The sequence below is a fragment of the Metopolophium dirhodum genome, chromosome 1 (genome assembly GCF_019925205.1).
Source record: "Metopolophium dirhodum isolate CAU chromosome 1, ASM1992520v1, whole genome shotgun sequence".
Taxonomy (NCBI): domain Eukaryota; kingdom Metazoa; phylum Arthropoda; class Insecta; order Hemiptera; family Aphididae; genus Metopolophium; species Metopolophium dirhodum.
Window position 1 is genome coordinate 77023529 of NC_083560.1, and position 72089 is coordinate 77095617.

At 30.1% G+C, this 72089-nt stretch overlaps 4 protein-coding genes and 1 pseudogene across 5 annotated transcripts; 4 read left to right on the forward strand and 1 right to left on the reverse strand.

The window, feature by feature from the left end:
• The first annotated feature begins 4521 nt into the window (after window positions 1–4521).
• On the forward strand, window positions 4522–5331 carry LOC132941762 (uncharacterized). The gene has a single exon (XM_061009922.1). It carries the CDS (start codon window positions 4522–4524, stop codon window positions 5329–5331), a length of 810 nt encoding a protein of 269 aa, XP_060865905.1.
• Window positions 5332–18164: 12833 nt separating this feature from the next.
• Window positions 18165–51617, forward strand: LOC132934733 (uncharacterized). Its single transcript, XM_061001068.1, has 13 exons — window positions 18165–18191; window positions 18426–18467; window positions 20371–20424; window positions 22813–22851; window positions 24130–24177; window positions 24382–24420; window positions 28054–28077; window positions 28477–28491; window positions 34140–34157; window positions 36542–36559; window positions 44123–44146; window positions 47934–47951; window positions 50946–51617. Exons 4-13 carry the CDS (start codon window positions 22836–22838, stop codon window positions 51032–51034), a joined length of 309 nt encoding a protein of 102 aa, XP_060857051.1. The 5' UTR covers window positions 18165–18191; window positions 18426–18467; window positions 20371–20424; window positions 22813–22835; the 3' UTR covers window positions 51035–51617.
• On the reverse strand, window positions 39519–42927 carry LOC132934731 (uncharacterized; annotated as a pseudogene).
• Window positions 51618–58418, forward strand: LOC132941771 (uncharacterized). The gene is made up of 9 exons (XM_061009933.1): window positions 51618–51627; window positions 52247–52273; window positions 54888–54926; window positions 55171–55212; window positions 55330–55350; window positions 56238–56294; window positions 56409–56478; window positions 56707–56795; window positions 58034–58418. Exons 1-9 carry the CDS (start codon window positions 51618–51620, stop codon window positions 58135–58137), a joined length of 459 nt encoding a protein of 152 aa, XP_060865916.1. The 3' UTR covers window positions 58138–58418.
• Window positions 58419–66294: 7876 nt separating this feature from the next.
• LOC132936847 (52 kDa repressor of the inhibitor of the protein kinase-like) lies at window positions 66295–68786 on the forward strand. Of its 2 annotated transcripts, none has more exons than XM_061003634.1 (4): window positions 66295–66550; window positions 66760–66911; window positions 66984–67068; window positions 67495–68786. In XM_061003634.1, the coding sequence occupies exons 1-4, from the start codon at window positions 66438–66440 to the stop codon at window positions 67535–67537; spliced, it is 393 nt and encodes a 130-aa protein (XP_060859617.1). In that variant the 5' UTR covers window positions 66295–66437; the 3' UTR covers window positions 67538–68786. The 2 variants fall into 2 exon arrangements, with proteins under 2 accessions (XP_060859617.1, XP_060859618.1); XM_061003635.1 differs by having other exon boundaries at window positions 66984–67003; window positions 67495–68780.
• Window positions 68787–72089: the final 3303 nt, after the last annotated feature.

Genomic DNA, 72089 nt, shown 5'->3' on the forward strand with positions numbered 1-72089 from the left:
TTTTGCTGGATATTTAGTACCATCTTCTTGTACATATTCAAATAATAAATAAAGTTTTGAATTTTTAACATTCAGAAATTTATCTTTACCATCTACTACAACTATTGTATTTCGGTTAGGTTTATTTAATTCTGTTGTGATTTGAGGTATATAACTTTCATATTGGTTATTTATTATATAATTATCATACTTATTTAAATTAAAATTTTCCATTTCTTATTTATATTACCAAATATATATATATATTTTTTTTTAAATAAATGGATAAAGTAAAAGTAAATTTTTTTATTGAAGATGAAAATAAAAAAAAATCTTTATTTGAATTACCTTCACGTGTTTCAATTATAGGACCATCTGGTTGTGGTAAAACAACCTTGTTGTATAATCTGATTATAAATTATTGGATTCCTTATTTAAATCTATATATTTTTACAAAAAATATTGAGCAACCAGTCTATAAAAAAATAAAAAAAATATTTGATGATATACCTTCTATAAACACACATTTTTCTAATGATGAAATAATATCTGTAGATGACTGTGAACCAAATAGTTAAGTGATTTTTGATGATTTTCTAAAAGAAAAACAAGACATGATAATTGAATATTTTATAAGATCAAGATCAAAGAATATTAGTGTTATTTATTTAACACAAAGTTATACTTCAGTAGATATAAAAACAATAAGAAATAATTTGAATGTTTTAATTGTTTTTAATCAATCAAATTATTATATTGAAAAAATATGGTCCGATTTGATTAGTTTAGAATTTAGAAACTACCTTTAGAAAAATTTAAAGAAATTAATAGAACTTATTGTAAAAAATATGATAAAAAAGTAAAATAAAAACATATGGTTTCATAACAATAGACTTGATAAAAAATTGAATCTATGACAATAAAGGTAATACGATTTTATATATCGATGAATGATTATGTTTTATTTTAATTTTGTATAATAGATGGATATTAAACAAATTCAAAAAGAATTAAAAAAAAAAGTTAAAAAAAAATGTTACATTTGAAGATCAAACACAAAACAATTCCAAGGTAGGAAATAGTTTAAAAAACACATCAGATGTAAAGATTCAGACAATAATTAATACTAAAAAAAAATTACAAAATAGGTTTAAAGATAAATTTTTAAAACCTAATGAAAAAGAGACTGTTATTATAAAAAAAGATGATGAAGATGAAGATGAAGATAATATTAAAAAAGAAAAAAAACAACATAAATCTACAGATGTAAATAAAATAATTAATCTTAAAAAAGATTTACAGAATAGATTTAGAAATACAGTTGTAAAACAAAAACATGTAATTGAAGAACAACAAAAAAAGTTTAGACCAATAATAAACGCATTAACAAATGTTAATACAACAATGAATGCAGTTAAAGATGTTGCTATTAAAACTGAAGGAGACATTCAAAAATTAAATAAACCCTATTATTATCTATTATTACTATTAAATACTATAAAACACCTCGGTGTGTTCTCCGGCCCTATAGTATATGTTTCATGTAATTCTTGTTGGAGTGTGATTTCAAGTTCCAAAATGAATTCCCTTTGTCTGTCCCTAAAATTAAAATTTATCTATAATTTTTATTATTATATTTTTTTTTTTTGCTTAAAGAATTTAGAAAAATGTTTAGTTCTACATTGCTTGTATTACGCTTCCTATTTAGTTTTATTCTTAAAATCAAATTAATAACTTACACGTTAATTAAATATAAATAGCTATATATATATATATATTTTAATCGAATTGTGCATCATTATAATATTTTTTAACATTGTTTCTATGAACAGTGATGCTACGCCGTCCACGCTGTATAACTACATTTTCATTTCCCACTATTGCTATGACTTCGTATGGCCCTAACCATAATGGATCGTTTTGTTCTATGATTATTATTCTTTAGGAGTACTAAATCCTTAACATGTATTTCTTGTGGGTTTTCGTTTCTATCTTTCTCTACTTTTTATTTTATTTTTAACTAATTGTTCCCTAGCTATCTTATGTGACACTTGCATGTTTTCCTTTAAATCAAATAAATAATCGTCGTAATTGTTTCGTGGTTCTGGTTCGGTTTTTAATTTAATCGGTACCTCCAATGTGCGTCCGTAAACTAGTGCGTATGGCTGGAAGTTAGTAGATGAATGTACTGTCGAATTATATACAAACAATGCAAAGGGTAATAAATGATCCCAATTATTTAAATTCTTGTCTACATAATGTCGTAAGTACTCAGCTAAGGTCCTATGAGCACGGTCAACAGGATTGCCCTGTGGCCTAAAAGGACTAACTTTTTGTTATCTTTTTCTATCTTTAATAACTTGCAAACTTCAGCCAACGTTTTACTAAGGAAATTGGTGCCCTGATCAGTTAATATCGTTCCCGGTATGCCATGTACACAAACGAAGTGTATAACAAAGGCTTCCGCGACCGTGTTCGCTTTTTGGTCAGGAATTGGAACTCCCAAAGTGTAACGCGTTAGATCATCTTCCATAGTTAAAATATAAATATTATTAGATAATGTTGTCGGCAAAGGCCCTACTATATCCATAAATATCTTTTCAAATGGTTTTGAACTTGTAGACGTAATAGCTATTGGTTGTTTGATATGCCGATTTGATACCTTATTCACCTGACACGATGTACAATTCTTTATATATTTCTTAACGTCCCCCTTCATATTTCTCCATATAAACTGTTTTTGAATACGTTTAATAGTTTTGTTAACGCCTAAATGACCTCCGAGTTTTGAATCATGAAACTGTTTTAAAATAATCGCTTTTTCTTCCTCAGTATATTCTATACCTGCACATATAATGATTTCTATACCGGTTTTACGAAATATGTATCGTATCATTGACCTTATTTTTTCCCATCCTAAATCATCATGTTCGCCTAATTTATTCATAGATAGTTTTTTTAATTCGTTTTCTTCGCAAAGTAGTTTCAAATTTACTAATGATATATACATGTTTTCGTAAGTTGTTTTCTGTCGATCTCTATTTTTTGTTACTAGGAATATTATGAATCTATTTTCCTGTTTGTAATAAGGTGTGTCCCCTATTAATTTACTGAGCGGTAACATCGCACCGTTTCCAAATTGCTTTTTTAATTGGTAATTTGTTCCTGTCCTAAAGTTATACTGCCTTGCGATTTCTCACACTATATTATATTCTTTTGGTGATTCTATTAGACCTAACCTATAGTTTCTTTCACGTTATTATTCGTAACAAGTTGTGTTTCTATTTTTTCGAGGAATTGTTCATATGTTTCATTTTTTATTTCCTGAATTGAATACATTCGCGTAAGCGCGTCTACATTAGAATTAAGTACCCCGGCTTTGTAGCGTATTTCATATTCGTATTCTTCTAACTGTGTTGGATATACAATCAAATTTTAAATCCGGCGCGCTGTATGCGATCCGAATTTGTTGCAATGTTTGTCACCCTGCTGCTCCGCCGACGAAATCTACGCGAACCGAACTTTGTACTATGAGGAGGGGACGGGTACTGTCGCGGTCTAGCCGTTGGTCGCCGACACCCGCCACCGCCGTGTCTGTCGTTATTCAGCCGTCGTCTTGGCGTTCTATAGTGTTTTATGTCTTTTCCACGACCCGGAGCGTCGTCGCCGTTTATACGCCATTTTTTTTTGTTGTCTTACGTCGAGCATCCGAGCTCCGGCGTCGTACTAGTTTTTTTCGTCTCGACCGTCCGTGTCGCGATATGACAGTGTTTTTAGCGACCTTTGTCGCTCGTCCGATCTTTGTGTGACTTGAGCCCTGCTCGTCCACATACCGCGTGTTCCGCCCGTCCGTTTCTAACGCAGTGCGAACCGTGTCGTAGCCGTCGTGTTATTGTTTGCTATCGTACGCTGTGCACCCGGTTGCATCGTTTCAACCGCCCGTGTCGCGAGCCATAAATATTGTAGTGACTTCTGTCGTTTGATCGTTAATTGTGTGATTCGAGCCCTGCTCATCCACGTACCCGTGTACCACGTGTTCCGCCCGTCCGTCTCAACGCAGTGCGAACCGTGGCGTAAAACCGTCTTTTGTTGCCGTTCATACCGTGACAACGCACGTCCACGCGTGACGATTTTGAGTTACTTCGTCAACCATAAGTACTCTTTCGCACAAGCTACTTTGTTGGATGGTGGAAAGACCACTCACTCTGCTTTTAAACTTCCTATCAACTTAAATTTTTCTGAAACTCCTTTATGCAACATTTCAAAGCCAAGTGATGCAGCACATGTACTTAAGGAATGCAAGTTAATTGTTTGGGATGAAGCTACAATGGCTCACAAGGGAGGAGTAGAAGCATTGGATAGAACTCTCCAGGACATCAGGAGTAGTAATCGCCTAATGGGTGGAATGCCGTCTTACTGGCTGGGGACTTCAGGCAAACACTACCTGTTGTTCCTCGAGGAACTCGTGCTGATGAGGTAAGGGCCAGCCTTAAATCATCCTCCCTATGGCTTAAGATCCAAGTCAAATCCTTACGAGTCAACATGAGAGTGTACCTTAGAGGCGATCCTGAGGCAGAGGATTTTTCCAACTTACTCCTTCAAATAGGAAATGGAGATTTACAAGAAGATGATGATAGGAAAGTGAACATTCCAAACAATTTGTGTTCAGTTGTCAAGGATCTAAAAAGTTTGAGTGAGCAAATATATCCGAATTTAAATATTTTACATTCAGAAAACCTGACTTGGCTGAACGAAAGAGCCATTCTTACACCAAATAATGACACTGCAGCAAGCATCAACGACTCCTTATTGGACCAGCTTCCTACTGAAATGGCGAAATATTCATCTGTGGACTCTGTTGTGGAGTTAGATGATGTAGTTAATTACCCTGTAGAGTTCCTTCACACTTTATATCCACCAGGAATTCCACCTCACAATCTATGTTTAAAAATTGGAGCTCCAATAATGCTATTGCGTAACCTTATACCTCCAAAACTTTGTAATGTGACACGACTTCGGGTAAAGACCTTACATAAACATGTAATTGAAGCAACTATCTTTACAGGCTGTGGTAGGGGAGAAACAGTTTTTCTACCAAGAAAACCTTTAATTCCATCTGACTACCCCTTTCAATTCAAACGGCTACAGTTTCCCATAAAGGTATGTTTTGCCATGACAATTAATAAAGCTCAAGGACAGTCTTTGAAAGTGGCCGGAGTGGATTTAAGGAATGACTGTTTCTCCCATGGCCAATTAAACGTAGCCTGTTCACGTGTAAGCTCTCCTGATAGTCTGGTAATACTGCTTCCCGAAGGAAGAACCAAAAATATTGTATACAAGGAGGTACTATAAAAAATGCGAAAACAATCGAAAAGAAGAATGTATTTTTAAATGTAAATTTAAATTATTAATATATTTAAATTTGTAGCCACATGTGTAATTATATGGGTAATATTGTTGAGTGCTATATATTTGTTATGCTTAGTCAATTGTTTTTGCTTTTTTTTCAACGCTTCCAGAGTGTTTTACACCTCATAGGTTTTTTCCGGGCAACGCCGGGTAATTCAGCTAGTATACCTATATAGATAATATTATATTAATTGTATTAATATTTAATTATTTTTATTTTATACATTATAGTAGGAATATCGTATATGAAATCTCTAACCTAACCCCAAAAACTGGGTGCCCCTGTGATTGCACACCCCTCACTCAAGATAATTGCGCCACTGTAATATACATACCTACTTGGTAATCAATTTAATATTTATTATTTTATAATGATCATGTAGTAGGTATAACATATAAAACCTTAATTATATTATGGAGGATTTGAATTCAACTAGACAATTTTTCCTTTTTATTTAATTAAACAGAAACCGTTCTTAGAAATTTGTATTTGTCAATTGTGCAATGTGATTCTGCTTAGGACCGGTTTAATTGTATTGTTTTGTGGTAGTTACTTATTTGAAATGGGTCTATTCAATTTTAAACATTTAAATTTTCAACTTTAAAGTCGTACATAGTTTAACTCGTAAATTATTTATATTTAAATCCACTGAATTAATTTCATTTCATTGTATTTTGCAAATAATATATATTGATAAATGAAATATTGAAAACCATGATTTTAAGTTGCAGTATATGGTTGTATTAAACACGTCATATGAATCAAATAAATTGCAGATGTGTAACACAGTTTGTATTTTGTTATCGTGTTTTCTACATAATAGGTACCTACAGAACAATAGCAACAATCCAACAACAAATATTGAATTAAAATATATCTTATAAACGACTATATTGTTTGTATGAAATGTTTATTTAGTTTTTCAATATTACAAACACCATATTATATCATACTGCATCTAAGTTATACCTATTCAGAAGACAATCATATCATATTCTTTGCAAAATAAAGTTTATGCTCGTTCAGTGTAGTGATCTTAACAATAAAAACCATGATTTCTTATAAAGTTTTTATGACATTAACTGTTATATTTATAATAAGCTGTAAAGCTGGTAATGTAGAAGGTAATAATTAATATTATTATATTTGTATTTATATTTAAATATAAAATTGATATTAAATAGGACACATATTTTCAATATTATAATATAATTTTACACCTAGGTATGTGATTGTCAACAAAATAACCATTTATTAATGTTAATATCCACCTATTTAATGTAAAATAAATGTATCAAAAACAAAATGTTGATACTAAGTTTACTGAACTTGAATACAAGTACTTATGGTATGTAAAAGATAAAATGTATATTTTTGTGTAAATTAAAAAGTGAACTTAAAATTTACTTTAACATAAAATAATCGATTTTTCTATTTTGGGAAAATCACGTTTTACTATACAATGTTAGTAATATTATTTCATCTTTTAATAAAATTTATGAATTTAATTGTATCTACTACATACCGTGTAATAGTTCCATTATTAATTGTATAGATACGTCTTAAATATTAAATTTTGTTATTTTTTTTTCAATATTAAAATGATCATAATTGTTATTTTTTAGACGATGAAAGTAAGTATACTGATTTTATACGAGTGAAATAAATAAATGACACAATTTATTTGTATAAAAAATCACGGGGAATAGGAAGTTCCTACACGAGAGTAGCAGGTAAACAACTACATACGTTAGTTCCTACACGGTACAATATGATGATTAAAAAATATAATAAAAATTGCAAAAATATAAATTTTTTTATGAGATTTATTTCTATAGCCTAAACATTTAACAAAACCGTATTTACACAATCGTAACCACAATTAGTAACAAAAAACCAAAATCAGTAAAATATCCACCGAAAAAGAAGAATTCATAAATGAAGAAATTTCAGATTATACAACGAACAAAATTAATCAATACAATTTTGTTAAGTTTTTAAGTTATAGAAATAAACCTCATAAAATATAAAATTTCGTATTATGTGATCTTTATTATATTTTTTAACTATCATATTATATTTATTTGTGACAATGCGGTATAAGATTTTTATTATATTTTTTAATCATCATATATTTATATTTTTAATTCGTATATACATATTTAACCTTTTCCGCCGTGTAGGAACTGACATACGTATACCTGGTTTTTACGGATAACATTGAATTGAGTCCCAAATATTGAATTGAGTCCCGCAAATACTTTTGGGTTATCGGAGTTGAGTCCGACCAATATTTTTAGGTTGTTCGAGTTGAGTCCCTTCAGCCTATTAGCGTTACCCAGGAGACACCACGTGGAGGTTGGCTGAGTAGTCTCCCAAAAAATGTGTGTGATTGTATTTTTTAATCATAATAATAATAAGTATAGAGTTAATTAATTAAAAAATATTAAAAATAATAATTATTATGTATGATTGCATAGGTACACTGTTTTTTTAATCATATAATAAATAATAATAAGTAGGTATAATAAGTCAATTAAAAATAATAATATTTATGTGTAATGTAATAATGTTTATAATTAAATAGTTGCTGGTAAAAATTTAAATGATACAGATTTTAAAAAGTCAAATCTGCCAATTTGCATATTTATGTATTTGTTTGTCTGCTCTCGTAAAAAATTTTCTTTTTCTAATGTTTTTTTACATGGTCTTTTTGCTTTGCTTCTTAGTTTTATATATGTATCGGACTGTATTCCCAGAAGAGTGTCCACAAGAATAAAAATATTTGGATGTCCCGAATGAAAAAAGGCATTTAATTTTGCATGAAAACTTTCACAACTGTTAGTGGTCCGATTAGTGGTTGCTGAAAAATCACTCCAAACTTTGGGGGGAAACTGTGCAACATCATTGTCAACGTAGTTATTTAAAATGTAATCTGTAAAACTATCAATTTTTTCGTCATCACATGGTTTTATTGCCATCAAATCGAACCTTTAATAATTTTTAATGTTTTTTGTTTTTCACTTAACATACACTCCATTTTTCACTCGTTATAATTTGATAATTATTGTGTAAGTATTAACTAATTGTGTGTTCACGAAGTATTCGGCACGACTGATTGATTTTGAACGAGTAACTTTATACCACCGTTGATGAATATCCGTTATCGTTACGTATCCGGTATAATATGATGTGCAAGGTTCAAGGTCACCGGCTTAACAAGTAGTTATGACATTTTATCTATACGGACTCAATTCAAAGATATTAAGATATTACCCTGGACTCAATTCAAACACATAAAAGTAGCATGGACTCAATTCAATATCACCGGTTTTTACCGTGTAGGAACTTACATATTATGTACCTTTTTCTATCATAGAGGAACTAATGTATGTATTTTTTGTACCTGGTACTCTCGTGTAAGAACTTACATTCGCCCAAAATTACAACACAGTTACAATTAATGTAGATACCAAATGATTGTATCCACATCGTGTAATTTAGTTACACGTGTTAACATCATGTATAATTTAATAAGACAATTTTTGATAGTTACCTATTCCCAAATTGCAATATCTTTATTAGGCAGGTAGTTTAATAATTTAAATAAAAAAATAATAGTCGTTATATTAGGTACAAAGTCTGGTATTGTTTTTACAATCTTTACGAATACGTAATAGTCAAAAATACTCGTATATACCTGTGTGGTTTGTGGTTAGAATAGAACCATAGTTAATGCTGCTTATCTTAAAAAGTGATTAAAAGGAGGTAGCGGAGAGCAGCAGTAACCGCTATCGCCAACCATTGACTATTTTTTTAACGGAAATAACGGTAATGGAAGAATCTTTATATATATTTAATGCCACGGGAAAAACTACCGACAAATTACGAAAAACCACTAAAATGGGATTTTAATTTCTAACGCTTTGTTTATCAACATAGCAATGAATTAAAAATAATCTATACTTATAAAATCAAAAAAAAAATTACTCACTGATCGCTGTAACTCAATAACTATGCTACTTACTCACACCTCACCAACAGACAATAGTTCACAACCCGCTGCGTCATTAGCGCGTGCAACATGATATGTGAACTGGTTATTGAGGTTTGAGAACACATTAGACGATTTTACCGCTGGGATAGTTTCATGCCATTTTTCATGTCTCCTACTATACACACTACTTACTAATATAATGTGGCATTCACTAATTTTCTACTAATTTTACTCAAAATATATTAGTATAAAATTAAAACTTTAGTATATGTATATGTTAATCATCTATTTTTTCGTATTTATTATTACGATTCGTTAATGATTTGAAAAACACTGACCTATCCTATTACTGTGACGTGCTATGCCGAGAGTGTCACAGTTATTCCATGGTATAACGTAGTACACCATAATCGGACTACTGTTGGCACGAGCATTCTCGGCAAAGCACGTTATAGTATCATCCACGATGATAACCTACACACACATATTATGATGTGTGTAAGTTCTACAAGACTTTGCATCAATAGAATTCGATGATTTTCCATCGTTATGCTACTGTGGTAAACTAACAATCGTGTTGATTGTGTTGATTACCGGTTGCAAAGACCGTTGTGATGAGGATTTTTTTCTTAGGGTTAAATTAAATATAATATACTCGTTGAAAAGTTAAGGTGTTTATTTAAAATGTTCTTCTGTGAAATTATTCTAAGTCAAAATAATACAATTACAATTACGCTAAACATTCATTAGCTACTATGTAGTTGTTTCTAGTTTAATATATATACATATCCATATCCTGTCATCGCATATATGATTTATGGTTCGTATATAATATGGTGTGGTTTTTTTATATTGAACATTTAAGATTAAAATATGTATTGTGTTACTCCTGGAACAATATGACGATTCGGCTAACATCCTTCCCTATCATGGTTGGGTATCTGCGTATTTGACTATTGCCAAATTGTTATTGTGTTCGCCCGTAGTACTATTATTTATTATACCTTTTAACAATTAATGATCTATGCTGATTATCTAATATATGCTGTGAACAAACTGATATTATCCGTTACACTAACAACGTCGTTACCATCATAGTTTTAGAGAGGGTGTAATCACTAATATTATAAAAATGTTCAATTCAGTTGTATAAAAGCGTATATTATAATATGTTTACTTACGGCTGCAAGGATATAAGCTGTAGAGCCTGAACATGACATTCATTTACTCAAATCTTAAATATGTGATGAAACATGGCATCTTGACAACTTTCTTATTGCACGGTGAAAGGGTGATTTCGAAACATAGCTATACCCAATAAAAGTTACGACTGTTTATACATTTTGATTTAAAATTGTTTGATTTATCAAATAAATCAATCATAATAATATTGGTGCATCGTATATCATATAACGTGAAATAATTTATTTAATGCATTTTTTTTTTAGAAGTTAATAGTAAGTTTACTGATTTTAAACGAGTGAAGTAAAATTTATGACATAATTTATTTTCATGACGAAATTTTAATACAATTATAATTTATATTTAAAGAAGTTAATTGTTTCTTATTTAATCCCAACATTTCATCATAATGATTTTAATAGGAATGCGTCATCTTATAAAAAAGTATGGTCCTATTATCTGTAACCCAACCATAGTTTGTAATACGTCTTTGTTATTCATTAGTCAATTTTTAAATAGATAGTAGGTACACAATAGCCATAAAAATATGGTATCATAATGAAAGTCTTAGATATTTGCAAAACAAAAATTATTAATCAACCATCTATAATATTGACGGGTATAATATTATAAGACATGATATCATGTAATACATAGTGTATTTATTATATAGTATGTACCCGGGATTGGATTGTCTCGGCCCTTCGAGAAATATTTTTCTACCGGCCCATATTTGCCGAACGTTATTATTAATAAATAATGATTACCGTATCAGTAGTTATCACATTTGTTGACAATATTCTATCATAAATAAAATAGCAACATCATAACAACATTATAAAGAGATATTGTCAAATAGCAGTATCACCGGTCGACTCAACAAAAAATTATCGAGAAAACAAAACAAAATATTTTTATTCATAAAAATTTACTTATTTTTTTACCCGGTTACCGTCCATTATAGCAGTCAAAAAAATCGTTATATGGCCTTGCCGCTATTAAGTATTTTCTCCTACCAGCCCAAAATGTTAGTGGACCCTCGAGATGTTCTCGAATGCTCGACTGGCCAATCTAGCCCTGCCAGTGACAATCATCATATTAAAATGTCATTATATTTATTTAATTCAGTTTTATTTGTATATCTAGATTGCCGAGGTAAGGGGATTCATATAAGTGTAATATATTGTAACGTCACGGAATTTTTAGCCTTATTTATTATAATATTATTCCCCGAACACACCTATTGCTAACGTTGTTGACAAGTCAACGCACCTTTATTATTATAACCATTAGTAATAAAACGTAGATATCGCGCGCTAATGCACTAATGACCACAGTGTTATGCAATAATTGTTCCCCATTCCCCCCTTCATCATGCAGTGACGTCGCAGACGTGCCGCGGTTGTCCTCCACCCGTCGCCTCCAGCGCTTTTGTCACGTCCGCCGGCACGTCCGCAGGCAATACTGTCTCGATACACCAATAATGTAACAAATCCCGCATCAACACGACACTGATCCACCCCACCACGACAACTCCACGGCAAGAAAGCTCCGACCAGACAAACGGCCTGACGGCGTACTCACCGTCTATTCACTTTTATTTTTTCTCACGGCCTGTGAAGGGACGTCTACCCCGATCGGCCTCCGAAGTATTATTTTTTTTGGCAATACATCACCTCGTGGCCAGTTTTCGCTCCACGGCCCTGAATCAGTTCAACGACACCTTTACATTATTATCGACGCGCTGTTCTACAACAGCATGATGGGACGAGACACGACTGCAGGCCCGATGTTCGGGCGAAGTACCCGTCACCCACGTCAATACAGCCAGCAGCAGTCACGTCCATTTATCGTAATTATATTTTCCCCTTGGTCCCCCCCTTTCAAAGCACGATTTATAGGCGTCACAAGGCGTGGGTTCCTTTTTCTTTTTCGTTCCTTACCCCTCATTTTTTTTTTATTATAATTAGCTGTCGCAAGCCGCTCACTCGAGCACCAAACAAAAAAAAAAACACGTGAACTTCGTTGGCAAATTCGTCAACTCATGCCGCCGAATTTTATTATAATATTGAAACAATTGTTTGCGACAGGCTCCTAAATTTTATTCAGATTCTGACTCCCTATTATATTAATCCCGACATTTGCCACGTGCCATCTTATACTTATTGTATTTGCCCTTTATTTTTACTGTATTTTGTGCATTTGCCATGTGTCACCTTATACTTATTGTAACGAAATTATGAAAATATTATTATTAAATTATTTATTATTTAAACTTATGTAAAATACACCCACGTGATTACCTTAAATCATAACTTATTATGTCTTTATCAATTCACCCTTTCCCCGAAATAAATCTTGGAGTTTCAATACCCCATGCGTGGATTAAAGCCTCTGAGTTCCACCGACTTGACCCTCGGGTCTCACGCGGTGCGGCTCCCAGGTCACGAGGAAAGTGTTCCCCTTTCTTCGTGGGTAGTTTTTGTGGAACTGAAAAAGCCCAAATCCTTACAATATAATTTGTTTTATAATTTATTTATGCACTGTAATCATGATAATATAGCACAATTAGGCTTAACTATATTTATTATTTAAATCTTCAATGTGTAAGAAACTTCAGCCAAAGGTATTTATTTTATTTTTTATTTTTATTTACGGGCTTAGTCCTTTGACAAAAGTAAACATATATAAACAATATTATAGTGATGATTTTACAAACAACATATAAATATTACGTATTGGTTCTTTTAAGAACACCACGATGATTACACTATTTTTGAATGACGATGAGGGACTTTAAATTAAATTAAATTAAGACAGAATGGTAAATCAGTTTTCCCAGATAACAGCTCGTTTGAGAATTTAAGTCTATCCGAGTGTCTTCGTTTTGCAAGTGTTTCAATGTTAACTGTCAAGTGCGTCAGAGAATGGCTTATGGTTATTAGGTGGATTTTGAATATGGATATAACCATCAAAGCTAAGGAATTTTCAATGGGCCGTTTCAATTTGTCGAGAGGTATGCGAATTCTACAAAACAGCGCCGTATTCTAGAGTCGGCTGTAGGGTTTTAAAAATAAACAAAGTTTATAATCCTGGGCTAGACTTTTTATAGATCCAAGCATTCTGTAGGCTTTACTGCATATCAAAGTCGATAAATACTACGTCTAGTTGAGCATTAATTTTGAACGCATTTAAAACGGATAATGTGAAAACAAGATTGCACGATAGAGTAGATCATCCTGGACGAAAGCCATATTGTTCTTCCATTGAAATTCTATTCACGGAAGGTTGTATATATTTTGAAATAAGGGTCTCAAATAATTTTGAATTATGGGATTGTATGGAAATGGGTCGATTAGTTGAAAACGTCAGATAGACTACCGGGTTTTAGAATTGGGATAACGGACCTCAGTTTAAACAATGTTGGAAAAGTACCTTCATCCAGCGATCGCCTAAAGAGTGTTATAGAGGATACGCAATAATCCATTGTATTACATATAAGAATTCTCCAGGAATTTCGTCTGGACCTACAGACGAATTGCCTTTTAGAAGGGACAATCCTTTAAAGACATCCTCAATGGAAAAATATACATTATTGGGTAAGTCAAAAGTAGGGGTATCACATAGCTTACTGTCAAAATTTACATTATCTGTCGAGTCTATGAAAATAGAGTCGCAAAAATATTTGCAACTACCTATTTATCCGATGATACTACAACATTATAATATGACATTTCCTTAGGCACGGAACTACATTTTCGGTTTTTATTAATACATTTCCAGAAATCATAAGATTTTTAAAAAAAAAAATATTCTACACGATAATTAAATTCGTTTAAACATGCTTTTATCATAAATTTAAAACGATCTCGAAAGACAGAAAATTTTGTATAGTTGAGAGCATTAGAATTTAATTTGTATTCAATATGTGTGCTTTTTTTTTGTGTAAGGATATCTTTTAATTCATTATTATACCATGGGGAATAAATCGATGCTCGAAATTGGAATTTTGACACACATTTTAAAATAGATTGATTGAATCATTTATATAATTATATCTCAGGTTTTCATTTGAACCACCTTTAAGGTTCTGGACGGAATGATACGTGTATTAATTTTACAATGATATGTGTGTTTCTTCTTTTGTATATTTTCTTTGTCCGTCGGTCATACCAAAATTAAAAATTCCAAGTACCTACCTACCTATTTTTAGTCATGAGTGAGTAACAAAACAAAAAAAAGTTAATATAACACTACAAGTTTTTGAAAAAATTAATAGCAATTCATAGTTTGTTTATGATTGAAAAATTTTATTTGTCAGGATATTGATACTTTTGTGTTTGTATAATAAGCTAGTAGATTTATACACATTGGATTTTTCAAAAATGTTGATTTTACTTTTAAGCTATTCTTCATTAATATTATTCTACTAATCTATTCACGCTGTACTAATATTAAATCGGTTGTCGACAATGACTCAAAAGTTAGGAAGTAGGTAACACTTAAATATTATAATATAAATGTATTATACTCTTAACCCTTAAATGTTCACTTGTTGAGAAAAGCAACAGAACATTTTCAAGTAAGGTTTTTCTAGTTAACTCATGGTTACTGAACTTAGAAAACATTGTCTTAAAAAAATTTGACTACCCAAATATGAAATTTTGAGATGTATCTTATAGGACACAACATTTTGAGGCGATTGTTTTACACATGTATTCCTGAAGATACATAATCCATATTCCTTATTACTTAGTTTTATAAATTATATTAGATCTGAAAACCAATTTAGAGTATTTATTTAAAAAACCTTTTATTATAATCATAACATATAATTATACAATTTGTTTGGATAATTGTAAATATAAAAAATTGAAAACATAATAATTAATACTTATATCAGTTATATTATATTATTTATATATAATAACAGAAAACATAATAATTATATGTAATAACAGAAAACAAATTAACATCTTGTCCAGTCTTTAGTTGCAAACTAAAATTATAATTTATAGTGAAACATTTTAAAACAGTTCCTACCTTCTATATGACACAGTCTTACGTTACATTTTAAGCAAATGACACTGGTTTGCCCAGTTGAACAAAAACGATACCTTCCTTTTTTGGTAAAATCAGAACAATGCTCTATTTTATTATATCTGATTTCATCATTTGGTCTTAGGGCAATTCTTGGCTTGTCCTTACTTGTCAACGCCATCCCTATTTCGTGTCTAAACTCTTTTAGCCTTTTTTGTTTCTCACCTAGTGCTGTGCAGTCTCCGATATAGTATCCAAGCATTATTAACACGGATGTCTAACATTTGTGAAAAAAATGACATGAGCCACTTGTGTGATTTTAATCCTGTTCGATACAAAGCCACAAACATATCAGCTAAATCAACTCCACCCATGTGAGAATTATATTCTTTGAAAATATTAGGATATGGCACAGGGATTCTTTTTTTTTGTTTCTTTGGAGTATCTTAAAATAGAGCTAGTATTTTGTGTACTCTCAGTTGTATATGAACTAGCTAAGCAAACAATTTTCCCTTTGTAGGGCACCATCATCTCATCAATGGAAAATCGTTTCCCTTGAGGAACTAAAAGACAATTTATTCGAATAATATCTATAAGTTGCCTAACTTTAAAAAAACTATCAATGTCATCAGTCTCTTCATTATTACAAAAATGCAAACAAGGCATAAGCTGCTTATACCATTTTAGTGACATAACAGTTGATATTTGACTATATCTTGTACATGGTGACCAGTAATCTGAATACGCTGGCATTTTTACAATACCCATAATTAACATAATACCAATTAGGTCTTTTATTTCTGTAACTGTAGTTCAAACTGGTTTATTAAATTTTTGGAATGAATATAAATTAGTTTGTTCCACAATAAAATTAAATATGTCATCAGAAAAAAAAAATTTTAAATATTCCGACGGAGTCTTTTTATATTCATTGGCAAGATACTCTTGAGTTAATGGAACTTCAGCTTTTAGTACTAGATTTTTTCCATTTAAATTCATAATGTTTTAGATGAACTTTCTTTATTTTTAGAGTTTTGAGATTGATTAGATTTGGTTGATTATTACTTTGTATTTTATGATTACCTTGATTATCATTGTTTGGTGATTTATGTATTCGTTTTAAACGTCTTGAGCTGGATGAAAGAATTGATTGAGAAGATGGAGTTACTTGAGAAGGTGATGGAGTAGCTTGCAGAGAATATGTCTGGTTTTCATAATTAGGTAATGGAGTATCCTGGTATAACTGTGGTTCATCAATAAAATAATTTGGTTCTATATTATGCTCTTGTAATACATTTTCATCAACTGTTTCTTGTTCTCTTTCAAATTCTTTTACTAACGTTTCATTATATTCCTACAATTCAAAATATTTTAGTACCCAAGTAAAAAATATATAAATTAATGATTTAAAAAATAAAATTAACATACCCGATCTTCTAAATCATCGTCCAATAAGGCCATAAGCTTCTCCATTTCATGATGAGGTACTTCTGATACATTTTCATCATCAGAACCCTCAGAACCACTATCCACAGGGGTACCGGCCAAAGCAATGATCTTCCGTGTTCTTGAAAACATATGTTTAAATGAAACTGAAAAAAAAAAGTAATTGTAAATTAATGTACTAACTGGTGAATTCCGTGAATACTGAATTCAAGAAATTGTATCTTATAGGATACATGTTATAAATAATGGAATTGAATTTTTGTATCTCCATGGACACAACATATTGTAGTTTCTGGGAAATCAATTTGACTTGATGAAATTACTTAAATAATACATTAAAACATTTATTAAGACTTACCTTGATGAATTTGTTAATTTATTTGAACACCAGACGAGCTTTCGCTCCTTGAGAACGATTGAACAAAATGAAAAAATGGTTATCACAATCACTTCACTGATAAGCGTCAATCATGTGGTATCTATTAACTGAAATCTGTTCACATTCCCGCCAAATATTTTTTTTTTGGTCTATCACGAATATATCAAGTGTAGCCAATAGTCCGATAATAAATAATTTTTCAAATGTCACGAAATTTATAGTACAACCATTATGTATCTAGTAAAATACAAAATCTATTTAAGGGTAATAATTAATGGCATAGTTAATGAGATGTATTCGAAAAACGATAATTCAAACTATTTTATTATTTAAAGTAATATACATTTCTATCGTAGCAAAATAAATATAACTTATAAAATAAACTTATTAATAATATAGGCTGATAGATACCGCTCAATATCGTTTTTTGCATGCAATTTTCACACAATCGTTACCACTGGACCTAGTACCTAGGTACTCAATGACGAGGTACGTTCAATACATTCTACAGACCCACAGTAAGATATCAGAGAGGTTACCTACCTATTGCTCCAGTTGTCCACATGATTTTTGTAAAAACAGACATTGGGCAGTTTGAATTCAGCTTTACAAAAGTTGGAACCGACTTAACTATTTTTAGATCATTATATATTTGATTAAAATATTTGGCTTTCATTTCAATCAGTTAACTTGGTTAATATAATATTTTTTATGATGTACATGTTTAACAGATATTTTAACGGAGTTGGGGCTTTCGGGTATGTACATAATATATTATGTTATATGTGTTATGATAACAAAAACTTATATAGTAGCTATTTTTAATAATGATGTGTTGTCAATTAAAGATTATTACAACTTTTATTATATAATTTGGATAAAATAAGAAAACTATTTTATAATGATTGGTATAACATTTGGTCAATAAGCATCAAGTATAACATCAAGTTACAATATATTTATGATATTATATATTATGTACTTACCTATAGATAGTTCTGGATTCATAAACCTCTGTATTGTACGTCAATTTAGTAAGTAATTTAAAGTGATAATTATCTATAAATTATAATTTTTAAAGTTTGTAAATAATTTTTATACTGGTTACTTTGTCGCTATCGACGTCCGCGAGATTGCGACCGACAACCGGTCTGGCCGCCGGCCCGGCCAGCGGCAGTGGCGACGAGAGCAGCTTTTGCCGGACAGTGGTCGTCATCGCACGTACTACACTTTTTGTCTGTGATAACCATATTATAGTATATGCGTAAACGTGTCGCCGTTGAATAAACGTGTTGTATAGATTAAAAGTGTCTATTCATTTCAAAACCGTTCCTACACCTACAAGTTGTATACAACAATATTATATTATACGTTTGAAAGCATTTTTAAGAAAACTATAAAATGTATAGCTTACATATTCACATATTGTGAAGATGTTTCAGTCATTTTTTTGTTTTCTGATTATGACTCACTTCCTGCAGAATTCTCCACATAATTCTTTTAGTTTTTTTTTTGATAATTAATTCAAATCTTAAAACAATCTTTGTGCATCGTTCTTCAGCACACCGATTTTTATCAAGATCTTCTTTTCGAAAAATCTCATGATTCATATCATCCGGTTTTGTGATTAATGGGTGATGAAATGGTAAAAGTTCCACGTGGCTAATAGAACTTTGTAAAGAATTGTTTTTAACATAGGTTCTTTTTTATTTTTGAACTTACACTATTGTTAATTACAGGAGTGGTTGAGTGTAGCGCAGTTTCTGCAGATAGGTTTGTTTGCGGGGCTAGTGTAGTATATGAGTAAGGGGTAATTATGTGGGTAAATTAGAATTGGCTATTTCATACTAGTAATAGTACATTTAATCCTTCGTATCATCCACTGTCATTAGTCTATCCAATTACACTTATTTGTAAAAATAGTATATATCAAATATATGATAAGTTTGTATATTTTATCGATATAGCATTTATTAGTTATGGGTAACTTTAAGAAAGGGTTCGGCAAGGATGGATGTGAGCTTGGATTTTAGAGCACTAATCAATAATCATGCATGTATGAAAAAGTAGGTTTTAAAAATACCAATATGGCTCCTTTTGCTTCTAAGTCCAAGTAGTTGTAATTTGGTGTAATACAACGATGATCCATATTGTTTTAGTTCGTAGAATCGGGATCCAAAGCATACCCACATTCCCACCCATATACATCAAAAACCACTATTGTATAGCATAAGAATCATTATATTTATCGTCAATGCTACTGTATCGCTATATACACTTATAATAATTTTAGTTGTCGAATATAATGTATTAATAATATATAAAATCACAAGTCTACTACTATTTAAATGTAAAACTAGTTTATGACACTTAATATCTATGTACATTCCTCTATAGTTATGTATTCATAAATGATAAAATCGTAGATCCCATAGGTGGTATAACCCGATATGCAGTTAGTTACCGTCATGAACTGAGATAATATGGACTGTAAACAGCACTCGTATCAGTGGCCCAGTTTGCGAAAGGAAAATCCGTTTAAGGGGAAATTGGAAGGCTACAGTGCAAGTAACTTGTCATTTCCCGGCGAATAATTTCCATAGTCCTATATATATATTTAATTTTTTATCTATGACCCTATATATAAACGTTTATGTAAATCCCTATACCAAAATTATAATTATAATAATTCTGCACCAGGATCAGAGTGATCCGTCAAATTCCCCTTCCATATTCCCCCATATTTCCCCTTCACCCCCCACACCGACCAACCACGTCGTTTCTACTCCATATTATCATAGTTCACGGTTACCGTAAAATGTCTATAATATAATAATATGATAATAATATTATTTTTTATAACAAGTTTATATTTCATGAATTTATTGTCAATCATCACTTGGATGGATGGTTATCATGAAAAATTTAATATACCAGAAGATTTAAATGCATTTAGGAAAAGTTTGGAAAGAAATGAAATTGCATTTGTAGGTGAGTATTTGCCATTATTATACTAAATTACCACCGTATTATAGTTTCCGATTTTAATAAACACACTTTTCTGATAAAGGAAACAAACATGGATGATGCTACTGCAACAGTTGCAATTTTCTTTTAATCAACTTTTGTTTTTGCGTCCAATGCACTGTTTATTCTTTACAGGTTACTCGACGACCCTATGTACATAGATAAAAAAGGCGTTGCGCGAACATTTTGATTTAAAACAGCAGATAAACGATAGGAGAAAAGCTTCTAACGCTCCAACCTCCAAGCGTGGTTAACAAAGTGGCCGCTGATGCGCGCGTTTCTGGTGGTGAATTGTTGTGATGGTTTCGCAAAATAAAGCGTTTGTACTTTGAAATGTATTAGATATAGATACAATTATCTAACACAAATGTATTAGAATGATGTTGTATACGAGTTTTAGAACACCTGTTTTTGAAAAAAACAAAAGGTTGCTAGATATGCTATCATATTGCTAGTGGCCACTTTTCATTCTTCCGACTATATAATGCAAATGCGCTAACTTTAATTCTTACTATGACAAAATCGTTATAATTCGTGCAACAAAAAATAAATTTAGTTGAGTAACGTCCTGTATACCTTGTGTCAATCGTCGTCCTACGTGATGATTATTGTGATAATACTATTATAATTACATGATGGCTGCATAGATATTAAACATAATATTATGTACCCATGCGACATTAATCCAAAATCGTCAAGCCAACATAACGGAGAGAAAAACGACGTTTGTTTCTAGTACGGCGAGAGAGAAGTATAGTTTAATGACGTTTCATAAATTAATATATACTACGAACAAGCTTAATATAAAATATTTCTCTAACTTTACTTACTCGATTAAATAAGATTAAACTAAACGATGGATGATCACGGAATTCTATGAGCCAAAAAATTAAAAATAAGGACAATTTATTAAGTTTAATTGGCAGTGATAGAGTTAAGATACATTTTAGAACAATTAACGTATCAAAATCATTTAAACAACTTCTATAAGATGTTTTATAATATACAACGGTCGTAATCAAAGTAATCTACAGTATTGCCGAAAAAATTAAAACAACTTCTCCATGAAAGGAGACCAATATTTAATTGATAATTAATAATTATGTTTGTCGTGAATAGATTTTCCACAATTCTATAAAATTTAAAAATTAAATTTGATATTTTAGTTGCCACTTCAATTATAAGACTTTTACTCTAATCTACTACCCGATACCTATTTAGAGGGGTTGATAGGATATATTATATCGAAAAAAATTACTTTACGGGAAGAACTCTCAAGCTTTGTAGAATTGTCGGATTTTGAAGATTATTTTTTTATCTAAAAGAAGAAGACTTCCTACAGCCCGCATCGATCTCTGATTTTGTATTTGATTTCTAATAACTGTATTAAACAATTTGTAAAAAAATGCTTTTTTTTTGTATTTCTTTAGACATATTGTAAAGTTTGAGAATAAAATATTGAAAAACAGAGTTCGGATGCGGGCTGTAGAATATTTCCCTCTAGCAATTAAAATAACAATTATAAAATTTGGTTGATTCTACACGGTGGTATCGTTATTCCGCAGAATGCATTTTTGAGAAAAAAATGCCATCGGCACCTGGCGTCTTAATATAATATAATTGAGAAAAAAAAATAATTTAGAAATAAAATTTATAATTCACATTCACTACGTGTGTTACATGCTACGACGACAAATTTTTCAAAATTTCGAAAATTAATGTCAAACTGTTCAATCTTTTATAGCATACCTATTGTACTATAAGATCGTATTTATAAAAATAAAATTTATGTTCGACAAAAAAACCAAGTTATATGAAATATACAATAAAACATTCATTTTTCCACTCTTATAATCGAAATATGCAATAATAATCATTTTATTCAATATATGAAATAATATCCATTTCATCCAAAATATGCGAAGACATGCAAAATAAAAACACCACCATTTATCTCATCATGAGGTGATTCGTGAACATTACTGACAAAATCAATAATCAGAAGTCGCAAAAAACAAATGCTGTTACATATAAATCCTAGCCCTGCTTATAACTCATAAACTACTAGTCCCAAATTCAATGTTTATGAATCAGAATACCTACTTAGAAAAATATTATGCTTTGGAATATGAAATTAAAACTCAATATTGTCATTCAAAAAAGTAAAAACTTAAGAGGTTATAAGGATAAAAATATTTGAAAATAGAATTTTTTAAATAAAACATTTTTTTTAACAAGTTGACACTATGTAAATAAATATTTTCGAAAAAATTAATACTTTTTGAAATATAGAATGTTTTATGATAAAATATTCACGCTGTATAAATCAATAATTATTTTTGTCATGAATAGGTTTTGTGGATGGATCACGTGAAATGACCGAAAAAGAAGGTATTTATCTAAGAAAATATAAATTAAAATAGTTAAATGTTTAAAAAGAAATCTATTACATCGAACAACCCATAAAATACATACATTTTACAAAGTATACCTACAATATGATGAATTATTTCACAAAATAAATAAATGCATAAAAAATAATTATAATAATAATAACAATTAAATAATAGGTACAAAGTTACATGTATTTATTATGCAATGAAAGGCGTAAATATGCCATGATAGCTTTATAATCTGTTATTTGGACGGATTTATATTTTATTTCTTTTAAATTGAATTAACGAAAAAATTATTTGACGATAATGCTGTATCCACTTTTTTGAATCTATTATATTTTATAGTCTATAATAGGTCTCATAAGAATGGAAGTTGATTTGTCAAACTGTTGAACAACCAAATTAATTTGATGTTCAAAGTTCATTATAAGGTTTTACAATATTATTAACAACAACAAGCATATAATTTTGTAAAAAAAAAACTTTTCCTTTTTTTAAATATGTTAGGTATATTATATCCTAGAAAATTTATTAAGTAAGACATAAAGCGGACTGCTCACCATGTTAGTTGCCAATTTCACACAGTTCACTACTCAGTACAATGTGTATATGGCTATTTTTAAAAGGATACATATTGAATCACATTAAATAAAAGGAATAAAAATAAAATAGAATAAAACATCAATTGTAACTATTCTAAGTAGTTTAAATAGATATATAAATCATATAAAATAATATTTTCAAAAAGTGCATAATTTATTTAATTTATAATACAAAGAAGAAGTTGTATTGTCAATTAATTTTAATGTTAAAGTTAAATGTTGAAATGGTAATTTATTTTTGTGTAGACAAAAATAGTTTTTGTTTTTTTAATATTATATTACATAACTTCCGGAGAGGATATATTCCCCTTTTATTAAATATTTTATCTCCTGCAAATAATTCTTATATTTAAAAGATCCATAATTTTCCAAACCTCCATGAATTTGTACAAACAGATGTATAAGTTTTATGGCGAGAATTCTGAAAACAGATTTGAATTTGTCGTCAAGTCATAATTCCCACGATTTTAATATTATCCCCCAAATTCCTAAAAATGTCATATTAAAAAAGAGTATTTAAAGATTTTTGTATTTAAAATTTTGGAGAAACCAAAATTCACCATAGCATCAATGTTTTGTAACTTCCGTTGCATAGTGGAACATGTATAGATAGGTTAGATAATAAATGTTATAAATATAATTTACAATTTATTTTTTATTTTAATTTCTAGTTTTATTTACTAAATTCTTCAATGATAACTTTGATATAAAATCTAAAAGTAAGTATTATTGTTCAATTCAATTGTTTTTATTATTATTTACATACATAATTTGTAGTAGAAAGTAGTTAACTATATTCACTACAATAGTTTAACAAAATTATATATTTGTGTTTACAATGCATTGCAATTAGGTACATGTAATGAGTGTAAAAAACAACATTACTGAATACCTACTATATTTATTTTTTAACTTATTTACAGACAAACTATACACCCCAATTGATTATTGTCGGAAACGCAGTGAGTATAAACAATTAAATATGAAATCATAACATCGTAAATAATCCAATATAAGTACATATTAATAAATTACATGTTAACCAACATATCATAGAATGTTATGATTTGATTTGATATATACTAGATTACTCAGCAAACGTTGTTTTACCATATACATTAGAATTAGAATTGGAATTACACGGGTGTATTTTTAGTAACATTTTCTAGACATCTTTTATTAATAAATAATATATAAATACTAAATACTACAGAATATATTTGTATACAACGCTCACAGTTTTTTTGTCATGTGACAATACAAACATGCTTTCTTTAGAGGTTACTCTTGAAAGAGCGACATATAATTGGCCATGTGAAAAACACTCAACGCTCAAATCTAAACCTGCAACGTTGAAAGTTTGACCCTGTGATTTATAAATGGTCATTGCAAAAGATATCTTTACTGAAAATTGTAGGCGTTTAAATTGGGACGGTAAATCCGATGGTATCAGAGGAATTCAGGGAATCAATAATAATAATAAACTAATAATAATTAAATAATAATTTAGTTTATTGTTGCAGATTAAAATAATAATAGTGTATTATATATTGGTTACTATTGAGCGGGCTAATGAAAAGGTTCTATGTCCAATTTCTTCAAAAATGGTATTATTGCATATATTTATTTAGTTTTCTTCACTTTTTTTCCAGTTTTTTGGGTTTTATAAAATATGTGGATGTGTAATACGCAATATTAACAATGTATCTTACAATAATTGTATTTATTTATTCATTAAAATTATGGTTAAATTCATAAGATAAAATATTGGGTTTTAAAGTTAAGAATCGCTCTGCTGAAAAATTTGATATTGTGACATATGTTACGTCCCAACCGACGTCGACACGATATACATCAACACAGAAATGAAATACGTGATGTAAGGTATGATGAATGTTTATTAAGGTAGTACAAAATTACAATATTATAATATATGGTGTAAAAGAGTGGTGTTACGACTCTTTAAGATAGAATTTAAACTGTGACTGGTGATACGACCTGACTCTGAATGTCTCTAACCGTCTGAAGAGCTCTTGTCCTGGGCTTCTATATATATGATTGTGTCCTTTGGAGTGGGTGGTTGTAGTAGTGGCTAAGCTCGGTCATAAGACAGAGTTCGGGTCTCGTATTTGGTATGCTGGTCGACTCGTATCCTGCGTATGGGTGTTGGCTTTCCAGGAAAGATACGTGTGACGACACCTTCTATAGTTTAATTGTTTTCTCTACGCATTTGCAACGACCTCCGCATGTTATACTATACTAATTGCCTTATAAGTTATAGTGTCAAATATTATTAGAGACGTGCGGCGCGCTGTACATAGTTAATATATGACTATTTAATACGTCGGTACGTAACACATAGAACCTTTTCATTCTCAACCCGCGAATTTGGTTAATCGGGCATGTTTGTTGATTTATCTTATTATTTTTTGTCAATATACAGTGTGATCACGATAAGTGGAAACACTCAATAACTATGTGCAGGCTTCATATATTTCAATTCTGCTTTTTTGACTAACTCATTAACATTATTATACACATTTTCAAATAATTAGACTATTTTTGTGACAGTTAACATTACGCATGCGCTCAATATTTATTTATTTTAATGGCATGACCTATTTTTGACCACAAATAATTTTTTTGTATTTTTTTAATGAATTTCAGTGGTTGAATTTCTATTCTAAGTTAAAAAATGTCCGAGTTATAGTAATCTGATTTACATGGATATTGTTATTATTACGTATTTATTATTATTAAATACGTATTCCATAATCAATTACACCAACGCAAATAACATAAAATCAGATAACTATAACTCGGCCCTTTTTTAACTTCGAAAAGAAATTCAACCACTAAAATTCATTAAATAATACAAAAAAAAATAGTTTGTGGTCATAAATAAGTCATGCGATTAAAAAAAAATATGATTGTGCACATTCCCAAAATTAACTGTCACAAAATAAGTCTAATTATTTGAAAATGTGTATAATAATGTTAATAAGTTAGTCAAAAAAGCAGAATTGAAATATATGTAGCCTGCATATAGTTATTGAGTGTTTCCACTTATCGTGATCACACTGTATATCTAATATATTAAATTCTCGTGTCACAGTGTTAGTGATTGAACTCGTTCGAAATGGCTCGAACGATTTTGATCAAATTTCCTGTGTATATTTTGTAGGTCTGAGAATACGTTTAGGCCCATTTAAAAAGGAAATTGATCACGCCCCCGGTGGTGGCTGCGACACGATTGAGCCAAATTGTCGGCGTATCAAAGGAAATCGGATTACAAAAGAAAACGTACACGTTTGAGCATAATAAACTATGCAACGTTGCCATTTTCCATTTTAAACTATATTATAGAAGAATATTTATTTAAATAAGAACCCAAACAAAAATTTTCAGATTTACTTTATTTGTATGTTATTATATTTTATATTAAGATATTAGGATTATAATACAAATCAGGATTTTTATAAAATGATAATGACAGTTACTTGATACGAATTATTGTGATATGGTGTATGTGGTTACCGCGATTTATTTTTATTTTATATTTTACTATAATTAATAATTACTAATCGTTATTTTTAATAAAGGGATTAAATACTAATACTTTATTTTATATTTATCTTGCTTACTTTACATAATATTGTGAAAAAATTCAACAGGTACACTATAAATTTAATTTTAATAAAAATTTACAAATTTTACCGTAAATTTGGTAAATTTACCAAAAAAATGTTTTACGTTAAATCCACATCTCTAGTTGTAGGTAATAATGAATACAAAAAATCACATGTTTAAAGTGCAGTTGTTATAAACTATAATTGTAAATTTTAAAGAAAACTGTAAGTACTGGCCGAAAAAGGAACGGTAAGTTTTGGCCGAAAAGGGCCTGTGAAACAGAATTTTTTTCCCGGGCAACAGAAAAGTTCAGATAATTTTGAACACCATACACCGAATATTAAAATATTAAAATAAAGAATTGATCAAAGTTTGAGTCATATAGAGTTTGTACGTTTAACGGGCAACGAAATGCACGAGATCAGCTAGTAAACTATAAATACAAGTTACAATGGGTTTATTTTAAATAATATTATTAATACAATTTATTATTTTAATTGACTTAACTAGGTAGGTATACTTAATAATATTAAATACTCAGTTTTGAGTTGCATCACTATTTTTTCAGCAGGAAATATATACAAAAAATAATTATTTGAGTCACGAACAGTGACGTACTGACATAAGTCAAAATGTTTTCAAATATATTTTGTTGTTAAAATTAAGAGGACGCCACACCCGCATGTGTTGTCTCCGTCTTACACACTTACGACATTGACAAAACGTATTTACGCAGTCTGAGTAGAACTCACTCAATGTTGGTTCTAGAGTAAAAATACTTATCATAAAATTGAATTAAAACAATATTTCTTGGGGCAAGACGTTGCGTTTTTTTTAAAAAATTTAAATTTTGAAAAGTTAAAGGTATTTAATTATAATTTCATTTTTATGAGTAGTATTTAGTATTTACCTCAAATCATAACATTTTATCTACACATCAAATATTTATATTTATAAATTTGCAGATTTTGGCAATTGTGGAATTTTGGGTATTATAATAATACATTTATTTTAAATTACAATGATAATACATATAAATTATATAGTTTGAGTAAATTTAATAGGTATTCATATATTTATTAATTTATTCTCTTTCCTATACATTTAAATTGACAATCATGGTCAGATAATTTTTAATGATAATATGATGACGTGGATGCCAAGTGCTAACTAATATATTCATTAGCTTTTGAGTACATTTTCTTGATTTATATTTAATACATAATATTTATATAATTATAGTTTATAATACACTATTAATATAAAATTGTGAAATATTACATAAACATTTTTTTCCATTTAAAATAATTATGTAATTGTTCTTAAAATTTACCATTGTATATTCGTAATAATTTATAATTCTTTAATATATGATTATTTGTACATAGGCTGGATATCGCGCTGTAAGTCCACAAATTTGATTCTTAATATTGTATTAAATTTAGTACGCTTTAGTGCTACTTATTACTTAACCATATTGCATGTAAGTATGCAATCTGGGTGTAACATCCTCTTAAAGGACCATAAAACACTCAACATTGACTTTTATTTAAAAAATCATAATAAAAAAATGGTGCTAATAATACTTTTCTGGGTTCAATAATTTTCGAGTTACTAACTCTTTAAAATCACGCGTGACGTCATAAGATCCTACTCGCGGCGGCAATGTGTACATTACTAATTTTTCTAAATATGTAATTATTATCTTTTTGATATGATACTATGGTATGATATTGTTTATTTAAGACGAATTACATCTGGTTCATATGAGTAACAAAACAATGTATTTTATTACGTATTAATCATTATTATTTATGAACTTACTAGCCAACCAGTCACAGTTTTGCCCGTGATTGGTTGTTTATTTTGTTTTCAGACGATGATATGTATCATTTTTAATTTAAATTTCATCAATTAATGTGATCGGCAAGTGAATAAATAAAACGGTTAATGAAAACGTATTGAAATATTTCTAGCGGTATTAATAGTAAATTCATTTTTATAGCACCTAATTACCCGTAAAAGAAACGCAAATCTTAAAAAAAATATGATTGTTTAACTACTTTTGGGTGTAACATGCTGCAGCCTGCATTAAGTGCAACTCAGCCACCCTCGTATACAATCCGACTACGTCGAATCGTGGATAAAGGGCAACTCTTTCACCGATCACCTTCGTAGTCAGTTTTCAATAATTCGATTTGATACTTAATCTGCCCAAAAAAACTAACGGCAACCGGTAATAAATAAACACAAATAATTTCTACTGTTGTCTAGCTGTAACTGTTACGTCCCAACCGACGTCGATATATACATCAACGCAGAGATAAAATACGTGATGTACTAGGTATGATGAATGTTTATTAACGTAGTACAAAAATACAATGTTATAATATATGGTGTAAAAGAGTGGTGTTACTACTCTTTAAGATAGAATATAAACTGTGAGTGGTGTTACGACCTGACTCTGAATGTCCTAACCGTCTGAAGAGCTCTTGTCCTGGGCTTCTATATATATGATTGTGTCCTTTGGAGTGGGTGGTTGTAGTAGTGGCTAAGCTTGGTCATGAGACAGAGTTCGGGTCTCGTATTTAGTATGCTGGTCGGTATCAGGTCACTTCCCCGTCTGCCATTTCCCCGTCAGACATTTCCCCGTCCAATACGTTTCCCCATACGACATTTCCCCGTCCATATTATATTATTTATAAAATCTTGAAAGAATAATATAAAAATTCCGATTTCGTACTATCTATACATCACGTATACATATCGATATATCCCCGTCCATTAATCTAAATGAAATCGGCTTCAAATTGTATAGATATTTTTCGCTATCGGTGCAAACCCAAATAATACGCAGATAAACTAATAGTCAACACACATTATAGATTGTCTGTAATATTATCTACGATTTATACGGTGACAACGAATCTGATGACGGGCCTACAGTTCAGTCGTCAATCCGCTTTTGATGTTCAATTAATTTTGTTTTACGCCGTCCGTGTTTGTCCGTTGTTTTGCTTATTGTTATAGTGCGTTATTTTAATTCACTCCATTAACAATTTTTACAATGTCTTTAAATTACGTGAAAAGTTCAAAAGGAAAAGACTTACTAGTGTACTCAGGATATATTTTTGAAAAAGATTATATAAAAAAACAAAAAACTTATTGGAAATGTATAAAATACAATACTGATAAATGCCGTGGAAGGGCACATACTAAAAATAGTGAGGTTTCTTTTCATAAAGACGATCTGCATAATCATACGCCAAATAATGAGGACATTGGTGTTAAAAAATGTATTGCACAAATAAAAGAAATGTCGAATCAAATTGAGTCAACTCCACAACAAATTGTTGCTAAAATGTCATGTTCTCCTCAAGCAGTATCTGCCGCCTTACCAACAGTTAATGCAATGAAAAAAACCATTAAACGAATAAGGCATCGAAAAAATGCCCCTCCAGCAAACCCGAGTATGTTATCAGAGTTAATTATTTTTGAACCATATAATATTACCTTAGACAACGAGAAATTTCTTCTATACGATAGTGGCGTGGATGACAATAATAGATTATTATTATTTTCGACAAAAAATAATTTAAAGATTTTAGCGTCTGAGCAAAGTCATTGGTTTATAGATGGCACGTTTAAATCAGCACCACATTTGTTTACTCAAATTCTATCCATACATGCGATAAAATATAATACGGTATTGCCATTAGTTTTTGTACTTTTACCTAACAAATCAAAAGAGAGTTATACTCGAGTTGCCCGTGAACTTTTGATTTTGGAAAAAAATTTAAGTCCGATTAGTATAATGACTGATTTTGAACATGGTCTAATTGAAGCATTTACTAATGTTTATACTGGTACACAAATGAGAGGCTGTTTTTTTCATTTTGGTCAATGTCTATGGCGAAAAATACAAAGCCTTCCAGAAATACGTAAAAAATATACGAATAATGCAGATTTTGCTTTGAAAATAAAGCAGCTAATGGCTTTAGCTTTTGTTCCTGTGTCAGATGTTGTTGAGAAATTCAACGAATTGATGTCTCAACAGTTTTTTGTAGATAATGAAGAGTTATTAATCCATTTAATTGATTATTTTGAAGAGACGTGGATTGGGAGACCAACTAGAAGAAATATACGACGACCTCCAATATTCGATTTAAAATTATGGAACCAATACGATACTACACAAGCAGGTTTGCCAAAAACAAATAATAATATTGAAGGTTGGCATAGAGCATTCTCATCTTTATTAGCTGCGTCTCATCCTACCATATGGCGACTTATTGAGGGTCTTAAAAAAGAACAACAGTTAACTGAATTAAAAGTTAACCAATTCATTGCTGGACAAGAACCTCCAGCAAAAAAGAAAAAATATCGCGATGTTGCTAAACGTATACAAAATATTGTATCTACATATGACGAACGTGATCTGGATGAGTACTTAATTGGCATCGCTCAAAATTTAGAGCTACAAAATTAATTAAAACATTATTACTATTACAGCTCGACAATGTATATTATGTTATATTTACGTGATCAATAAATTATGAATTACTTTTTTTAAAATTCATTATAATATATAAATAATATAATATGGACGGGGAAACGTATTGGACGGGGAAATGTCTTACGGGGAAGTGGCAGACGGGGAAGTGTCCATGAATCTGCTGGTCGACTCGTATCCTTCGTATGGGTGTTGGCTTTCCAGGAAAGATACGTGTGACGGCACCTTCTATAGCTTAATTGTTTTCTTTACGCTTTTGCAACGACCTCCGCATGTTATACTATACTAATTGCCTTATTAGTTATAGTGTCAAATATTATTAGAAACGTGCGGCGCGCTGTACATAGTTAATATATGACTACTTAATACGTGGGTACCAATGGGAACTATTGATAAATAAAAATAAAATTCCTAATGTAAACTTCAATGTCCCCGTTTGAGCACCTCTTTAAAATGAGAATTTTGGCAAATCCATTCTTATTGCACGATGGAAATATGAAAAGAACCTCTATTCCAAATTTCAAGTTCGTACGTTGCGTAGTTATTGAGTTACAGCGATCAGTAACTAAGTAACTATTTTGATTTTATATGTATAGATAACCAATAGTGACCTTACAATAAACAAAAATATATTATTATTTAGTTAAAAATAAAACAAAATATTTGTACATACGGTGAGTAATTAGAAATACAGAAATTAGGTAGGAAGTATCGTTGGGCCAAAATCCTATATAAACACCATATTCTTCTGAATAAGTCTGTCTTATTTTATAAATCACACATGATGGAATTACTATCCTATTGCCCGTTCCAATCGTTGTCTATGCATTTATCCACGAAATAAGCTGTTTGTAAGCCAAGTATCGCCAGACTTTATTTTGTGGTTCACTTTTACACAAAACTTTTTTTTTTCTGTTTTTTTACTTTTAAATCATTTTATGATGAGAAGTAATTAAAACATCTTTGTCTAAAACTAGTTTGTCGAATAAAATATTGTTTGTCACACAACCAGCTATTCCACTAACTTGTTTTACTTTTTCACTTTCTTGACAACAGACGCTTTCTTGATCCGTCGTCATAACTACGCACTGTCCACATTTGCACCAATATAATTTACCACTTCGATTATCTACGTTAATTTCAAAATCATTATTTTCAGTAAAATTGTTTGAATCCTGCTGATTTATTCAACCTGGTTCAAATTTATGATGTTTTACACTCGCCATAACGAACTACAACTGATCCAAAAGTAGACTAAGACATTACTGCTGTAATACTGATCGATAATAATAATAATAATAATAATAAACTAGAAATGGATAATATTATTGTTTTAATAATAGTTGGTGGTTAGCTTATCAATTTACATTCTTCAAAACTATAAATTGTAAATCGTAATGTATAAAAATACTTTGAATGAATTTCTCTCGTATTTTTTTTTCTTGTGTAAGAAAGCGTCGGAATAAACCACCAGAAATAAAAAATAATTTGAACATGAGCCTATTGTTATAATTTTTAACACGTGAAATTACAGTAAAATTACATATAAATAATAGGAAAAATCCTTGACATGGTAATATTGTTTTTAAATATTTGAAAACATTATTAAACTATACTTATTTTTGTAATAATTTACACTACTTAAACCTATAATACTTTTTTGATTTTAATTCTTCAATATCTGGTTTTGGTGTCTGTACAATATATGTTGGTGTTACATTTTTTTCTGGTAGTTTCAGTGGTCCCGAAGAGCCTTCTATTGCCATCAAATGGACCTTGTTCATAATGTCTATTTTCCAATTTCCTTCCGTGTTTTCATAGGTATTTTTTATTGTATACCGTCCTAGAGTTTTGGAATAAACCATTTTATCTCCAATTATTTTTTTGTCGGAATTATCGTCATGATCTAAAATAGCAATTATTGATTGAATATACATGCCTTCGTACTTCAAATGTATACGTTTTGGCATGCACTTTAAACGTGTGTTGAGGTATGACTCTAGACGGTACGTGTGAATAAAATGAAGCAAATCTTTCAATAAATCTTTGGCAGTAACAAAATTAAATTTTTTGTCTGTGCAAATTCGTAATAATAATAATAGACAAAAAAAAATTATGATTTTTGTGTTGTATGGTCCTTTAACCATATTATTATAGGTATGTAATATGTGGGGAAAATAGTCTATACAAGATATTTGATGAGTAATAAAATGATGAGGAATAAAGACGATTTTTTATTTGCTCGAATATTTTAAATAAATGTATAATTTATGTATTTCAATAATTTTGATACCTATTACGTTACCAAAACTAAAAAAAATTAATTAAAACTAGCATTTATAACGTATAATGTAAATGTATATATTTTGACTATTTTTGGCACATTTCTGTTTCAATATAAATATATTTTGTTGACAGTTCTATAAATTAAATTGGTGTATTTTATTTGTCATGAAAATAATTATCCTAAACAAAATTATTGAAATATTCTAATAGTGTATGATGCATAACAGTAATCAATTAATTAACTTAATATAGGGATGAAATCCGCTGAAAGTAAGCATATGATTCATTGTATACACTATTTTACCTAATATTTTATAATAAATATGCACATAGATCAGCTTTGAGCTTTATCTGTTATACTTTGTAATGATTAATCAAGCCCGGATTCAGGGGAGCCAGAGTGGGTCATGACCCCGGGCCCACAACAGATAAACATTAGTGGGACCCTTCGGGATACTATTTTTTTTTTATTAAATCAGAAATAATAGAATAAAATACATTTAGGTTACCCATAGGCTATATTGCTATAATATATCGATAATTGATATGTTATTATTATAATTATACTGACAATATTGTCTTTATTTAGCAGGATAATAATTGTAAGGAAATGGGATTTATAGGCGTACTTGAGTTCAGTGAATACCGTAGATTGCGAATTTACGACGATTAAAAGTGAAACATTATTACTAGGTAGGTTAGATTATATAAAATTGTTGGGGTTATGAGGTTTTACACTCGCCATAACGAACTACAACTGATCCAAAAGTAGACTAAAACATTACTGCTGTAATACTGATCGATAATAATAATAATAAACTGGAAATGGATAATATTATTGTTTTAATAATAGTTGGTTAGCTTATCAATTTACGTTCTTAAAAACTATAAATAAATTGTAAATCGTAATGTATAAAAATACTTTGAATGAATTTCTCTCGTATTTTTTTTTTTTTTTTGTGTAAGAAAGCGTCGGAATAAACCACCAGAAATAAAAAATAATTTGAACATGAGCCTATTGTTATAATTTTTAACACGTGAAATTACAGTAAAATTACATATAAATAATAGGGAAAATCCTAGACATGGTAATAATGTTTTTAAATATTTGAAAACATTAAACTATACTTATTTTTGTAATAATTTACACTACTTAAACCTATAATACTTTTTTGATTTTAATTCTTCAATATCTGGTTTTGGTGTCTGTACAATATATTTTGGTGTTACATTTTTTTCTGGTAGTTTCAGTGGTCTCGAAGAGCCTTCTATTGCCATCAAATGGACCTTGTTCATAATGTCTATTCTCCAATTTCCTTCCGTGTTTTCATAAGTATTTTTTATTGTATGCCGTCCTAGAGGTTTGGAATAAACCATTTTATCTCCAATTATTTTTTTGTCGGAATTATCGTTATGATCTAAAATAGCAATTATTGATTGAATATACATGCCTTCGTACTTCAAATGTATACGTTTTGGCATGTACTTTAAACGTGTGTTGAGGTATGACTCTAGGCGGCACGTGTGAATAAAATGTTTAGCATGAGGCAAATCATTCAATAAATCTTTGGCAGTAACAATTTTTTTTAACGCAAAATATACGAATCACCATTTTTAGGAATCCAGAGTTTATTTTTTGTTTCTTCATCGGTGAGTTGATCATGCTCACATTTTTTTATCTGTTCATTATCATTCCACTGGTGAATATTTGAAATGTGATACAGAACTGATGTAAATTGTTCAACTAATACAGTTCCATTACCATCGCACGTTTGAGCAGACCATCATAAGTGGTTTATTATACTTGTTTTCCACATAAAAGCACTATGATGATTTTCTTCTAAAGAAGAACAAAATGTTTTTATTTGGTTAAATTATACACCGGATAACGTTGATGCAGGTCCCATTAAAATGTTTCGTACAAGTCGTTTATCAGATAATGGCTGAGACGTCCATTTAAAAATATGTCTATTTTCACATATAGTTTGTTCGGCGAACATTGCTTCCTTGGTATAATTATGAATATTTTCTACTTTAGCATTAGGTACATTAATGACAAAATATATGAAATAATAAGAACTTCATTATAATTAAAAAATATTATGATATCGTATACTATGCTAAATAAAATAAAACCCCGTTAACTGCTAAGTATATAAGGAGGAATAAACAAATAAATAATAGAACTGTCAACTGATATGAAATTTACTAACAGCTAAAGTAGGACTAAAATAAAATAAAATATGTTTGTACATAATTATATTATTTTGAAATTGGTTGGTACTTACCACGAGTATACGAGTATATTTGAAAATGAAACAAAATAATGATATTGAAAAAAATATCCAAGAGCTACGTAATACGTATTTTCATCAAAAGTGATAATAAATCGACAGAATCACTAATTAATTTAGATTTATAAGACATAAGTAGATACTAGATCGATACCACGGAGTACGGACTAAGATAATTGTGTGCTATCTTCTAAGACCGTGGTGCTAGGTATAAATAAAATTGTTTTCACTAATAAAATATAAATAACGGTCGAACAGTTTGATAACTGATAATGCGTCTATTTTTCCCTAAACAAAATTATTGAAATATTCTAATAGTGTATGATGCATAACACTAATCAATTAATTGCCTTAATATAGAGAAGAGATCCGCTGAAAGTAAGCATATGATTCATTGTATACACTATTTTACCTAATATTTTATAATAAATAGATCAGCTTTGAGCTCTATCTGATATACTTTGTAATGATTAATCAAGCCCGGATTAAGGGAAGCCAGAGTGGGTAATGACCCCGGGCCCACAACAGATATCAAACATTAGTGGGCCCCTTAGGGATACGTTTTTTTTTTTAAATCAGAAATATTAGAATAAAATACATTTAAGTTTCTCATTGGCTATATTGCTATAATATGTCGATAATTGATATGTTATTATTATTATTATTATTATTATACTGACAATATTGTCTTTATTTAGCAGGATGATAATTGTAAGGAAATGGGATTTATAGGCATACTGGAGTTCAGTGAATACCGTCGATTGCGAATTTACGATGATTAAAAGTGAAACATTATTACTAGGGAGGTTAGATTATATAAAACTGTTTTTTGTGTTAACTTTTGAATATTACCTAGAATAATGAACACATTCGTACAATAATATTTATAATTTGTTATGTTCATTGTTTAAGTACTATCATTTTATAAAAAAGTATTTAAATAATTAAATATAATATACCTATATAGTAACAAAAAAATGTCATCTCTGAAATATATTTCAATGGTTTTTTGATTGGTCACCAATATTTTGATTATGTTAATGGGCCCCTAAAATTATTTCGCCCCAGGCCTAAAATTATCCTAATCTGGGTTTGTGATTAATGAACGAGATTAAGAATTATATAAGGGTGATGTGCTATCATGGTGCTATTTATGTTGGCAGAAAACTATGTTTTCTTGGAAAAATCATGGAAGAAGTTGTTTATAGATTTGAAGAGTGGTGATGGCGAACAGTGATAAGTACAAGGGAACCGGGAAGGAATTAAGTAGTATTTAAACAGATATGAAGATGTGTGAATTTGGAGAATGTAGTCGAGATATTATCAGGATTAGGCATGCGATGAAGATGTTGGGAGATTTAGTTTGTCAGTGTGTGTGAATATGTTCAAGTTTCTACTTAGAATCTATGGATTCTTTGTTTGTTGAGTGTGGGGGGGGGGGTCTGGAGGGTACAGTCAATTGGTCGTGGTAAAATCGGTTGTCTGAAATTGGACATTTGGTAACTTGGTCGTTTTGAAAATTAGTAGTTTCCAAAACAATATGTGCATATAATATCATTATGTAAAAATAGTAATTTGTCTTGATTCTGTCGAAACTACTATATCTATATAATATTTATCTAGAAATATTTAAAATTATATCAAACATAAAAAAAAATATTAATCATAAGAGTTATTCAAATTTGTATAAGAGATAATAATGTTAAATAAATTATGGCATATAATAAATTTATTATTTTTATCAACTACTTTTGACATAACATTGAAATAATTAAAATTTTTTTTTTCAAATATTAAAAAAAAAAAAACGGGCAAGTGGGCAGCGATATGGAGTATTGTAGGTAGTGTAAAACGGGTTACATATTAATTCAATGATATAAACGAAAACGATTCTGAGCGTAGACGGTCAGTGAACTTATGATTTCAAAATAATGTATAATATTATAAATCATAATTGTAAAATCAATACATTCATCGCATCGCTCAGAATCTAAAAATTAATCGATTATTATATTATATATTATATACATAATATACAAAATATTTAGAATTATATTAGGTTATAATATTATAATAAAAAAAATTAAATTATTGTTTACACAAATTGTAGGTAGGTAAATTGTATAGGTACCTAAATACCTCTGAAAAAAATCGTGAAAATTACAATATTAATTTGCGAATTCTAAAAATTAAATTGCAATTGTTTGCAATTGATTTGTTTTATTATTGACTTTGGTTTGAAACAGATTGAATTAAGTGAGGAGGAGGGTTCACCTTATATCATTATGATTATTAAAAGAAACAGTTATGACAAAAGTGTACCTACTAATTTCATTGGAATTTTTTTTTCAGACGCACTTCTTTAATTTTTAAATGGTTTAATATTTTTTTGTTCTTTGAAATTTTTTTAATATTATTATTAGCACTGTTAATTTTGATTTAAGTATCCTTCTGTATTGCGTATTTGCGTTTTTAGTTATATGTAAAAATGTAAAAAATGATGGGAGTGCTTTATAAATTGGTTCGTTGAAATGAGAATGGAAAGATTCACAATTATTGGTTGTTCTTTTTAATGTCGCTGTATGTGAAGCCCACATACTTGGCGGAAAATTCGAGTTTTCATCAATATAATTTTCCAAGATATAATCGGCGTACTTACCATATTTGCTGTCTTCAGGGATGTCTGACATAAAATCAAATGAAAAACAATCTGATACTTCCGAAGGGTCCAAATATGTTAAACCAAAAATGTGTTTTAACCAATCATTTTTTTTATACTCTAAGGTTAATATTCTAATTCTTGTATTTTTCGATACCAACTCGGAATTAAATGAAATCGGCAACCCACTATTATTACTGATGGACATATTCACAATACATCTTGGTGAATGGCAATTTCAAAATTAATTGTAATTGACTGTGGTTTGAATATAAAATTTAAATTTAAACATTTTTGCACTACTTGAAATGATGCTTCTTTATATGTATCAATCATTTTATCTTTTAGTAAACAAAAAACTGAAGGTATATAATACGTATTAACTAACCCATGTATTGTAAATAATTGGGTAAATAAAGAAGGACAATATGAAAATGTGCCCTCAACAAAAATTATTTCGGATTTACATAACATTTTTAAATTAGTATTGCAGGAATATTATTATTATATTAGAAATGTCATCATTCACTAATACAAATTCTTCATCATTAGTCGTCAAAGTATTAACTGAACTTACAGCACTGTAAATATCATCTATACGTCATGTTGGATTCGTTGGTAAAAATTGACGACGAGCGCGGTATACACATTTTCGTAATGCAGAAATATCATTTGTTGTCATTGTTGAGAAAACTCCAAAAGCATTAATTTCTCCTGAAAAACAGTTTTTCCAATAATTTGGACTAATGTTATATAAGTTTAATAGTTGAATCTCACCTAGTATTATTTTTCTTGGTCTTTGACAAATATCTTCGACAGCTTTCCGCTTACATGTCGTTGCTAATTTTGACGATCTATATTTTTGACTGAACAATTATTGTCTCCATGATCACCTATAATAAAGAATTGATTAATTTAATTTTCATAAATTATAAAATAAAAATATTAATTTTATTCGTAGATAGAAAACTTACATTTTGTTTTAAGTAATACTCTTTCTTTTTCCAAAATAATGGCTGGACAGTTTTTCATAAAACATCTCCACCGAGTCACATGTGTTTGTGACGTATAACCAAAAACATATTTAAATTTTGATCCAAAAATCAACATCTTTTTACCTGCTTTGCTCATAACAAATTCCATTTTAACCGTTGTTAAACTGGTGACGAACAGACCAGATACTGAATCGAAATATTAGAATTTAACATGTGTCAGATAATTATTGTGTGCGAATTATAAATAAACTTCCGTTATCGGCGATTATCAACAACTATCGAATATTATCGACGTATATATTGTTGTACCTATGATCTTCGCAATTATTTTCAAATGTCATTGCTTTTACCTACATGTTACATTACTATATTTTATACATACCACAACATATATTGCTTAAAAATTAAAACCTATGGTTTCCAAACTTTATTAGACGGAAACGGGAATCGTACCTTTTTTGTTTTTGGCGGAAACGGGTAACTCCCCACACAGTAACTGAAGTACACTAAAACTGAGATACACTAAAACCGAGATATACCTAAATAGCAATGGTTCTTAACCGGTGTTCCGCGGAACACTGGTGCTCCGTGAACTGGGCTAAAGTGGTCCGCCAAAATTATGGTGAAATATTTGGTGTAAAAAATTGGCGTATTTAGCCGATATTTTCAATTATTTAAATACTGTGAATACTATTATGCAAGGTAAAAATGAAAAAATTTTAACGTCTTCGGATAAACTATCAGCATTTCAAAAAAAAAAATATCCTTTTGGAGAACGCGTATAGTTTAAAAAAAGACGCTAGACATGTTTCCTTCGGTCCAAAAAAATATACATGAAAATATGAAATTATTCAAATTATAACGCAACATTTAGAATTATTAGAAGAAAAAATTACGAAATATTTTCCCGCATTTAATATTGTATACGAAACCCATTTTCTACAATCAATACATTAATTTATGAGTTCACGTTACAATAAGAAGAGGAATTTATTACGTTGTCAACTGATCGTACACTCAAAATTAAATTTTCCGAAATAACAGTTGAAGAATTTTGGATTTATATTCAAACAGAGTTTAAAAATATTTCTGAAAAAGCTATTACAATTTTATTACAATTTTCAACATCATACTTATGTGAGGACGGATTTTCAACATTAACAAATATTAAGACAAAAAAACATGAAAGGCTAACTAATTTAGAAGAGGAAATGAGAGTAGCACTTTCACATATAATACCAAATATTGAATATATATGAAACAGTCATCAGGGCCAAATATCACATTAAATAATCTAAAAATTTCTTTAAAAATTGTATTTATTTTATATCATTTAGATGTCATGTGAGATTTGATTTACGAGATAAAATAGAATGCGTATGGTAATAAGTCGTTATACAGAATTTTTTATTTATGAGAAACGGTCAAAGTCACTTATTTATAATTATAACTTATTGACAAAGGGCAAAAATATTATAAAATTACATGCAATAGATCTTAAGTCATGATGCGAAAGGGCTGAAATGAAACAGGTATAATATGCAATAGGTCATAAATCATTATAATTTGAAGAAAATAAATAAATACTAAAATATATTTAATAGTAAAATAACAAAACATTTGTTAAACATGATTATGAATACAAAATTTAAAAACATTAAATATTATGTACAAAGTTATAATGTTTTTGTCTCCTGAAAAGTATCAATTTTTCTCTTAAAAACCGTTCATTATATTCTGTAATATTATGATAAATAAACATTCATTGTACAAGCTGTTAATCAATTTACTATCGCAAAATGTGTAGGGACAATGTAGGTACATAGAATATATTATAATAATTTGTATTGTCTATTTGTACCTAGATAACGTTCTTAAACCAGTATTTACGTCTCGTGACGAAAATGTATGATGACAATTTACCGAACGACAAATTTTATACGACCAATTTACGTAAACTCAGTACCGGGACATATGCCGTCAGGCCATTTGCGGCCAGTCCCTTTTTCGTGCCAGTTTATATCTACCAGAGTACAAATCAAATGCGCTGTACATTATATTATATACAAAATATATGCTATAATAAATATTAAGATATATTTTAACTTCCATTCACACTTTTCCAGGAATAAGACTAGCAGTATTTTTTAATGATGATAGTTTAAAAGATTATTGTTATCATTATTATTCTTACCAAATACCATTTTAATAAATACCTAATTCATTTAATAATTCTAAATTTGTCAATCGATTCAGTTAGTAATTTAAGTAAATACTTAAAAAACATTTGTAAGTAAATATACTATATTAAATTTATCAATAATGATACAATTATACCCATAAACAACCAAATGTCAAAATAAAAACAATTTTTTTTAATATCCAATTATAATACGCTTATAATCTCTCCAGTATATGACAACACGTTTTTAACATATATTAGGTATACTATATATTATAATCTAATAAGTTATAAAGAGCCTACAATTTGATATGTAGGTGGATAAAAATAAAATAACCACAAACAGCGCGAAAAAAGGTGCTGACCGCATAGGTGCCACCACGTTTTGTTTGCCAAGAAATGTAGTTTTTAATATGACGACATAAATACTTTTGTTTTTCAATGGATGAAGGGGAGATTAGTATCGGATATTTTGTGTGACAAAGGCCAAGATAATTCCGTTAAGATTAAAAGATTTTATAATGTGTTCGTGAGGCTGGTCATTTTGTATGGATCGGAATGTCGGACAGTGACATAATATAATTGAAGAGAGGTTTGTTGTAGCAGTAAAGAGAATGCAAAGAACGAGTAATTAGGGTGGAGAGAATAAAAAATAATTCATTAGAGGAAACATGGCATTCATTTTAGACAAAATTAGAAAATACAGGTTGAGTTTTTCGGTTATATTATGAGGAGACGTGACTAGGAGGCAATAAGAGCGTCAGTATGTTAATGAAAATTAATTTACAAGGAACAAGACAGAAAATATTAGCAGAGCAAAACGTCCAATTTCAGAAAATGTGAATTCCCTAACCAAAAAATATGGTTAAATTTAATACGTTTATAAAAATATATGTTTAATTTACAATTGTATATTACCTTTAGAATGTGAAAGTAAGATAATCGATTTTATATATAAAACTTTTAAGCTTATCAGTTGTAATAGGAAACTTATTTTTAAAAATTATATAGCTTAAGTTCTAGAGTTTTTAAACTGAACTATTTTAAGTACAAGTTGATCGAATCAAATAATTAACTCTTTATAACCATTTTATATCTGCTGTCTTAAACAACGTTGTATCCTGACTTTTAGTAGTTTTTGATATAGAAAGATGAAACATAAAAATAATAAATAAAGATACATAATTCTACATAAAGATGCAACGTAACAAATAAAAATACAAATGGTTGACACAAATTACAAATATAATGTCTGTTTATAATGTCTTGCCTCATGGGCCAACAAATTATGTAAGTCATTTAATATATTATTTTGTTAATGTAATTCTATGATTTTCACTCATCTTAGTACCTAGTTCTTTCTGCTATAGTTGTAACATGCACGGATCAACTATATATTCTTCCATAGGTTATCACTGATACAAAATCTACATTTATTTTGTTTTAAACCAGCATGTGGTTTAAATTATATCATAAATTCACAATATTTTTATATTCTTATAGTTAGATTAACTAATAAAGCAACTTTAATTTGCATATTGAACTTGTATGACATGGAATGTCTAAGCTAGTATAAAGTACGCAATAGTTTGTAAAGTAATTTTGGTTGCCTACCCTTGACGCCTTCAATATTTTCGGTAGATAAGCTTACTACAAGTTCAATCTATCGAATGGTCCTTCGAAATCATCGTCTACCCTACAATTAGGTCCCAGGGAAATATAAAAAAATCATCAAATAAATACATTATATAGTAATATAATATAGATCATGTTATAATGGTATGTCATGCTATGATAAGAGACATCGTGATAACACATGTGACTTTTGCATTATAATCACATTATTTATGCGACTTTCTTTTTATCTTATTCCATCATGTGTCATTTAAACTGTATAGTTGTATTATGTATTAAATAGTGTATCAATTATATACTACAAAAATACCACTTTAGTTTGAAGAAAATGTATTATAAATGTTCTTAGACATGCATTTATATTTCTTAAATTATTATTAATTTATCTTTATATAATTGTATAGTCGTGGTTAATTGTGTTAATATCATTCTGTAGGTATCTAATTTGTAAAATATTTTTTTTCTTACAGCAGAAATAACCGAAGAATATGAAGGCAAGTACTTACAATAATTTTATTATAAACATCACGAATACCATTTTGCTTCGAATAAAATATATTATATAATGTGATAAAATAGTATATAGTTATAACAAGGAACGGAATCAGACATTTCAAAATTATAGTATATTAACATTGTATTTAGTAAATATAGTTTTTCCCACATATTTTCATCATATAAATATATAAGTAGCGTTATCCATACCGAGTGCTCTGTTATAACACAGGCAAAATTAATGAAAATATTGTCGTCGGTGTAAATCTACCACCAAATGAAATAATTTACTCTAGTGTATTGGTACCTTGAAGTTGTTTAACCTTGAAGCAAATGGTATTGGAATTGCAATCAAACAATGAGAAATTAAAACTCCAGATTTCTGAATCGTCCACTAGAAATCTAAAGAACCTTTCCAATTCTATAATAATCCAATATTAACTACGAGTACAATGTGTAAGTACAGTACGTAGAGTCAATTAATTAAAAAAATATATCGACATTTTTAATGGACAACGAAGTGTGCGGGATCAATTATATAATAATAAATTAGATAAAATATGGCATATCAATTTTGTACAAATATATTTATTAAAAATACAAATCATATGCATGAAAAACGTCGAGAAGAACAGCTTGTATATAATTATATACATTAATATAATATTGCAAATCATACAGTGCAAAAATGAGAAGAAATTTATAAAAAAAAATATTTGAAGCTATCCAAAACAAACTTATATACAATAAATTGTTAGTTATACATACTAAATACAAAATAGCTAATTTAGTTTAGTTATTCAATTTAATTAACGAATCAAAAAAAAAATTAAATTTGCTACATTGTTACATTCATCTAAATGGTGATACTCCAGTCTGAACTTGACAATGTAAGTAGAGCAATTTGGAATCAATAAGTGACAATGATTTCTTGGATTAAAAGCTGATACCTAAAAATGTATTTTTTTAAAAAACTAGATATGATATTTTGTTAATTAATTATTTTATGTATGAAAGCCACGTCATTGAATAACCGCCTGGAAGCCAATGGTTTATACTTAAATCTATAGCCATGGTCTCCAAGAAGACATCAATATGACCAAGCTTATGTGCCATTACTCTTTGAAAGTGCCATTTAATTTTATCCAGCTTATCTATTAGGTTCTTATGTTTAGGGTTCCATATCAATGAAGAAAACTCCAAAGCTGACCTCATAAGAGAGCAGTATTATAATACTTCATCAGTCGTCAAACAAGTGTCATGGGCGTATCAGTAGCAGCCATTGGTGATATATGCACAACTGAACTTAAGTTGGAGAATGGACGGAAAGTACTTGCGGTAGTGGTATACATCTCACCAAGTCAACGAATCCAAGCCATTATGAAGTGTATACATTTCGTACTTCTTCCATATACTCCAGCTGGATCAGCGCTCCTTGGGGAGACTATCACAGTTTACCAATGCTTATGAGTAGAGATTTCAACAAAAATTTCAACGATTCTAAAACACAGCCACTGCTTGAGTTCTTGAAAGACCAATTCGGATTACAGATGAACTAAAACAGAACTCAACATATAACACAACATGGGACAACCATTGATGTTGTTTTCCAACAGGGGTTGGATACATTACAAACACAAGTTTATGTAACATATTTCAGCTATCACGAATCCCTTATTCCCTGCCTGCCAAAATTACCCGGACCTCAATTAGCCATTTCACCCGAATCTATATCATCTTAATTACCTGACACATTATAAATGAAAATAAAGTTACACATATTTTTAAATTTTGTTGAAAAAAGTTATTAATTCTAAAAATCTGAACCGACCAAAATAAGGCGTAAAAGATGTTAACACATCAACATTGAGCGTCAGATACAAACTCTGACACACACCTTTTTGTACCTTTTTGTAGTATAGATTGTATAAGTTCTTTAATTCGAGATTAAAAATAAAAAAAAAAGTTTATGGCTCATTATTATAGCCCGTCCACTTCAACTGTTGCGCGAGCCAACCATTCGATATTGTGAGTCATTGACACACACACACACACACACACACACACGTCAATATCGATAAACAATGATTACAACGGTGATTGTGTGTGTGTGTGTGTCAACACACGTCAATATCTCACTGTCGTCACATTAGACCAGTTGTTCCATCTCGGTGCCATATCACCGGTATCAGGTCGTATCATTATATTATTATTATTGTATTATCAATCGAAATGTTTGTTTTTGTTCATTATATGAATTTTATTATTTTATATTTAAACTGTTATTACGATGGATCGTTTTGTGTTCGCCTTAGTTATAATACTAATATAGGTTAAGGCCTCATTTATATATTATTACTACTGTTGAATAGTATTCACTTATTACCATTGTACGGGCCAGGTACGTTCAATTATAGTCCGTGCGCCCGGGCACCGTAACTCTACACGCATCTTGTCACACACCGATCAACCTGTGTAATTCGTGTGTAGTGGTGTTATAGCTCAGCTAGCATTGGTTGGGTTCACCGCGTAAATACTAATGAGCTATGTGGTGTAATGATGTGTGTGTGTGTGTTTGTAGGCTTAAAATTATAGAAATAAAAATTATAAGGCAAGGTTTTGAGTGCAAATATGTGTGTATAATTTCAACAAACAAATTATAATATGTACCACCAGGCTCCTACAATAAGGTGGTTGGCCTAGGATGATTATAAAATAATGTTCACCCCAGAGAACTTTTATTCAAGCAACGGGCCAAAATTAATAACACAAGTTTGTAGGTTAAAGCACCGTCGTGCAACAATAAATATAATATAAATAAATGAACAAATACTCGGTGTAAATACCGTACAATAGTATAAAATAATAAATAAAGCGGGCGCCCATTTAAATATTACAAGTACATAATAATGATGTAGAATAATAAATAATAAATAATACAGCAAGATCACGCTTTGACACGGCAATAAGCCGATGATTATAATTATGATGATAATCGAGAAGTGATAACGTTGCGGTTAAAGCAGGGACCAGCGTGACCACTCCAGTAGTAGTTGACAGTCGTAATGAAGAACCGTTGAAAGCTGGTGTTAGCCGGCAGGTTACTGACCTCCGATAATATGACAATAATATTATAGACACCACGCATCGCTTCGTCTGCGGCTGATTAGTGATTACCGGTGTCCGAATATGCCCAAGTCTGAATCCCCTTAATGGTGGCAACGAAGGCGATATAATAATATTTGAACACAGAATAATTCAAAAATGGTACACTTACGACCGACGCGTCGGGAATGCTATTTGTAAGAACTCACTCTGCAGTAAAACGATATTGTCACTGACGTCGTCGAAAGAATACAAGAGTCTGGACAATGGACGGACGCGTAAAACGGTCGACGGCAAATAATGTAATAATGTACCTAACTTCAATTTTTCTTTTGATTCATAACTTAAATTAAAAAAATATTATTTTGAACAAGAATATTAGTACTTACATATTGGTCTTTATCGTATGTTATATATTTGTTGCTTTTTTATAACTACTTTATCTTTGTTTAAAAATTCAATATTTAGATCCTTGATGTAAAATGTATTGTAAAACTATAATTGAACTATTTACCCATATGGGGTGTTTAAACTTTAAATAAATAAAATATTAAACAACCTTAATTTTATTATAAAAGTTCTATTATGAATATTTCTAATGTTTAGATTATTATTGGTTAATAAAAATCCAACTGTATTTATGTCACTATTAAATTTGTAACATATAATTTTTTTAAATAGACATAGAAACCACTATATGTAAGTAAATTATTATTACTAAACTAACGAATACCTATTTGTTTACAAATGTTGAGATATTTATAGGCATAAGAAAATTTGGATATTTACTAGTTTTTTTTTATCTATTGTCGATAATAAATTGATACCTTTACCTACTTTCCCGCTTTTTGTATTGCTTATTTTTTTTTTTCCATTAATGAACGATTTATCTGTCTAATCAACATCCATTCTTCTTTATTTAATTCATCAGCCTTCATAATATTATGTAGGTACCCGTTACATTCAGCCATTTCAACTGTATAACCTATGAAAGTCTTTGGTCTTCTTCTTCCTTTCATCTATTGATTCTTCCTACAATTATGTTGGTCATGAGGGGAATATGTTATAACATAATAACTTATTTTATTGGCCGTAGCTATTTTCCTCCAATAACAAGATACCATGGATAATTCCACTGTCCATTTTCCTCCAATAAATAAATATAATAATAAATTAGTTAATATAAATAATTTTTGCTTTTGAAAAAAAAATTCTGTCATATGTTATTTAAAATTAAAACTTTGTTCAACTTTTGCTTTTATTGTTATCCAGAATTAAAACGTTATCACAGTTTTGCATTTATCGTTATTTAAAATAGTGTTAATACCTATAAAATTTAAAAATAATAACTTATTCGGATAGGTAATGGCCCGGATACGAAATAAAATATAATCAATTTTTAGATTGTCGAATGAAATAAATATTTCTACCAAACCAATAGACCTTTTAAATAAATAGATTTTAATATATTTCGTTTTGCGTTATTTTTCGGTCAATGATATTCTATAATTTACATTTTCGTTATTTTTCATTTAATGATATTCTATAAATTAAGTTTTGCGATATGTTTTGTTTAATGATATACTAGCTGACCCGCCAATGCTTCGCTAATGCAAGATTACTAAGATATTAATTTGCTATTATTTTCTTTTCTCAATGTAAAATAATAATTTTAATTTTGGACCACTTTTAGTCACGTTTCCGTGGTAATGTAGCCATAAAAATTTAGCGTCGCCACCGCGGATTCTTCATAATGTTGAAAAAAGTTATATCGCTTGTGTGAATAGAAAAATGTATGCTTATTGCAAATTTTTTTATTCAATAGATTTATTGTAATGCTAAAATTATAGTTCGCGTATGTAAATGTTGTAAGTATAACTATGGATGGAACAAAATATATGAATTATGCTAGTATTTTGATAATTCAAAGACTTAAAAAAATTCTTTGTAAACGACGTTATCAACTTTTACTGGATTCGGGGCAAAAAAAAAACAAATTCAATTTGGATGTCATACGTGACAGGGCGACAAAAAGTAAAGTTGATTGTGAGAAAAACATTGAACGCATAGATCTTTTCCAGCAACGTTAAGTGTTTGTCCCTGTGCTTTATTTATAGTCATTGCAAATGCTAATTTAACGGGAAATTGAATACGTCTAAACTTAATAGGTAAATCCGAGGGTACAATAATTGGTATTCTTGGTATTAAAACAGTTTTTCCATTACCACAACCCGTTAAGATTATGCACTCGAGCAATGAACTTCTCAATTTTTTGATTTGTAGTCTTGTACCAGTGAAAATTGTGGGTGGACTCAAATTTCTCATTAAAATAATAGGTGCCCCTATTTTTAAAATCAGTGTATGTGGTGGGACTCCAGAAGGCGTTAAAGAGTTAAGAAATTTAGTTGGGAAATGGACTGCATCCTCCTTTTCTAAAACTGTATCAACTGAATAGAACATTTGTGATTGTACGTCAAACCTAGATAGAATCAAATCATTTAATTTGTCGACTTCCTCATTTATTGGTGACAAAATAGCCCTTTCTTGAAACCGTTACACAAACCACACAAGTTATATTATCTTAAATAGTTTTAAGTTCTAATATTTTTATAATATATAAGTAGGATCATTTCAAAGACGCGTTGACTTCATCAGCTCTTGTGCCTCTTGCAATCACAGGCAAGATCTAACGGAAGTCTCCAGAGAACAATAATGTGCAGCCTCCGATAGGACTATTATTATTACGCAAGTCTCGCATCGTTCTATCTAAAGCTTCAACTGGAGTTTTTTGGGACATTGACGCTTGGTCCCAAATAATTAAAAAAAACCGACTGCATTTTATAAAGTAGTATAGATAATATATTTTGTTAATTGTTATGCTTTGTTTTGCGGTATTTAATTATTTTTTATTATTGCTTTCTATAATAATAACGTTTACAAATTTCAATCGTATTTGTCAAATATAACGTTATTATAACGTTAGCAAGCCCTGGATCCTAGTCTTACTCCATCTGTATAATACAAAATGTAATACTACAATAATGGCTAAAATATTGGAGGAAAATAGACATAATATCAGTCTAAAATAATGTGGAGGAAAATGGATCCGCCCATTTTATTAGCTGTCCCATAAGTTTACCATTCCTCGATCTAATACTAGAGAATAGTATTTTCATTTCACCTATTGTTTGGAAAATGTCTGCATTACTTTTCTTTTCAATCCAGCTAGTCTTCTCCAGGTCCATATTCCTATTGCCCCTAACTTTTTTTTGTTTCTACCATACAACAGAATACTCCAAATGTAGGTAACTTTTACAAAGATTTTCCAGGTCCTTAGACTAAGATTATTATTCATGAGTAGTTGTAATTTCTGAGTAGACATTCTTTTTGCATTCGCTATTCGATATTTCATTTCTACCGAACATCTAGTGTCATTGATTCATATACCTACTCCTTAATATTTGTATTATTGTAGTTGATTAATTTATTGATTATCAAGTTGTTAACGATAGGTGCTCTGCTTTCTTTACTAACTATCATGGCTTTTATTTTTATTTTATTTTTATTGGTTTTCATAAGGCATCTACTTAAGATTTCATTACATGTAGAAAGTGATTTATTATATTTTAATAATATTTTGTTTGTGTTTATGTCAATATAAAATTTATAAAATATTATTTTTTTAAATTGTAGTACTACCAAATAAGAATGGTGGTGGCAAGTATATTATTATTATTTATTTATGTATATTTATAAATTATGTAAAAATCTTTTACAACTGAATCAAATAGTTATAACTATGGACTGCCTGAGAAATTTGTAAGATGCTAACATTGTAACTCATAAATTTTGTTTTCTCCTATACATTAATGTTTTACAACATTTTAAATATTAATGGTCAACTAAGAGATTTTCCATTAACCTATCTTCTTTCAATTTTAATTATTGTAAGAACACATATAGGTACACAAAATATACGGTCAGTCTTTACATCTAAAACTACAAAACATACGAACTTTAATTTTGTAATAATAGTTCCTCAAATGATCTAGATGTGCAATAAGAATGGATTTTCCGATATTCGTATTTAAAACCAAAAAGGTATCTTAAGATTCAATATGTAAACTGAGTAAGTTTAGAGAGTAAGAAATTTGAACCATGTTAAAAAAAATACCATCTCCTAAATCCAACCTGGGACTATACTCAATGTTTATGAGTGAAAGATGAACATTATATTGATCAAACTGTATTATAAAAGTTATAACGATTTTATTTTAATTGTTTAAAATATTATTCATTAATAATAATTTAACTGTCAATATTACATTTGTACAATTTTTAATTTTTAAACAGCAAGGATCCAATATGACTGCAAGTATATTATAATTATTATTATAATAAATGACAAATTAATTTTTTTTTAAAATGTTATACCAATAAAGTAGAATCTTGCCACATGTTCGCGCCAAGCAATTACCTAGTGCTTATCGCGTGACAGTTATCGGCGCGGCGGCGACATCTCCTTTCCAGTCCCACCATGCACTCTTCGTCTATCCACCATTCCGTCAGGTATAAATTGTTAAATGATTGTAATTGTTATTTTATTTATGCTCTTTGTTTTGTCTTCTGTGTGCAATCAGTTGCTCGTTCGTTGGCCTCGCGATTATCATTGTTATTGTTTTGTTGTTCGTGATATTTGTATTATTCGGCCAGCGACTTTTTTTCTTCGGATTATTATTTTTTACGTAAAACCTATATTTTTTTATTCGTGTCCCGCTATTGCAGCGGTGTTTTTCGTCGTCGTCTTTTTTTTGTATTTTTTAAGTCGCATTGAGCGCATAGTCTTTATTAAAATTATTATTATTATTCTCTGATTTGGGCGTTAACACCACAAATGTTTAAGAGATCTGGGACAGAATATCAGTGATAAATTGAAACATTAATAATTATGGTGATGTAAATATTAAATTTGTGAAATATTATTCTTTTAACAGCTACAATATCTCAAACATTTAGTAAAGGTATATTATAATAGACTTTTAAAATACATTTTTTATTTTAATATAAAATATTATATAACTTATTAAAATACCCAAAGTCAGAGGGTATCCACACTGGTGGGCCACCCTCCTCACGTCATTTCATGTTATGTTCCTTAGACTCTTTGAACATATTTTTTAAGTGACTTGCCCTCAAGGTTTATCTTAAACATATTATTTTTGACAGTTACAATGAACCTAATTACAATTGTATTAACATATAGTTTAACAATAGATGAACTACACATAACTAATTTTCTTGAAAGAAATATTATATAGACTGGTGTAAATGAAATCAAGTGTGTATATTTTTGAAGGATCTTGGAACTACATTTGTTAGGACTTTTTCGGCCAGCTCGTCTAGATCATATTCTTGCTCTCGTTGAAATTCGCGATTGAATGCATCATTGGTCTTCCAACAAGCTGAGAGAATAGTCAAGTGACCAATTTTGGCCACGCCTGCTTCAGTTGCGTTGGCGTCACGTAAGTGGATGTACTCTTCTGATCGTAACTTCCACTGATAGAAACGGATGGAATTGAGACGCTCCGTTTTGACCTTGACGTACATATCGAAGCAGTACCGTTGAATATTCAAAATAAAAAATAATAATAATCTGTACTATAAAAGCGAAATAGAAATCTTTGTCATGGGTTGGTTCCGAAACGGCTTGACAGATTTCGCTGATTCTATTTTTGTAGTGTTTGCAACTACTAAGATGAAATTAAATACATGTTTTTGCAGCGATGCCAACGAGGAATTATTAATCTGGAGTCAGCTAAAGGCTAAGAAATAAGAAAATAAGGCTAAGTTTTAAGGTTTTGATTGGAGATATGACCATTGTTTGTCCAATTTGTTCTGCGGTAAAATTCAAATCAGAAACTTCTTCAATGTGTTACCCTAATCTATACTAAAAGCATGTCCCGATTTTTTGTAACGCATACAAATCCACACTGTACAACGTATCGTCACCAAATTTTTTACTGTTTTATCTGACAGTCTGCTGAAGATTTTTGTACCACTTTTGTTAATAAAAAATAAGTACCTACTAATAAATTTTTTGAAAAATAAAAACAATGCTAATCTACTTACGTATAATTGCATGGGGTATTTCGGGTATTCCCGTTACCGATCGCGTTAGTGTCTATAGAACCTTTAGGTATCAATCTAACCTAACCTGACTTTTTTCTTTTGTGTGTGTTTTATCGCCCTATACAAATGAATTATTTATAGAAGTAAAATTCAACAATCTAAATATATCTATACTTATATATTCATATATTTACGTGCTAAATATACGCTATATGTGGAAATGGAATCTTTGTGTCAAATGTACTCTGAAACTACTCATCCGATTTTCTTGATTTTTTTTTAAATGAAAGAGTACATACTGAACCAGGCAATAGGTTTCATTTTAAGGTAATTTTATTATTACCCACTTGACCGATATATATAGTTATAAAATAAACAAATCGTATGCTCACTGCACGAGTAACAGCCATACTATTTGCAAACAACTATCCATAGGGGTGGAAAACGCGGGACACAGCTAGTAATAAATAAATATTATTCTTAATTCCTATAGCCCATAGCAACCATTAGTATACAATCATTTCAAAGATGATGAGAAACTTTTCCCGTATATCTTCCAATATTGATTGTGTATTCCTTCAGTCATCGTTCAATAGTCTTGTTAACTGTTGCCAGCGTTAAATTATTATAAATCTATTACCATAAACGAATAAACTATGCCAAGTGTAAAGTAATACAGTTTCTAAATCATGAAATCTTGCTGATTACACTTATACCTATAATGATTTACCCTTAAATCGAGTCTCCCAGATAAAGAATCTAGGTATAATATATATTTTTCACTTTCCTTTAGACCTCATATTGACTATATCACTTCTAAGGCCTTAGACTTATTTGGTTCCTACGTCACCATACTAATAATTTGACCTCAGCATCCTGTTTAATAACTATTTATTCCGCTCTTAAATTCTTGACTATGACTGAATTAGTTGTACGAGTGTAGAATCACCTCTTACTAAAAATTGATCATCCTGAATTTTTTTATCTACCAGTCATGAATACGCTAAATCTTTGTTCTCTCGAGGACAGGCGTCTAAGGGCTGATCACAATTTTTTATTAAAATAAATTCAGAGTAATACCGATGCACCACATCTCCTTGAGCATGGCTATGGCTTATCATAGAGTTCCAGCCGTCCATACTAGATCCCCTGACACCTTTCACATCATAAGTTTCCATTCTAACTTTTTATCGAATGATCCTTTTGTTAGAACCATCCGTAGCTTAAATGATAATAATGTTGATATATAGGCCATATATTTCTATAATTTGAATGTGATTTGTTAATTTTTAAATGTGTTAAAATTTTTTTGTTTATAACAGTTATGTCATTGTAATGTTATAATAATTACCTTTATATGTATTATTTCATACGATTTATATGTAAAAGCTGATTGGCGTTTGTATAATAAATAATAAATTATATAAAATTTAAATCTTAAAATAATATAAGTACAAATAAAATGTAATAAAATATTAATATGAGTTTGTATTTATTAAATCTCAGAAAATACGTACGAAAATGTCATTATATCATATAATTTAAGTAAGAACATTATTATAGAATAAATGAACCTACTTAACTTCAATTGATTAATTAAATTAATTATGCTTTACTAATAAACATTAATACAGATCACATTTCTACAAATTTCAATACAGAAACAAAGCCAGTTATTAATTTTTACTTTGCAGCAAAAAAAATGTTTTACAATCGTCTGAGTTATCACGTGTTGCTTGGAAGACTTAAACAATATTTATAATTTACACTTTTTTATTTTATGTTGTAGCTTATCTCAATTTTACTGAGAGTGCCAGAATAATAATTAATGGTATGTAAATTATATTGTACTGTGTAGACTGCGATGATTGGGGATAGATTAAAAATAATCTAACCTCATCTTACGTAAATCATTATTTAGTAACGAATTTTTTTGCTGTCGTTACAGACCAATTAAAGTTATGGCCAGGTATATAATTTTTACATAATTTTTCCAAAGTAAAAATTTGAAAAATGTATTCATAACATAAAAATAATATGCAGCTATTTTTCTAAGTTAAAATTCATTTAAGTCATATGTAAAGAGCAGTTTATATGAAAAATCTAATTTTTACCGTGATTAAATAATTTAATTTGAGTGAGTGATAAATTTGTTTCAAATGATTTGTAATAAATGATAAATACATAATATCACCTACATAGTTTTACATTTTTCTCAATAAATTCATTTTTCCCTACATATTTACACAATTTGAATAATATAGGAATTCGATTATATTTGTAAACTAAATATACATAATTTTCTAGTTTTGTGACAATTTCTTGTTTGCAATAGTATACGTCCACAAATTAATATATTTCAGGAAATTTAATTTATGGTCGACATAAGTTAGATTATCGAGTTTTATGACCTATAAAAACGATTGTTTAATATTAGTCCACGGTAATGATAATTTTAAATAATTATCCATAACCATGCGTTCAGGACTCGGTTCAGGACGGGGTAGTAGGTACCATTGGGACTGGCAGTTAAAGATAAAATGCACAGTGTATTAAATACAAATACTGATTTAAACCACCTACGATCAATCGGAGATATCCATTGCGGAATAAATGGGATATTTTTCAAGACAGATCTCACCCGTTTGGACATCGAACATATGAAATTTCCACCCCTGTGTTTTCCTTTTTTTATTTAATATATTTACATAATTTGGTTATTTTAATGTATGATAATCCTTGCCTTGTTCATAACTAATACCTATTTTAAATAATGTAATATATTGTCGTTCACCTAAAGTTAAAATATATTATAATTCAAATTATTAAAAAATTGAACAATATTCTTTGTTATAGAATCGAAACAAGACTACTTAAATACGCTGTTTGAAGAGTTACAATTGCAGAAAAATTGTTTGTATAATTGTGCAAACTTATAATGAATAATAATATTTATTTATTTTCAATTAATTAGTAAAATAATAATAAATTATTAAATTCTTAATTTTCATCTGTTTCTATTTTCAGTGCATACTAGTTGCCTCCCAAAATATACGAATTGCCTCCCATCCCTATCGAAAATAAAAAGGCTAATTTACATTAGTTTCCTCCGATAACCAGGTAGTTCATAATTATATACTCGTGGCCTCCCAAGAATTTTGGGACTAGTTGCCTCCCGTATAGAATTAGTAAGGGGTTTTATGATTAGATAATGAAATATTATCTATATTACCTTTACTATTTGCAATTATTATAGTGTTCACAGAAATGCGCAATACACTATGTGATCACTTTGTCGTTCAAATTACGGTTCGGTTTGTATTATCGGCAGCCTTCATCAAGTATATTGTGTACAATTAGATAGATATCTCGTAACTCGGAAGTCATGGTATCAAAAGAATGAAATAATAATATGTAAGAATAGTTTTGTGGTGATATTGTAATAAATACCATTCGACATCAGTGGCGTGCCCAGGAATTTAAAATGGGGGGACAACATTTTTTTTTTGAAAAAATCTACCTACAAATTACGAAAAACCAATAAAAACATAAATTAAATTTCTAACGCTTTGTTCATCACCATAGAAACGAATAAAAATAATAACACTATAAAATTAATTAAACTTAAAGGCTATAGGTAATAAATAATAACAATATAAAATATCCAGACTGACAAACCATCTCCGCTCAGAATCATTTTTCTTATACAAAGATATCATATCATTGAATTCAAGTTTAATACAATCCATTATAAATTGACTCACTTGTAACCTACTGTACAACAGAGTGACATCCATTTACCCACTTTTAAATTTTAAGTTTAATAAATTTTGTTGAAATTAAAACTTTAAATATGTACTTATGTGTTTTTAATATATTTCAACTGCTATCGTAAAAATATATTAGGAGCCGTGTATTATATTTTCACGATTTTTGACCAAACAAATAAAATTTATTGATATATTATATATATTATATAAAAAAATTCAATATAAGAAAATCGATACACGGGAAATCGAGTGAATCCAATAATGTTAAAATTTGAACTTCAGACGCTCATAAAAATTTAATTTGTTTTTCCGGTAAACATTTTTTTTTTTTTGATAAAGGTCGACAAACTTATGATGAATCTTGTATTAAATTATCAATTATTAGATAGTTAGAAAAAAAATTTTATGAATTTCTAACTCAAAATGATTTGCACATTTTCGTGATTTTTACGTAATTTATCAAAATTTGAACTAAATTCTAATAATAAAAATTGAGACTTTTTTTTAAATATTTTTCAACTGCCATTGTAAGAATGTATTAGGAGCCTCGTATTAAATTTCAAGATTGTTGACTCAACGAATACAATTAATAATTTAGAAAAATCAACGACTTTTAACAGCTGTAATAACTAATAAGTTGTTTTCTGTAGGTCGGTAAAAAAAGACAATGTGGGGGATATAACCCCTAACTTCCAGATAAAAAAGTACCAAAGATATTCTAAGAATATGATGATGTTACGTCCAAGGTTCATTGTCACTTTTTTCTAATTTTTAAACGAATTCAGTTATACAAAAACCTTGCAAATGGCTTAAAAATGATTTGATTAATTTAATTTGACGCAAAAAAAAAATTTTTTTCATTAAAATTATTATTGTTTGTAGCTAAGGAATACTGGACTAAAACAAAGTGGTGTATGAAATATTACAATCTGGAACCGATTAAAGATACCACACCTGTAACCAATCCACCTTTACAGAATAAATAAAAAACTAGTTGTTTTTATAGAAATGTTATTTTATTTAATATGACCTTTAACTGTATTTTAAAAATGTATAATATTTACAAAAACCAAGGAACATATGCTATATACTAATATTATATTAAAAGTGTTAATCAGTCCATTTAAATTATTATTTTTTTTTATTTAAATATATGATGCATAGAATAGGTACATATAAAGTATAAAAATGTATTAACATTAATGTATAGGATAATAATATCTTTTATGAATTTACAAAAAATATACTGGTGTATAACATATTAACATTACTAGTTGTTTTGCTAACTTATCATTACAATTTAAACATTTAAAGTTGTATAATATAAATAACATATATTTTATTAACAACTCACAAGTCTGGAATAACGATTGAGTTTTATCTTCAAATAAATTATTATGTTCAATCTAATTGTGGATCAGCTTAATTCGGCGTTGGTTGAACCCAGCGGTGAATACACGTGACTAGTGACAGTAATGGTCCAATTACGTCTTATCAAATAACATTTTGACAATAAGTTACTGTAGGTAGTCATCAAAAGGTACAATCACTAGGGCTGACAATTATATGCCCTCAAGACCAATAATGTATGTATATTGTATACCTACAGTTATGCTAAAATATGCTCTACAAAAAAAAAAAACAATTATTAATCATAATATTATTCTATATTTTAATTTAAATTAAATGACTTATATTTTTGTATATTATACTGAAAATATTGATTTATAAATATTGAATGATAAAATTGATTGATTTATTATGCACCGCATGAGTATAAACTAGAAGGATCCATGTCAATTGACAGTGGTCAATTGATTGCGCGACAATAGATAGTTGACAATAGATCGCGCGACAATTGATAGGTAGTATAAACAATTGATAGTGTCATGATTTTTAATGTTTTTTTAATTTTTTTAATTTTTATTAAATATAAGACCTAATAAATGATTCACAAATAATTTATCTCAATAATTTAAATAATAATAATAATAGGTTCTCAAATATCATTTTTCTCTATAATTAAAATAATAATAATAATAGGTTTTCAGAAATAAACTTTAACAAAGTTCTCAATAATTAAAAATATAGTATAATAGTGTCTAATGAAAAAAATAAACTTGCAGTTGAAAATTATGCGCAACACCTCGTAAATAATCTTCTATACTTCTATTATTATAATCACTGCATATATTTTTAAGTTTTTTTGCTCGAGCATTGTATTTTTTTTTTTTTTTTGATGGTAGTTGATTTCCTACAACTAATTGTTCAACTTTCAATCGATTGACACGTTCTTATTTTTGTAGTGCAGTAATAAATTTTTTACATATAGATGGATGAATCGATGAATTCAACATGGATGAAAATCAGTTATGCCAGCCCTCCACTGAATTATTTATTTGAGGCAAATTTGCTTCCACAAGAAAAAAACAGTTCTAAATTTGAATACTAAATGATTCAATAACGTTCAATAATGCAGATCAAATTCTGAGTCCTCTTTATAATTTTTTGATAAGCCAATTCCTTGAACATGTCGCCATATACACTGAGATATGTTTAAAAAAAAACCATTTATAACCACATTCAGAAATTCACATTTTACTGAATTCATTGCTGCTTTTTCATAACACTAATTGGCTTAAGATTAGGATTAATCGATTTAACAGCTCGAAAAAATCGTTTGTTGGTTTCCTCTTTTTGTCGGCAGTACTACATAAACAGAAGGAATAACGTTTGAATAATGTATTCCATGAATCGTGTATAATTGGGAAAATATTGAAGGAGCACTAGAAAAAGTTCCATCACAAAACCAGTTTTCACTATTTTCCATTAATTTAAAATGTCTGTTTGTTGCAAATATTAAAATACATTTAGAATCATTGGACCCACTATCGTACTGAAGAAAAAGTTCCCCATCAGTTGTTGTGCGACATCTGCACATCAAGCCCGACGACGCGTGTACCCGCTAGCGTGCGCGGAGAGCGGCCTACACGTAGCGCGTCGTGTGTGAATTACCTCGTCGGTGAACCTCTCAATAGAGTGGGTGGGGAGGGGAGAGTGGACTGTATAATATAGGATGGTTCAAAATATTGCATTTAAGTAGTATGCTAATTCTGAGGAGTGTGAGGTCAAATATTAACAACAATGTTTTGTGGTGATAAAAGGTACAGAGCGTTTTATTGAAATGTTCTGCAAAGTAAAATAAATCTTAACTGCTAAGGTTAGTAATAAGTAATAACAAATACGCACGACCACAATACGATCGGCAAAATAAGTCGATGGAAGTAATAATAATGAGAAAAAACACGAGTAAAAAACAACAACATAAACAATCGTGTGTACGACCTGATACGAGCGCGGAACTGATACCGCGACGATGACGCTGCTGTTGACCACGATTTAAGATATACAGGTTGCGTATCGAACTCCCATAATTTGACCGGTGAACTAACTATCTGAAACAGCTGTTCCCAGTACTACTAGCGCACCCTGAGGACAAATTTAAAGATTCAATAATACTATATACTATAGGTATTATTGGTATCAAAAACAGATAACCGTGGTAAGTGGCTTATGTCGTTATGATATTATATATATATTTAACATATTTAAACCACAACGAGCGCTAGTGATTGCGGGCCCTCAGCTGTTTCAAATAGTTGGTTCACCAGTCATCGTAAAGTACTATTCGTTATAGGCCGATGTTTAACCTGTATATCTTAAATCGTGCTGTTGACCCAAGACCACGGTGGCACGGCTGAGGGCGACGACCTGGCGTGCGACACTTGCACTCACGTCGACGAGATCGACGACACCGCGTACGCGCGGCTGATGATCGAACGATGATGTGGAGGTAATCAAAACGGGACAATGCGTGCCCGAAATGAGTACTTACGGTGGTAGGTAACTCAAGTCCCGTCACGCGCGGACGTCCGCTGTCGCGGCGTATAACGCGGCGCAAACGTCAATAACTTAAAATGCTACGGTTCGCACTGCGTAGGACGGGCGGGCGACAAAACAAAACAACGGTGTTCGGATCGCGGGATCGCACCAGTTGCACAACAGGCGACGCGACACGAAAGCGCGAACGGCTCCGACGACAAACACGTGGATTACGTGGTTGACCACGGCTCGAGTTCGCACTACGACGATTCGAACGGGAGACGGTAGGTACCACCATGAACCGTGATTTGGCACAAGGGCCTGTAACGGAGCAAACTAACAAAAAACGGCCCTTTTCAGGGCCACCACATTTGACATACCTATACAATATAGCCACAGACCTAACGCCCGACCAATCAGAAATAGGCGACGCTTAAAGGCTGATTTCTAAATACATATTTTAAGTACAGACAAGAAAAAGATATCTATGAATAGAAGAGATGACACCGATTACGTTGATACCATTTTGACCTTTTTAAAATAAATTCCAGCTAAATTACAAAAGAAACCGTTCCGACTGTAAACACACCAATCAGCATACAGGTTTACTAGTCGGTACGGCGACGGGTATATATACGGTTGCACGCTCATACAAAATCATCAGTCTTCTTCCACCTTTCAACACAACACTACACACCAACACAGTAGCGGGAAAGAGGAAGACAACAACCAGGAGCGATTAGAATCATAAGCAGCGGAAGACAGGCGATCCAGCGAAGGCGAAACGAAGAGCGGTAGATACAACACAGGAGAATTATTGTGCCGGACGACCAGCAGCAGTCATATTCGGAAATACAACCCGACGGAAAATAAGTAGTACCGGCGAATCAAGAAGTGGTATTCACACGACGGAGCCGGTTAACGCACATCGCCGGCGAGCCAAGAAACTATCCTACGGCAGTAGTGAGTGATTACCAGCGGCTTTACACGCGGTTCTCCCCCGCTACCGTTAACAGTCGATCCACCATTGCGACCACAAAGAGGTCCTTTTCAGGACCATTACAAATCCAGCGTGCCTGTCTAGGTGTTCGCCCCGATTCTCTCGACCTAACATTGACTTGTCTAAGTTCATAATTAGGTAGTCAGATTTCATTTCCCATTATATTTATATAATATACTATTGATTTATGCCCTTAATATTGTTAAATTTAAATCGCGCCTCCTTAGGCCCGATACCGCCCGACACGATCTACTTACTTAAGTCAACCGTGCGGCCCGGATTAAACAAATCCCTAATAACTGTAAATAATTTATTTTAAAAACATTGTACAATAAATTTTATGATACCGTAAACAATATTCTTATTTCATAAAGAACAGTTTGTCGAACATCGGCGCACTGTTTCAACTGGTGCCCAACTAGTGGCTCTCCGACGACATAAGAGAACATCGAATAACAAGGATAATACCTCAACTAAAAACAGCGTTTGTTAAATATTAGGCAAAATGAGTCCGAACAACAAACCTAAACGGAATCAGGGTACGTCTAGAGGAGATACACAAAAAATTCAACAAATAGAGGAGAAAATAGAGACACTAGAAGATATTACACGACTACTACAGGAAAAATTCGAAAAACTAGAAAGCCAACATGAAGCATTACGACAACTCGTTAATGACACGGACACTAAAACAATAATAACGACAACACGGCAAAGTAAAGATATTCATACAAATCAGATGAATATAACAGCTCTACAAATGAATGTGACAACACTTCAAAATACAAAAAATAACGACAACAGTGTGAACACCATCACCACCAGACCAGGAGTTGATATCACAGCTCCCACATTTAGCGGGGAAAACAAAGAAGAACACCCGAAACAATTTCTTAAAGAAATAAACAACTACTTATAACATAAACAAATCACTACCAGAAAAGAGATTATGTTAGTTATAGAAAATAATCTTCGCGGAAAAGCAGCAAAATGGTACACAATGATTAAAGATGCAGCTCTAGACGAAGCTACATTTAATGAATTATTCCTAAAACATTTTTTTTCCGAAAGTCATCAATGGGATATATTTATTAAATGTACCGAAGCAGGAAAGAAGCCGATTAAAAAGAATTTTCAAGAGCATTTTCATCATTGGATGGCGGAATTAAAACACCTTGATTCGCCAAAAATGAATGAAGAACAAGCAATTAACTTAATCACAAAACATTTTCCTATATCCATTCAGGCATATATACAAACAACAAACGAAAGAAAAATTCTACCAATATAGGAAAAATTGGGGGAATTAGAAAACAACATGAAGCAAGAAGAAGAACCAATAAAATATAATGAAAACACTACAAAACAAATAAATACCAGGCAAAACAATACCTACAATAGAACGCCATACTATACAAATAACCAAAATTATAAAAATACCACGGATACACACAAGCCTTACACACAAAAACCATTACAACACTATGGAGGCAACCATAAGCCCAATATTAGACAACTAACTATGGATCAACAAGATTTTGACGATGACAACGTTACAAGCAACGAAGAGGGGATAAACGAAGATGTCGACAGGACAAAAAACTGGGAGCAGGGGACTGTGGGAACAGATCAACCCCAGTCATAAACACCCTTGGTCTAAAACACATAACAAAATTAACAGAAAAGAAAAAATGTCCACCAGACAAGCTAAATATAATAAATCTATAAAAACAGAAGATCTAATAAAAGATGAAGATTTCGATACCGCAATAAACAAAACGCAACAAATAGGATGTCCATATACTACCATATTGATAAACAACAAAGGGTATGAAATGTTATTAGACTCTGGAGCAGAGATATGTGCAATATCCGAATAATATCACGATAAGATAATAAAAGACAACCAAAAAATACCAGTAATACCACTAAACGGACTTAGCATACATAACGCGATGGGCAACAAACCTACAAAAGTAACAAAACAAATTTTGTTACCAATAGATATAGGAGAAGAGCAAATACAGACACCATTCATAGTAATAAACAATTTAAATGAAAAAGGTATAATAGGCAATGATTTTCTGGAAATAAATAAATCAACAATTAATTATGAAAAAAGACAATTGACAATAAAAATAAGGAACAAAATATATGAGATACCATTGTCAGAAAAGGAGGCAAAGCAACCAATGCACCTACGAGCAATATGCACAAATCCAATCACGGAACCATTAGACCACATACAGTTCAATACATTACCTGACCACATTCAAAAGAAATTCGATTAATTAATACATCAATATCATCGTGTGTTTCGGAATATACCTGGTGAGATAAAAGGTTATGAGTGCGTAATAAGATTAAAAAATGACAAGCCAATTAATCAAAGGCCATACCCTATTCCGATCACGAAACGCGAAGCAGTCGAAAAAGAAATTAAACGGATGTTGGATATGGACATCATTAAGCAATCAAGATCACCATACTCGATACCAATCGTGCCAGTTTTCAAAAAAAATGGTGACGTACGATTATGCTTAGACGCCCGAAAAATTAATGAACAGATTACTCTAGACCGCGAATGTCCTATGACAAAATAACAATTTTCTCGAAATTTGAAAAAATAAAATGCATTAGTACGTTGGACCTTCGAAGCGGATATTGGCAAGTAAAGCTTGCAGAAAAAAGCATGGACCCATGCTCATTTCTCATAAATGGCAGAAACTATTCATTCAAACGGTTGCCATTCGGACTTAATATAAGTGGATCGGAGTTTCAAAAAATCATGGTCATTGTATTAGGCCCGTTATTACAATCCTTTGTAACAATATACGTAGACAACATATTAATTACATCAGAAAACGAGAATAGCCATTACGAACACATAAAAATGGTCTTGGAAAGATTTGAAAAATACAATGTCACCGTCAACATTGACAAATGCCAATTCTCCAGAAAACAAGTGTCATTTTTAGGACACATAATTTCAACTGAGGGAATAAAAATGGATACTGACAAAATAAAAACAATTCAAGATTTTAAAGCACCAAGTAAAAAGAAAGAAATACAAAAGTATTTAGGATTTTTAAATTTCTACAGAAAATACGTAAATAATTTCGCACACATAATCGAACCACTAATTGAATTGACAAGAAATAATATAAAATGGACATGGGAAGAAAAACACCAACGAGCATTTGAAGAATCAAAAAAGGCATTTTTAAATGATGTGATAATAACATTCCCTGATTTTACAAAACCACTATTATACATAAACACGGATGCATCAAATGTAGCGATAGGTGGAGAATTGTACCAAATATTAGAAGACAACGAAAGGGCAACATTAGGGTATGCAAGCAGAACACTTAAACCACCCGAAACAAGATACACGGCTACAGAAATCGAGGCGTTAGCATTAGTATACTGTTGCAACAAATTTCGACAGTATATATTAGGCCACAAAACAATCATAAAAACAGATCATCATGCGCTGACGTTTATGAACAGTTGTAGATTAACTAACGGACGGCTCACCAGATGGACATTAGCTCTACAAGAATACGAATTAGAAATACAATATATCTCAGGCAAAGATAATACAATAGCGGACACACTTACGCGATATCCAAGGGTCAACGATGAAAGAGCAGAAGGAAAAGTATCAATAAATAAAATCCAAACACAAAACTACAGCACAGAATTAAAAAGGATGATTTTAGATATCAGAAAACTGCAAGAAAATGACCCACAGTTAGTAAGAATAGGCAACGCAACAAATACACATGTAACAAAATAAAACGGAGTAATATTTGTAAGAAACAAACCGACAGACCACTGGAGAGTAATACTACCACACCAGATAGCAACAAGACTAACAAAAGAAACTCACGAACTAATGGGACACCCAGGAAGATATAAGACTTACCACACATTAAGGAAAATGTGCGTTTTCAAAAATATGCACAAAATAACAACACAAATAGTAAGAACATGTGACACATGTCAGAGATGCAAACCAATAAACTTCAACTCGAAAGGACAGAACTCATCACATAAACCAATAGAGCCATTTGATACAGTGTCAATCGATCTTATGGGCCCTCTTCCCACCGGACGTGGTGGGACCACAGAATAGATTAAATCAGAAGGGACACTTTAAATGTAAACAAAAACGTGGCGGCCATGTTGGCGTTGGCTACTTTATCAATTTAGTGTTATCAGGTAAACAACTGGTATCATAATTCATATTTTTCTTTTTTTTTTCATTAAAAAACTTAGCAAGAGCATTTGTTACACGTTTTTTATTTATAGTGCGTACTGCCTTTTAACTGTGCTCTTGTGGTCTGTGCCTTTGTCAAAAATATTGTACATTTTGTTATATATCTTCATATTATAACAATGTCGAGCCGAAAGAGTGGGTATTCATTTAAATGTATTGTGAAATCGTGCGGAGAACTTAAAATTCAAAAAGAAAGTGTTAGTTTTTTTTCTTTTCCCAAAGATCCTGCTCGGTAAGTATTTTATATTATAACTTATAATGATGTTAATTATCAAACTATTCAATGGTACTTGTTAAATATATAACATAATATTACACAGTTGCACAATATACCAAATGTTTTAAGTCTAGTAAACTATGTAGTGCACCTACAATATGTAACAAGAACCAAGTCAATTGTGTTTTTTAGTATAAATAAACCATTTTTTATTACACTTTTAGATGTAAAATTTGGTTAGAGCGATGTCAACTGCCAGCTGACATTCTACAACAAAAAAATACTAAATTATGTGGAAAACATTTTGAAAAAAATATGTTTTTAAATTTTTTGGAGAACAGGTTAAAACCAGATGCTATACCTACACTATTTCCAGGTACGTAAGAACTAATATGACATTTAGCAGCAGTAATTTTCTAATCGCCTTTTATTTTTTATTTATATTCAGATGAAAGAGATGGTTGTGATGTAAGTACATCTTTGGAGTTATCATCTAGTGACAAAGTTGGAATCTGTACCTTTATTAGCAGTTGGTAAAGGAATAGCTTCTAATTTAAATGAATTTTTATGTAATGTACCTTTTAAGCACCCATGTTCAAATTTTGATTATGTTTATTTAATTAAGCTATTTGTAAGATTTAGAATATTTTCTTCTGTTAAATTTTTAAATAGAGAGTTAGTATCAGAACGTCAATTTAAAAATAGAAAACTGACAATACTAAAACATTTATAATTAATGATAACATGATGACATAATAATGTAAAATTCATCATATTCTAGACAAATATTGTTTAATTAGTATTTAATATTTATTATTGTTGTTTTTTTTTTATTTTTTTTTTATTTGTACAATTTAGTTATTATAATTATAATTAAAAAAATTTCTTAGTCTAATTTGAGATTACATGTTGTCTAATATTTTAAAAATAATGACTTATTTATTGTTATAATTTTACAGGCACTTTAGACACCAGGATCCTAAATACCTGAAAATAGTATAAAGATACAAATTACAATTAACTATGTCAAAATATACAAGATAGAAATATATCTAAGACACTGCCCATCACTGGCAGTGAAGTGATCTCATTAGTATCATTTAATTATTTTAATATGGCTAGTATATTGGTCACGTATATTAATTTATGTTTTATTTTTCAGAAATATTTCACTGCTGCTTCTGCTTCTCCAACTTCGCCTTTATTCCACGCAAGTGGGGTCTATTAGTATTTGTTTTGCTCAATATACCATCATATTCCTGCAATAACCAATCCTCTTTATCTTTTTCCTTCAAATTTGAGTTACCTGTCTTGACTTTTATTATTTCTTCATGCCTCAACATGCCTTCTCAATCTATTCTCTAATTTTTAACCCATATTCATATGGTATCTCTCTCCACTATTCAAGCCTGCCTTCAAACACTCGTGTGCTATTAGCTTTTAAAACTACATCAGCTGCATTTAAGCTTATACATAAAATATATATTTGATTTAATAAAATAAAATGTGTATTTTTTCCACCATGTGTTTCAGTACATTATCCTTCCTTAACTGTGTATTTGATCCATAATAGTCTTTTACGGTTGCTAAAATTAAAAATTTTAAATTTTAAGCAAGTACCTAGCAAATAATTTGAATAAAGCTAATTGGATCTATACATTTTTGGAAAAATATTGTAATAAACATTTTGTTTTTCTGGTATGGTGACACTGATTAACCAACGCCAACATGGCCGCCGCGTTTTTGAGTATTCTGTATGTTTACCGTGTTAATTTTTATCAGTGTCCAGGCCCTGGTGGGACACACTATATTCTAGCAATATTAGATACATTCTCCAAATTCATCAAATTATATGCGTTAAAAAAAGCTACAACCAAAGCAATCATCAACAGGCTCGAACAAGATTACATTCCAAACACAGGGAAACCAAAATCGATCCTCACTGACAATGGCACATAATTCACAGCCACGTTATGGAAAAACAAGCTAAAAGAACTAGGAATAACACAAAAACATTCCACAAAATATCATCCACAATCGAATCCCGTAGAGAGGTATAATAGAGAAATAGGACGATTACTACGAACATATTGCCATGACCAACATACAAAATGGCCAAACAAACTCGACGAGATAGAAAACTGAAGAATATACTACTGATATTTTAGATTATATTTCGGGATATATTATTCGAAACTTGGTAAAAAAAATGTCCTGTACTTTTTGTATTGAAGCATTAACAGAACATCAATCTGATCATATTTATGCAAACAGTTTAACATTTACTTCTTCTGTTAATAGAGGAAAATTGTTTATTGTTTCAAAGGCTATTTCTTTGATTGTTCAACATTTAGAAAAAGCATTTCAAATTATTGTTGTAAAGGTAAAAGCATTACATAAAAATGTATCCTTAAATATTTTTGAGTGTGCTAAGAGAAGTATACCAGCTAAAAGTAAAAATTTCTTTTTTACTGGATTCCATCCAATCAATGTCGATCTTGGTACTCCTAGTCATGAATACACATTATTTAAAGCTATTTGTAAACATTTTATTAATATAAGAATGCGTCACTATCAAAAAGAGTACAATATTCGTGAAGTACAAAAAAATAAATCTTCATTAAGGGTTAAGCTTTCCAAATAAGTTTTATTTAAAAATGTATAAATGTTTTATGTACTTAATACATTTATGTATTAATGAATATTATGTTTGTGTAATTACCTAACTTTTATATATAAAACTAAGAAAAATGTTTATTTTTTCATTATTAAAAATGTTGTTCATATAATTTTTATTTTTGGTAAATTAAATAAATATATATGTATATAAATTATAATTATAATTTGTATATAAATTTGAAGTCCACATGAACACAAAAAAGTTGGTACCAAAGTTAACGCAATACGACCATTTATCCCAAAGTTATGTTAAGTTAAAATGTGTAGTCTTTCAATGTTATTTTTATGGGAGCTCAATTTCATGCCATACGGTGGTGGGGGTAGCGGCAGATGAGACGGCCCGTTTTTCGTAACATACAAACACGGGCGAGTCCGCGCTCCAGTATATTCTTATCTATCTCAGTTTTCTTGAGTACAAAGTTCGTTCACACAGTTTTCGGCGGCGTGGCGGCAGGGTGACAACATTGCGACATATGCGTATCGCATACGACCGCGCAAAATTCAAATTGCCGATTGTGTACCCAACAGTTGTTAATTCAAATTTTTCCGGAATATTAAAATTAAAGTCGACTGGATTTGACGGAGCTGATAGCTCAGCTTAACAAACACGTTGTACAGTTTTTTCAATGAGGCGACACTAGGTAGTTGCTTTTTTAGATTTTTTAGGTAATGCTTTTTTCGGGCTTATTGCATTCACGCTGATACATGTATTCACTATCCACCAAAATGTTGATGCCTCTTTCACTCTTTATATATTTTAAACTCATATTATAAAGTAAATTATAATTTTAATATTTTAATTTAAAATTTTATAATAATTTTTTTTAATTTTGTCAAAAACGTTGTACACTATTGATTGTCGTATACGATCAATTGCCGCGCGATCTATTGTCCACTATCTATTGATGGTATACCAAACTAGAAACCAGGACTGATGACTTCGATAGGTACAAGAAAATTAATATTTATTATTTCTATAATTTTTTGATTCTTGATTCAAAGAGTTGAATATGTAAGAATCATAAATATGCTCTAAACATCTCTTAAAATCCTAAAATATACAAAATAAACTTTTGTATACAGAGTCGTTATCGGTTATGAAATACATTTCGGTATAATCTACCTATTGTTTTGACCGACTAATAAAAATATAAAAATGCCTAAAATATATGTCAGCTCTAATTATCACCATAATACCTTTATAAAATCGAAGCGATATTGAATTTTATTTCTTATAAATTATTATAGTTTTATGTTCGTATTCATAGTCAATTTATGTGACACACGCCCATTTATATGACCTTCGCCGATGTCACCTGCAATTGGACGAACTGATCGACATCATTCCAAATTGGAATTATACATTACTTTTAGAGGCACAACCTAAACTTACTGTACCTACTATAATATACTTACTGCATTGATTTGAAAAATAATAATATCTTTTATCCTGGGTCATAAAAATTCTAAATACTGCGGTACTGATTAGTGATTAGATATAAGTCATAATATAACACATTTACACACAAAGTCCACCCAAAACTACATAACTTTAATAGGTTAAAGTTTGTACATTCCTAAAAAAGCAAGAACCTTAGATCATAAAAAACCTTTTACATTTTTTTATAATTTGCAACACAATTTTTCCATATAGTTTTTTCATTATTTTGACTTTCAAAACAATACAAATAACTAGGGCCCGGATTTATATTGCTCTAAAAACCTAAGAAATATGCACTGTAAAATATGCATTTATGGTCTTATTTTATAGAAATTTACCCTATAAAATAAATAATATGCAAAGAAATCGATTAAAATTTTTTTTTTTATTTTTATTATTTTTATTATGTTCAAATAAATTATACTATGTATATTTTTTTGATTCATTTTTTTTAGTTTCAACATTTTGTAATTTCAATCTGAAAAATTAAAAATAAAATATTTTTATTAAATAAATTATGTGACTAAACGAAAATTAATACATACCAAAAGCATTCATCTTGAATTGTACCACGAATGTTTTTTTCAAGTTTTCAAGTGAAAGTTTGTCGATTATCAGCCAATACATTTTTGTACCTTTAAAAACTCCTCTCTACGTCGACAGATGTGACGGGAGCATATTTAAAAAGAGATACGTCGCTTGGACTGAGATTTTATTCTATATTTTCAAAAGTTTCATTTGTTCCATCAATACAAGCAGAGATTTTTTTCAAGGTTTCATAGCCTTTATTTTTCTTTAAAACAGCTTGAAATTTGTCTTGAATTGCTTTTCCGACGTTTTCGTTTGGTATTTTGGAAATATTATTTTCAACATTCTTCATCAAATTAATTGAATCGTTTAAAGATGTATTTTTTTTTCTAATAAAGTTATGCTACTCGGAAAAAAATTAAAGTGCAATTTTATATAAGCAAGATCACTAGTTAAATTTGGATCTTCAATTAAATTTTGCGTAATTTGTATGGATACCGCATCGTTTTTTTCAAACATATTTACTTCGCGACTAAAATCTTGAAAATGATCAGAATAATAAATAGCAGACTCTAACCAAGTACTCCACCTAGTAATTATTGGTTGTGGCGGTAACGGAATTTCGGGTAACTCAGTTTTAAAAAATAATACACGTGACGATGCTTTGGATGTTGGTGATGGTTAGGTCGTATATATCAGATAAATAATTTTTTCTGAGTGTTGACTCATTTGGAATAGTTTGCTTAGTGTATTTTTCTAGAAATTCCCGGAAGCACTTGTTTTTTAATTTATTAAAAGGTAGATCTGCTGAAACTATTGCATTGCATATTTCTTGAAAAAAGGGAGATTTTGAGTTTACATTTGAAATTAATGTTTGATTTTTTTCTAGTAAATTCGTACGTTGAA

Excerpts from the sequence above, each read along its gene's own strand:
- LOC132941771 (XM_061009933.1), top strand. Across the intron at positions 55,213-55,329 it reads TGCCAGAATAATAATTAATG|ACCAATTAAAGTTATGGCCA; the intron begins GTATGTAAATTA and ends CTGTCGTTACAG. Across the intron at positions 56,479-56,706 it reads AAAATAAAAAGGCTAATTTA|CGGCAGCCTTCATCAAGTAT; the intron begins CATTAGTTTCCT and ends GGTTTGTATTAT.
- LOC132936847 (XM_061003634.1), top strand. The coding sequence starts at position 66,438 with ATGTCGAGCCGAAAGAGTGGGTATTCATTTAAATGTATTGTGAAATCG. Across the intron at positions 66,912-66,983 it reads TATACCTACACTATTTCCAG|ATGAAAGAGATGGTTGTGAT; the intron begins GTACGTAAGAAC and ends ATTTATATTCAG. Across the intron at positions 67,069-67,494 it reads TGTACCTTTATTAGCAGTTG|GCACTTTAGACACCAGGATC; the intron begins GTAAAGGAATAG and ends ATAATTTTACAG.
- LOC132941762 (XM_061009922.1), top strand. The coding sequence starts at position 4,522 with ATGAGAGTGTACCTTAGAGGCGATCCTGAGGCAGAGGATTTTTCCAAC.
- LOC132934733 (XM_061001068.1), top strand. Across the intron at positions 24,178-24,381 it reads CTTTGATATAAAATCTAAAA|ACAAACTATACACCCCAATT; the intron begins GTAAGTATTATT and ends ACTTATTTACAG. Across the intron at positions 24,421-28,053 it reads TGATTATTGTCGGAAACGCA|ATTTTGGCAATTGTGGAATT; the intron begins GTGAGTATAAAC and ends ATAAATTTGCAG.